General features: G+C 48.9%; 2 protein-coding genes across 2 annotated transcripts; one reads left to right on the plus strand and one right to left on the minus strand.

Annotated features, from left to right (window-relative positions):
* Window positions 1-5237: 5237 nt before the first annotated feature.
* On the minus strand, window positions 5238-13673 carry LOC123369588 (pepsin A-like). The gene is made up of 9 exons (XM_045015334.1): window positions 13618-13673; window positions 12812-12968; window positions 12171-12288; window positions 8906-9024; window positions 8400-8599; window positions 7359-7475; window positions 6695-6836; window positions 6502-6594; window positions 5238-5504 (listed from the first exon to the last, which is right to left on the minus strand). The coding sequence occupies exons 1-9, from the start codon at window positions 13671-13673 to the stop codon at window positions 5361-5363; spliced, it is 1146 nt and encodes a 381-aa protein (XP_044871269.1). The 3' UTR covers window positions 5238-5360.
* A 4449-nt stretch (window positions 13674-18122) lies between these two features.
* On the plus strand, window positions 18123-32595 carry LOC123369031 (pepsin A-like). Its single transcript, XM_045014403.1, has 9 exons — window positions 18123-18296; window positions 27036-27263; window positions 27794-27911; window positions 29222-29340; window positions 29638-29837; window positions 30463-30579; window positions 31128-31263; window positions 31402-31494; window positions 32473-32595. Exons 1-9 carry the CDS (start codon window positions 18123-18125, stop codon window positions 32593-32595), a joined length of 1308 nt encoding a protein of 435 aa, XP_044870338.1.
* Window positions 32596-71141: the final 38546 nt, after the last annotated feature.

The following is a 71141-nucleotide window of genomic DNA, read 5'->3' on the forward strand; positions in this document are numbered from 1 at the left end:
TGGGATAGCTCCCAGAGCTACTAAGGTCGATTTCTGTCCACACCTAGCCTAATTCGACATGGCCATGTCGAATTTAGCGCTACTCCCCTCGTCGGGGAGGAGTACAGAATTCGAACTAAAGAGCCCTCTATGTCGAATTAAATGGCTTCCTGGTGTGGACGGGTGCACGGTTAATTCGAATTAACGCTGCTAAATTCGAATTGAAGTCCTAGTGTGGACCAGGCCTTATTCTTCAACTACAGCTCTTATCTGCTATTGTTACAAAAAAAAACCCAAACAAACAAGCAAAAAGACTCCAGAATCTCTCCCTATTCTCCTGATTTTGACTGCCCTATTGCAGCCATGACTTGGTCTTTATTTAAAAACATTTTAAATTTTATAAAGAATCAAGTTACCCCTTAATGGTTAAATGCTAAATCCCAAAGCCCAAACAACACTAATTACCTGTGTCTTGCAAAAAGGTTTATCAGTTTTGAAACTTTAAATTAAAGAGTCAAATGAATTTAGTGGCATTAAAAACAAAAACAAAACCAATTTATCTTACACCTACAAAACAGGAGTTTTACAAACCAGATGTGTTGGTTTAGAGTCTTAGAACTTTACATATTTTCACAGACAAATAGACACATACACATTTTCTTTTCCTTAACATTCCTTTACACTGCTTTGTTTTTACATAGCTGTATATATATTTGGATTATTTACAGGCATTCTTCTGGAAAAGGGCCCATTTTCCCTTCAGAATGGCTCCAAAGAAACCAAGAATTCTCTCTCTTTAACATGGTCCTTTTAAACATTTTCACAAAGTTTAACTGCTTAATTCTCTCCAGCCTCTGTAGAGTTAACTTTTGACTCTCTTTCCTTAAATCACTTGTTTATCTCCCGGAATGACACCTTTATCACCTCAGATTTCACCATTTTAAGTATTGTTCCAGGGGTTCATGCCTGCACTTACTGCTTTTCTTACTCCTGACACTATGCCCTTAGGGCTTCCAACCTGTTTTTCAGTTTCTTTATCTGTTGCTTGCCTGCTTTTATGGGCCCGATCCTGCTTTTTTTTCCAATGAACCGTTTGTGAGTGATATTGTGGTCACTTCACAATTTGGAAAGGAATGTTTAAGGAAAGGGACCAGGAAGGGTGGAGGCTAGTTGAGGAGCCCACCCTCCTTGCTGAATTGGTAGTGGAACACTAAAGAATCAGTTTTTGAGGCAGACAACAAAGGGGAACAGAACAAGGGGCTTTTTGTCCTTTTTACAATGAGATGGGAGTATTAAGGGGGTTGGATCGATCTGGGGTGGAGGTTTTTTGAGAACGGGGTAAAGGGGAGCACTTGGTCTGGTGGTGGGAGAGGAGGCTTTTAATAAAGCTTTTAACTTATTATTTGAATATTTGAGAGAGGTGAGTTCTGATTTTGTCCACCTACAATTTGCCTCTTCCCACCACTGCATGAAACAATTAACCTCTTCTTTAGCCAATTTAGTTTTAGGTTGGCCGAGTTTGTCCTTTAAGACGTCCACTCGGTTTTTGTTCCAAGATTTTAACAGTGGCCACTGAGTTTTGGGATCCCCCGGAGTTAGCCTAGACCATTTTTCCAGAAATTTACAGGAGTCCAGACCCTTCTTACAGGAGTCTGGACCCATCGTAAATACATAAAATGAGCCGGCGTTCGTTTAGGGAACTGTCCCGACTTAGACGTCTGGTTACCCATACAGGAGGACTTCACACATCAATCGCACAAGAAGGAAATTCGGGTTCGTCAGAGCGATGCCCGGTGCAACACACAAAAGGAGCCCACAGGCTACTGCCTCAATTGCCCTTGCTTTCACACCCAGGGTTTTACCCAAAGTGCGGTGCAGCTGCGATTGTGCAGATTCCAGTCACTCAGACCGCGGGGACAGGAACCCCTTGGTCGGCCAATCCCCAGACGGAGACGGCACCCAGACTCAAACAGTCCACAGGAGGACGGATAGACACAGAGACAGGATAGTCCTCAGTCCGGACAAAACAGAGAAATAATTACCTGACAAGATTCCTGATGTCAGACCCCGGGATCCCTACCAGAACAGAGTGGGAACCAACAGGTTCAATGGCGTAGACTTCACTGTGGTCGTGCGCCTTTCCGTTCTGGTGGAGGACCGCTCGGGCCAAATGCCCAGGTGCCGGCTGCCACGGTCGTCCTACAAAAATGGTCAGGAATCACACGGCCCCAGTGAAGATGGTTGCCATCTCGGTGGAACCTCCAAATTGTCAAAGTCAGACTCAGGACTCACAGTTTGTCAGACCAGTCTGTTTTATTAGCACAGCACTCTGCTAATAACACCCAGATAATGTGAGCACCATGCAAGACACAAACTATCTTATTTATACAGATAAAAGGGTGAGAACTTAACAAGATAACAAAGGAAGCAGAATCAGATAAGTTTACCTGGGCTAGGCATGCATATCTTATTTCCTTACTAACTATTACCGATCTTCTGTTAACGTTTCGCTATTAGCACCATTGTTTATGCCTAATGTTTCTTTTCCTGGCACCTGTATTTCAGCATTTCTTATTTCTGCTTAAAGGTATATACAACATTTCTTTAATCCATTCTTATTTTTACAATATAATTCATTCTACTTTCACATGGTCCATTTCAACTTCCACTGTCTGGCCACAAATATACTGATTGAAGCTGTCATAGGCCAACAATATTCCTAAAAGCTCCTTCTCAATCTGTGCATATCTGGTTTCTGCCTCAGCCAGTGATTTGGATGCATATGTCACTGGTTGCCAACAATCCTTATGCTTCCGTAAACTTACTGCATCTACCCCAGACTGGGAAGCATCTGCTGAGATTTAAATAGGCCTTCCTGGTGCATAGAACTTCAACACTGGCTCTTATATCAGTTGTTGTTTTAAACCTTCTGATGGAGCTGCCTGTTCTGCACCCCAATACCATTCAATTTTATTCTCTAGGAGTTTTCTCTAAGTTGCTGCTTTGGTAGCTAGATTATAGATGAATTTTCCAAGATAATTAACCATTCCCAGGAACCGTTGGACATCTTTCTGTGACAGCAGACATGGCATCATTTCAGTGGCTGAACTCTTTGTCTAATCAGGTTTTACACCTTTGTTGGAAATAACGTTCCCAAGAAAAGTCAGGTCTGTAACCCCTAAAACACATTTCTCCCTATTTAGTTTGAGGTTTGCAGCTCTAGTTGCATTCAGCAGTTCCTGAAGTCTACAATCATGCTCCTCTTTTATTGGGGTGTCAACAAGAGTAATATGTTCATAGACTGTATGTGTGGTTTTGTGGTATAATTCTGATGCTGAAGCTATCCCAAAGGGTAAGTGTAAGAATCTGTATCTTCCAAATGAGGTATTAAATGAGCATAATTTTGAGCTTCCTTCAGTTAATTTTAGCTACCAAAAACCTGAGGATGCATCCAATTTAATTGAGACATAATTTCTTCTCTGGTTGGTAGCTTGAAATGTTATTTTTATAGCTTTGTTGAGGTCTCTTGGTTCTAAGCATATGTGTAGCTGGCCGTTACTTTTCTCCACAATGACAAGGGAGCTCACCCATTCTGTTGGCACCTAAATTTTTTGTATTACTTGCATTGCTTCCATCCTTGCAAGCTCAGCCTTGAGTTTATCATGGAGTGCAAATGGCACCTTTCTACGTAGAATCATAGGACTGGAAGGGACCTTGAAAGGTCATCTAGTCCAGTCCCCTGCACTCATGGCAGGACTAAGTATTATCTAGACCATCCCTGACAGGTATTTGTCTAACCTGCTCTTAAAAATCTCCAGTGATGGAGAGTCCATAATCTCCCTAGGCAAGTTATGCCAGTGCTTAACGAACCTGACAGTTAGGAAGTTTTTCCTCATGTCGAACCTAAACCTCCCTTGCTGCAATTTAAGCCCATTGCTTCTTGTCCTATCCTCAGAGGTTAAGAAGAACAATTCTTCTCCCTCCTCATAACAACCTTTTATATACTTGAAAACTGTTATCCTGTCCCCTCTCAGTCTTCTCTTTTCCAGAATAAACAAACCCAATTTTTTCAGTCTTCCCTTATAGGTCATGTTTTCTAGACCTTTAATCATTTTTGTTGCTCTTCTCTGGACTTTCTCCAATTTGTCCACATCTTTCCTGAAATGTGGCATGCACAACTAGACACAATACTCCAGCTGAAGACTAATCAGCGCGGAGTAGAGTGGAAGAATTACTTCTCATACTTATACATCCCAGAATGGTGTTCATTTTTTTTGCAACAGCGTTACACTGTTGACTCATATTTAGCTTGTGGTCCACTATGAGCCCCAGATCTCTTTCCACAGTACTCCTTCCTAGGCAGTCATTTCCCCTTTTGAATGTGTGCAACTGATTGTTCCTTCCTAAATGTAGTACTTTGCATTTGTCCTTATTGAATTTCATCCTATTTACTTCAGATCATTTCTCCAGTTTGTCCAGATCATTTTGAATTTTAATCCTATCCTCCAAAGCACTTGCAGCGCCTCCCAGCTTGGTATCGTCCTCAAACTTTATAAGTGTACTGTCTATTCCATTATCTAAATCACTGATGAAGATATTGAACAGAACCTGACCCAGAACTGATCCCTGCGGGTATCCACTCATTATGCCCTTCCAGCATGACTGTGAACCATTGATAACTACTCTCTGGGAACGGTTTTCCAACCAGTTTTGCACCCACTTTATAGTAGCTCCATCTAGGTTGTATTTCTCTAGTTTGTTTATGAAATGGATGGATAACTGGAGGGACCTGCTTGTTTATCCGGATTATATGTAATTTATGGACAGCCCCAAAGCCCGTCTCATGAGATATTGTTGGAAGTAACAAAACAAACAGGCCAGGAGTGAGGGGCATTAGCATAGCAGGGAATAGGGTTGGACAAGAGTGGAATTGAAGCGTGGGGGCTGCAGGTCAGTGTAAGGGGGCATCAGCATAGCTGTGTGTGGGGAGCCAGGGCTGGAAAAGCAAGAGGCTGTGGGTCAGGTGAAGGGGCTTTGGCAGAGCTGCACGTGGAGGGAGCTCAGGGCTGGCATATCAGGAGGCTGCAGGTCAGGATTAACGGCCTCAGCAGAAGATATGAGAATGTTCCCTACCCCCATCCTCTTCGGTGAAATGTGGGTCACTCTGCCCACCAGAGAGAAACAAGTCACTCCAATGCTCTTATAGTCCTTTATTCTACTGTTAGTAAGATTAGAGAAGAAAGGGTGAGTTTGGGGTGAGGAAGAGCGTGTGTCCATTAAAGTCCCAGCAGCAGTAAGAGTCACTAGATTGAGTTGCATTGTTGGGGCTCTGGAGAAACGGGTCAGTGTTCCATGGCAGTGTCCTGGGGATGGTGCTGTGTTCATGCCACGGGGGCCAGGCCCACCTGGTTGTTGGCCCTGTCGAAGACAACATAGTACTGGCGGATGAAGACGTCTCCGAGGGTCCATTGCTGTCCATAGGAGGTGGGGATGCCTTCAAAGCCAGGAGAGCAAGAGCCTGAGCTCTGCACCGGGGGAAAATGGTATATGGGTTATTGGGCTGGAACTTTCATGTCCCCTTGAGTTACTGTCCAGAAGGGAGTGCACGTGCCTGCCCCTGCCCCATCTTGGGATGGGATCTCACCACGGCTCCCAAGCTAAGGAGCATTAGGCTGGGTCAGGCCTTGGCTTGGAGACTTTAAGGGACAGCTTGGGGATGAAAGCAGTGGGACTGGTGAGTGAGGCCTGGATGCTCACAGGTATTTAGGGGCATAACTCCCAGTGAGCTACCTTTGTGGAACTGGGCCTCAGAACAGCCCCAGTGCTTAAGCCTGAGCCTAAGGGGTGCAGCCTGTCAACTGGGAAGAGAAGCAAGGCCCTAACCACTTCTGTCCATGACACATCCCTTGGGGAGGCAAAGCGTGCTCTCTCCAGGCTCCTGGCCAGATTCCAGAGGGAGCAATTACATTCTGCCACCAGAAATCCTGCTGTGATTATAAGTGGATTTGGGCTTCCCCACTGCCTGCTACCAGCCGGTGTTGCTGTGTGCTGTTAAAGCAGCTTGCCTGTTCCTCCCCAGAGGGAAGCAAACCTTTATCATGGAGAAGGAAAACTCCTTCCTGATGCCCAGATGCCCAGGCCCTGCAGCACAAGGCAGTGATCTCTCTTGATCTAACCTCCTAGCTGCTCATTTTATTCTTTCCTAGTCCAGTAAGGCCCCTCTCCTAGTGATCTTCTACGATGGCCAGCTCTACAGCCTGTCTTGCTTCTCTTGTGGTATGTCACTTTCACTGTGGGCCTGCCTTGATCTAGACCGTTCCTTCCCCTGGATCTGTTTGTGAGAAGAGCTCTCTGCTTCCCCACTCTAATACTGGGGACAGACCCTGAGCTGCATCTCAGCGATACATCTGCAGCCGTATACCAGCTGTGCAGGGGAATGTTGCCAGCACACTCAGTGCAATGGCCTCAGGCACAAGCCCTGGCTAAGCGGCCCCGAGGCGGCTTTCTGAGCAGGACACTCACATCTATGATGTAGGCACTGGCGGGCACAGGGAACTCGATGCCGTTGATGGTGAAGACGATGTTGGGCAGGCTGCTTGTGGCACTGCAGCTGATCTGCAGGGAGGAAGGCAACAGGGAGGAAAGTTTAGGTGTGTCTTGGTCACAAGGCTCTCCATAGCAGACACCTCTAGAAGTGTCGGTCCCCGATCCCTGCCCTTACCGTGCCATTGTCGGCGCCGATGTAGGACTTGATGTTGGAGATGCCAGTAGAGGGCCCAACCAGCAGAGAAGTACCAGTGTCAATGATAGCCTGGCAGCCACCAGAGCAAGCGATGGTCTCTCCGTTCATGGTGATGCTGGAAGAGAGAGAGAGTCAGGGGGAACCTGCCTAGAAACACTCCCAATCTCATTCCCACTCAGCCCACGAGCCAGCAACGAGAGGCCTGCAGGGTGGAGCTGCCTCACCGCCCCCTTCCTACGACTGCCAAGAACTTTCTCCTGATGTTTCAACCTCAACATTCCTTAGCTGTTGCCCATCGCTCCTCTTCCTACAACCTTCTGGGACAGTGACCAATCTAGCCTGGGGGTCACAAACAGATGTCAAGGGGTTGTGACCACCAAGCCCTTTCCTTTATTGCTAAGCAGAGCTGGCCAGATGACGGTTCCTGGTGTGGACAAGGTGGAGAACCACTGATCTAAGCTCCTCGCGGGTGAGCCCCTTTCCTATAACTCCAAGGAAGGCATGAGTCTGACTCCCGTGTCTCTCATCTTGTCTAGACTCTGTAATTTGAGCTTCCCCAGGCTCCTGCATGCATCTCCTTTTGCCTGTCTCCTTAAGGTGGCCTGATGAAGGGGAAGGGCCAAGTGGTGGGTGATACCTGTCCATGGTGATTTGCCAGTAAGTCTCATTAGAGAGAGGGATCCAGTTGAGGTTCCCAGAGTAGTAAGATGAGTCAATGCCGCCGAACATCACGAAGCTCCCGCTCTGGTCATCCCTAAGAAGGGAGAGAGGAGAGTCAAGGCAGATGCATGAATGGTTGGCTGACGAGTCAATAGCAAACACTCTGTCTGAACATAAGAACAGCCAGACTGGGTCACACCAAAAGTCCATCTAGCCCAGTATCCTGTCTTCCAACAGTGGCGAATGCCAGGTGCCCCAGCGGGAATGAACAGAACTGAATCAACAAGTGATCCGTCCCTTGTCGTCCATTCCCAGCTTCTGGCAAACAGAGGCTAGCGACACCATCGCTGCCCATCAATGGCTATTAGCCATTGATGGACCTATCCTCCATGAACTTATCTAGTTCTTTTTTTAACCCTTCCCTGTTAAAGAATGGGCCACCGCTGAGCAGCGCTGGGATACAATCAGAGTTGGGCACATCAGCGTCTAGTAGCGGAGAAAGGGCAGGCCAGCTGGATGTGAGGGGCACCTCTGACCCTACTTTGATAACTATCTCTTGCCAGGTCTCAAAAGTTAAGCAAGGCTGGGCCTGCCCTAAAACTGGATGGGAGATCTCCAAGGAAAGGCCCAGATGTTTGAGTCAGTGGTGTCAGGGACTCAGTAGATGCTACTCTTCCCTCTGTGTCAGCACTGAGCATATGGTGCAGTCTGGTACTGGAAGGTGCTGAGCCAGGGAGTCATGTGGGTGATATGGGGTATTTTCTCCTCTAGGAGTCAGTCTAATACTGATGATCTGCAAAGGGTGTAGGCAGGGCCCCAATGCTTTAATATAATCATTAGAGAGACTAGTGTTCACTTCTGCTCCCAGAATGTACACCACCAGCATAGACTGGCTGCCATGTTCCACCCCAGAGATCTCTGTGTTTGGGAATTCTGATGCAAATATTGCAGGGCTCACTCCATGTGAGAGGTGCTGAATCTCACTGCAGCAGATGGGTTGTTTCCAGCCCTGACTTACGAGCTCAGGTAGACGGAGAAGAGGTCCTGGGACACCAAACCCTCATTCATCATGTTGTCAAAGACGGGTGTGGCTCCAGAGGAGGAGATGCTGGGGAAGGCCAGACCCAGGATCCCATCAAAGGGGGCGTAGTAGAAGAAGGAGCCAGGCTCGGTCTCGCTCAGGCCAAAGATCTGATGGGTGTCCACAATGCTGCTAACCTTAGAGGAGAGTTGGGGACAATGAGACACACCCTGCACCCTGGGAGAAGCTTCCAAGTCTACCAGAGGGTCTTTACAGCGTGCCAATTCTTAGAGGCTACCATGCCCTGAATTGTGCTCTCTCCCCTATATGAGAATAGTCCATGATTGGCTTCATTGTCTCTTCTCTGTCCTTTCTCTATTCCTGTCTCCCAGTTCACAGCCAATGGAGTTCCTGCTTTAGCTTTGCAGATGCATCCTGTCCTTCTAACTCCTAATAATTTCCCTTCTCTGCTCCAGGGGCTTTCATCCTTTCTTGTGATTTACCTGGACGGTGTCATAGCCCAGGATTCCGGTCATGCTGCCGGTGCCATACTGGACGGACACGTTCTCACTGGTGGCCTGGTAGGTGGAGGAGTCTGATGGGTTGAAGCGTTTGTGGTTTGCTGCAAGTACAGAAGAGTCAGATGGTCACACAATGACACTTGTAACTCACCCCATGTGTTGTATGGGAGACTGGTGAGGCTGTGAATTCTTTGGTGGGGGGAGGGTGCTTAAGAATTATGCACTGCAGTGCTCAGCATTGCAATGCCTAGGTCCCTTTGTGGATCTAGCTCCTGGGCTTCCTAGAAACCATTCCCCTCCTCTGACACTGTACAATTGGACAATCCACAGTCAATGGAAGGAAACCTATTCATCTCTGGCTTCCACGGTAGCTGGAAACTGATGCTTTTTTTTAATTAAAAAAATGTAAATATGTTTTTCTTTTTAAAAATACTCATTTAAATTAAAGTTTAAATTATCACAACATATGTGCAAGTCTAAATTTACTAAAATCTATTAAAATCAGTTAAATTAAATAAACAATGACTATTAAGTAATGCATATTTGTTGCTGAAGTTTTAAAGATAGACCACTGAATTGATGGATTTCACTGGCTCAGCAGCTGGAACTAGACTTCGTTGAAGTGCCAAACCAGCTTTTCACAGCAGTAGCCTCTGCAGGTGTACAGAGAATATTTTCTTCCTGTCAGTTCATTCAGCTAGTCAGTTCACTGACTAGTTCATTCTAACTTAAGAAATGGATTGGGGGTTATAAAAGCAAGACAGCTTGTTTTCCTTTTCCAATCTCCGAATAAAAAGTAAGTGTGAGAGGATGAAATCTAGTAGTTCTAAAATTTTGGAAGGACACGGTGACCAGAAACAATCAGTTCAATTCACTGACTACAGATAAGAACACAAGAACATAAAAATGGCCCTACTGGGTCAGACCAAGAGTCCATCTAGCCCAGTATCCTGTCTTCTGACAGTGGCCAGTGCCAGGTGCCCCAGAGGGAATGAACAGAATAGGTAATCATCAAGTGATCTATCCCCTGTTGCTCATTCCCAGCTTCTGGCAAACAGAGCCTAGGGACACCATTCCTACCCATCCTGACTAATAACCATTGATGGACTTATCCTCCATGAATTTATCTAGTTCTTTTCTGAACCCTGTTATGGTCTTAGCCTTCATAACATCCTCTGGCAAGGAGTTCCACGGGTTGACTGTGCGTTGTGTGAAGAAATACTTCCTTTTATTTGTTTTAAACCTGCTGCCTATTAAATTCATTTGGCGACCTCTAGTTTTTGTGTTGTGAGAAGTAGTAAACAACACTTTCTTATCTACTTTCTCTACATCAGTCACGATTTTATAGACCTCAATAATATCTCCCCTTAGCTGTCTCTTTTTCAAGCTGAAAAGTCACAGTCTTATTAATCTCTCCTCATATGGAAGCCATTGCATACCCCTAATAATTTTTGTTGCCCTTTTCTGAACCTTTTCCAATTCCAATATATCTTTTTTGAGATGGGGCGACCACATCTGCACATAATATTCAAGATGTGGGTGTACCATGGATTTATATAGCGGCAACATGATATTTTCCTGTTCTATCATCTATCCTTTTCTTAATTGTTCCCAGCATTCTGTTCGCTTTTTGGAGTGCTGCTGCACATTGAGTGGATGTTCTCAGAGAACTATCCACAGTGACTCCAAGATCTCTTTCTTGAGTGGTAACAGCTAATTTATACCCCATCATTTTATATGTATAGTTGGGATTATGATTTCCAATGTGCATTACTTTGCATTTATCAACATTAAATTTCATCTGCCATTTTGTTGCCCAGTCACCCAGTTTTAAGAGATCCTTTTGTAGCTCTTCGTAGTCTGCCTGGGTCTTAACTATCTCTACTCATTTTGTACCATCTGCAAATTTTGCCACCTTACTGTTTACCCCTTTTTCCAGATCATTTATGAATACATTGAATAGGATGGCTCCCCAGAACAGACCCCTGAGGGACACCACTTTTTACATCTCTCCATTCTGAAAACTGGCCATTTATTCCTACCCGTCATTTCCTATCTTTTAACCAGTTACCAATCCATGAGAGCACCTTCCCTCTTATCCCATGGCAGCTTACTTTGTGTAAGAGCCTTTGGTAAGGGACATTATCAAAGGCTTTCTGAAAATCTAAGTACACTATATCCACTGGATCCCCTTGGTCCACATGCTTGTTGACCCCCTCAAAGAATTCTAGTAGATTGGTGAGGCATGATTTCCCTTTACTAAAACCACGTTGATTCTTCCTCAAGAAATTATGTTCATCTATATGTCTGACAATATTGTTCTTTAATATAGTTCAAACAGTTTGCCTGGTACTGAAGTCAGGTTTACAGGCCTGTAATTGCAGGGATTACCTCTGGAGCCCTTTTTAAAAATTGGCATCACATTAGCTATTCTCCAGTCATCTGGTACAGAAACTGATTTAAATGATAGGTGACAGACTACTGTTAGTAGTTCTGCAATTTCACATTTAAGGTCCTTCAGAACTTTTGGGTGAATACCATCTAGTCCTGGTGACTTACTGCTGTTTAATTTATCAATTTGTTCCAAAACCTCCTCTAATGACACCTCAATCTGGGACAGTTCCTCAGATCTGTCACCTAAAAAGAGTGGCTCAGGTTTGGGAATCTCCTTCACATCCTCAGCCACAAAGACCGATGCAAAGAATTCATTTTGTTTCTCCACAATGGCCTTATCGATAACACGTCCTTTTTAAAATACATTGTTAGTTTTAAATGCAAATTGTTTTAATAAACTTTTTTTCTTAGCTATCCAGGACATTTAAGGTAGTTTTATTTTACTAATAATTTTTAAAAGCTTTTTTTTTCTTTTCCATTTTTAATCAAATTCCAATTACCATGTAAAGGTGAACACATACATCAAGTAACAATATTAGGTAGCTAGCAAAATGAAAAATGCATCCTTCACTATTTTCTCATAATTAAAAAATATACAAATTAAAAATCTGAATAAATGTATGTTAAGTAGCAAATTTAGTGTAAAAGCTATAATTAGTTACAAATCAATGTTTTAATGGCTACCAATAAAAACCAACATCCTTCAGGAAAATAACTAAAAAGTACAAATGCAAAGTAAGATTGAAATCAGTGATTTGAATCAAAGTTTCCTCATGGTTGATTTAAATCTCCCTGATTTCACTCAAACCACCCAGATAGCATGTCAAGGCAAGAGGCATTGCAGGTGACTTACTGCAGGCTGGGCTGGAGCAGTACACGGAGGGCACCCAGAGATTGGAGGAGCCGGTGTCGAAGATGACAGAAAAATCCTGGGCTGGGGTGCCGATGGAGATGGTTCCATAATACTCGGCCTGCCAAAGCACAAAGAACGATGTAAAGAGAGGGAACCATTGCCATCCAAGGGCTAGCTCCTCAGCTCGTGTAAACTGGCATAGTTCCACCAAATGATTTACACCAGCTGAGGGTCTGGGTTACGGTGTCCTTGCTAAAGGTTCAGCCTGAGCTGCTGTTTCTCTGCCATCACTTTGCCAAGCATGGCTCCTAGGACTTGCTGGCATCTGATGCACAGAGTTATTTATCCCCAGTTCCCATCAATCTCAACGTGTTGGGAAACGGGGAGCCAGCAGACCAGGGAGTTCTATTCCCAGTGCTCTTCTTAATCCCATCCAATCACAGCTGGGGGCTGGATGGCCCAGCATGGGGGCTGGGGAGGGTTCTTGGCAGCAGCAAGGTATGTGCTTGGTTGGAAGCACATGGCTGGGGGAATGGGGTTGAGGCCCTTTTGGGAGGAGGAGAGATCAGCTGTTGGCAGAGGAGTGGGAAACTTTGATGAAGAGAGGAAGGCTACAAGACCTGCTTTCCTGCCATACTCACGTCCATGTAGTTTGTTAGGGGCTCGCTGGCAGCCTTGTTGGCCAGGTTGGGGAAATACTTGGAGGCCAGGTTGCGAGGGTGTTTCTTCAGGAAATCCTCCAGCAAGCCATGGTCCTTAAGGTTCTGCCTCAAGGATTTCCCCTTCTTCAGGGAGACCCTAATCAACAAGGGTGGGGAGAGAGGCCGATCAATAACAAATAAACAGTAGACAAGCCTTGTGTTCAGGGAATATTGTGCAATCCAGCTTTTACATTGCACAGAGACCCCTTTTTATAGCTGGGATTAGCACGGGGTATAGGTGAGTTGGGTGACCAGTGCACAAAAGGTCAGTATGAGTTGGGCATATAATTCCCATAGGACACTTTGAAACTCCTGGCCTATGTGTAACTAGCAGTGAGAGGGCCTAGTATGATGGGAGCTGTACTAATACATTGTATAAGACAGTCCCCCTGTCCTATAGAGCTTACTGATGAAATAGACAAGATGGACAAAGGACATATGTTCATTTTTATCCAGAGAACTGAGGCACAAAGAGACTCAGTCACTAGGTCACACAGACAGTCTGTGGTAGAGCCGGGAATGAACCTAGATTTTCCAAGTTCTGTTCCAGTGTTGTAACCACAAGTCCATACTTCCTCATACCTCTACTGTGCCTTACAGCCAAGGAGTAGTTCCCACGAGCTGCCTATTAAAGAATGAAGTATTGAGGAGAGAGATGTAGGAGCTGCTGCTGCTGCTAAGGGAACATTGCTCTGTAGAAAGCCAAGCTCAGGATTCCAATATTTCTTTTTCTCCCCGGTACTCACTTTGTCACCCGGCACTGAGAAAGCGCCACCAGACTCAGGAGCAGAAGCCACTTCATGATGTCTCTGTACATCCAAACTGGTGGGGAAAGGACAGTGTGGCTGCTAAATGCAGCACAACGCTGGGATGCTGCTCCTTATATGCACATAGTGCAGAGCCTTTCCTATCCCATTAGTAACCCTGATAAGAAATGCAAACCTTCCGGATAAGATTGTCCAAGATGTCCTTGAAAGAAAGGTTTGGAGAACACTCCAAGTTCACAGATTTCCACCTTCACTTGTCTGTGACCTGAAAATGGGGGCATCCTCTAGAGGGAAGGGGTGAGAGTTAGGGGAGATTTCCTGGCTAAGGTTTGAAAAGAGATGATGCTGGGTTGTTTTAAAGAGCAAACAGGAGGCACAGAGGAATTGGAATGGAATATGGAGATATTCACCTCTAGGTCACTGGTTCCAGTTTGGGCCCAGTTGCAATACAGCCATATAGTGGGAACTGGTGTCTCTATGGGAACTGGAATATGAAGCTTTACACCTCTAGCTCATTGGTATGAATCTGAGCCCAGGTCAGCGCAAGGAGCAGAAGTTAGTAGACAGGGAAATAGGATGCATGGCACGCGACGGTCTGAGTAACTGGTTGACTCAGAGGATATGGAGCCATTCACCTCTATGGCACTGGTCCGGCTCACCCAGTTCAGTAGAAAAAATCTTTGTCACCTGAAAGTTTGTGGATGAAATATGCTGATGGTCTTCATGCATTTCCTAGTGGGACATGTCAGGGAAGGGAAGGATTGGGTGTGAGGACTTGGTTTGGGTGTGGGTAGAGGAATGGCTCGATGTCTAGTTGGCAGCCGATATCAAAATGAGTGCCCCAGGGGTCGGTCCCGGGGCCGGTTTTGTTCAACATCTTCATAATTATTTGGATGATGGGATGGATTGAACCCTCAGCAAGTTCGCAGATTACACTAAACTTGGGGGACAGGTAGATACACTGGAGGGTAAGGATAGGGTCCAGAGTGACCTAGACAAATTGGAGGATTGGGCCAAAAGAAATCTGATGAGATTCAACAAGGACAAGTGCAGAGTCCTGCACTTAGGACGGAAGAATCCCATGCACCGCTACAGGCTGGGACCGAATGGCTAAGCGGCAGTTCTGCAGAAAAGGACCTGGGGATTACAGTGGATGAGAAGCTGGATATGAGTCAGCAGTGTGCCCTCATTGCCAAGAAAGCTAATTGCATATTGGGCTGCATTAGTAGGAGCATTGACAGTAGATCGAGGGAAGTGATTATTCCCCTCTATTCGGCACTGGTGAGGTCACATCTGGGGTATTACGTCCAGTTTTGGGCCCCCCACTACAGAAGGGATGTGGACAAATTGGAGAGAGTCCAGCGGAGGGCAACGAAAGTGATAAGGGGGCTGGGTCACATGACTTATGAGGAGCGACTGAGGGAGCTGGGTTTATATAGTCTGCAGAAGAGAAGAGCTAGGGGGGATTTGATAGCAGCCTTCAATTACCGGAAGAGGTGTTCTAAAGAGAATGGAGGTAGGTTGTTTTCAGTGATGGCAGATGACAGAACAAGGAGCAATGGTCTCAAGTTGCAGTGGGGGAAGTCTAGGTTGGATATTAGGAAACACTATTTCACTAGGAGGGTGGTGAAGCACTAGAATGGGTTACCCTGGGATGATTTAGTTGGGGTTGGTCCTGCTTTGAGCAGGAGGTTGGACTAAATGACCTCCTGAGGTCAGATGGACAAGATGACCTCTTCCAACCCTAATCTTCTATGATTCTATGAATGTGACGTGACTGCCCAGAACAAGTCTGAGGGCAAATGGTAAGTCGTGGTTGGAAATGACAGGACTAAGGCATTTGTGGGCTATGGAGGCCACCAGTGGAGGAGAAGAGGGAAGAGATATCCAGCCCTCCTTGGGTAGAGGGTAAGTTCACCATGACATAGGGTTTAGGGGGAGAGAAAAGGAGATCCTGGATGGCCCCCAAACTGGCGAGTGATTACTTGCACCGGGAGCAGATGATGGGTTCAAGTCTCCATGGCTGGGATGTGTGGGGAGGCCTCGCTGCTTAGCCCTGACACTGCAGCCTTCCTATTCCTGGCAGGAGGCCATCCATGGACTTAGGCACCAGGCCATATGGCCACATGCCAGGAGCAGCCGCTCTGCCAGAAAGCACAATGAGAATCTCATGAGATTAAAAAATAGCTTTTAACTTTCCATTTAGCACTATCCGCTCCTAACCCTGTGGGGACAAGCAAACACCAGGGGAAGGATGAGGTTTCCACATGACTGGCAGTTAGGTCACCTTAGGCCAGTGACAACCCTAAGAAAGGGGCCTGGAAGTGTGCAGGCCTAACTTTGCCAAATTGTGTATGAAAACTTATCAGTTTGAACAAGTTTATCTGAGCGGAACTGGTCCTGAAAATCAGCTTATCCGGTGTCCCCTGTTGCCCCACAGTGAGGTCCTGGCATCTGGTGTTAGTCTCGCAAATGTCAGTCTCGCAAATTTTCCATTCCCTGCTCCAGGTTTTTCAACACAGAAATGAACTAGATCTCAGATTTAGAGAAGGGAGGTTTGCTCTGAGACATCTGACACCAGAGAGACAATACAGGCACTTTGTAGCATCCTGAAGCAGTAGGGATAAATCCTGTCGTATAGCACCCCCTGCTTTTCCAGTCTTGGGTCTCCATCCAGTTCTGCCAGGGCGTCTCAGTCTTGACCTCATTATTATAGCCCTGGGATATTGTAGGGATATTAAAGAAGGTTTACATTATATGAGAAATGATTTATTGATTTATGGTTTTATTATTAACTAGTACTTTATAACTTAAGGTTTATGTTAGAAGTAAGTTTGTAAGGATTTAGTGTCAGAAATATCTATGTAAGGTTTATGTTAAAAGTAGATTTGTAAGGATTCATTGTTGTAAGGATTTATTGTTAGAAATATCTATGTCTGTACAAGCCTGCTCAAGGAGATACTTTGTAAACGTCTATTAACTCCAAGCGCCTGTGTTCTAAAATGAAACTTTGAAGTCGCTACTTTGCTTTGTAACTAGTTAATTGACGTCAATTGACTCTAAGTGCCTGTTTTCTAAGTGAAAGTTTGTAACTGCTACTTTGTTTTGAAAATGGCCGCTGTAAGCTGCTGATTGGGTAATTGACTCAGCACCTTGTTAACTCAATTGACTCTAAGTGCCGGTTTTCTAAGTGTTTGTTTTAAAAATGGCCGCTGTGAGCTGCTGATTGGGTAATTGACTCAGCACCTTGTTAACTCACCGCGCGAGCTGTCAATTGCTTCTGTAAGTGCTAATTGGCCAATTGACTTTGTTAACTCAGCGCGCAAGCCGTCAATTACCCCTATGCCTTAGGCAAAACTATGTAACATACAAATAGAGACCCCCACCTCTGTTAAAGTCATTTTTACCTCACTTTATGTTTTTAATTGTTAAAAGACAAGGAGTCTCACACCCCAAAAGGATAAAGAAACTGTAAAATAAATGTAGTTAAGATAAAAAGTATATGTGAATGAGTGTCTAGTTTAAATGTTGAATGAGTGTCTAGGGAGTTACCAAGCCCGAAAGAGTCAGTGTCGGCCGAAGAAGGTGTCAAGTGGAATCAACCAGATGACCCCCAGAGGGCGAACTGGAATCCACCCCGGCACCTCAAAGGAAACAAAGGACAGAATGGAACCAGCTATCTGCTGATTGATCTGGCAACAGCAGAATAAAGACCTAACATAGGGAAAAATCCCTATAAAACTGAACCCTGGAGAATAAGGACTTTGAGTCAACGGTTCTGCTGCCAGCTTCTAGGAACATCAGGTGCACCTGACACGGACTCGGCTCCACTCTTGTGTACAGGATACCTGGCCAGTATTCTGTCACAAGCAACTTTAGGCTGGTAACTATAATATCTACGCAGAACTTGTATGAATGATTGTGTGAATGGATATACATATATACATATATATAAGTAATCATAGGAATAAGTAGTCAAACAACGTTGTTTGCTGTTATCTTCTATTTTATTATAATATTTACAATAAATGTGACAAATGTCTTTTCCCCTTTAATAAGATCCTGCTGGTTTTTATTATATTGGTACAACAATATGAAATACACACCCACTGCTGCTAAAGCGCCTCAGCCCTGAGTCATAGGCCACCTTGCGGTTCCAACCCTCAGGCCTGACACATCCACAGCTCTTCTCATGCCCCTCAGTCCTCACCTGCAGCTCCCCCTTCTAGTCTATAATATAGTCTCTTCTACAGAAAGTTGGCTGATCATAACCAATTGTGCTATTCCCATTGCAGAATTCCTTGCAGCCTGCAAGAATTTGTGACTGATTTGAGGATGAAGAGCTGAACTTTTAAGTTTGGGGAGGCTAAAACTGAGTCCCTGATAAGAGTCCAGATTGTGACTGGGATCCGGAACAAAAATCTCAGAGGCTACTGGAAGAGCCATAATTAACCATTGACAAATCTGTTAGAACTCGTCAAGCAATGGAAGTCACCCAGTCCAGAGGGAAGTTTGTGGAGGGTGGGCAGTACTCTGAGACTGTGGACATGGTAGAAAATCCAAAATACTGCAAGAAAAGAGACCTGAGGCAGAAAGGCATGGAGACTTTCAAGTCAGAGTTCTGCAAAAAGAGCACGTGGCTTGTGTTGGTTGCCACAGTGTGTACAGCTCCAAGATAATGCCTAGCATGTGGGAAAAAGATGCAAGAAATGCAATGGATTCCAACACTTTGCAAGAGCTTTCAAGGACCATTAAAAAAAAAACTCAACAGCTTTCCAGTCTAAGACAAAATGTTGACAGTGATTGTGAGACCTACTCCTCAGGGTGAGACCCTGTAGCAAGTAACGCACAGAGTGGCCTGGACAGCATATTCCCAGACCCTACTATCAAGTTCAGCAGGAGCTGTCCGTACCAGATGGGACTATGTTTAAAGGAATCAGATGGGGCTTCATAAGATGCTACAGTAAAATGTGTTATGAAGGAGAAATGAAGGAGATTTAGGAATTGAGAAATCTAAGGCCTGGTCTACACTACGGTGGGGGGGTCGAACTAAGGTACGCGACGTCAGCTATGCGAATAGCGTAGCTGAAGTCGAATTACCTTAGTTCGACTGACTTACCCGTCCTGACGCCGCCGGATTGAAGTCTGCGGTTCCAAGGTCGACTCCGCCACCGCCGTTTGCGGTGGTGGAGTTCCGGAGTCGACCGGAGCGTGTAGGGAGTTCGAGCTGTCGTGTCTTGATTAGACGCGATAGTTCGAACTCCGAGAAGTCGAACTCTCCGCGTCGACCTGCGCAGTAAGTATAGACCTACCCTAAGAGAAGTGCTGGAAATGTTTTACACTGGCCTCAAATGAACAGCAACATTGAGGAAGCCATCAAGGCTTGTCGTATATGCCAAAAGTACAGGCCAAGTCTAGCAAAAGGGCCAATGTCGGTGGCACAGGAATAATTGGCCCACTCGAGCAAACTAGGCAGAGATTTGTTTACATTGGCTGGAAAAAAACGATATCTTCGTTCTAGACTATATAACCGTTTGTTTGTTAAGTGGTGTTGTTATTACGTTGTGGCTGGACATTGGGAATTGTACCTTTCCGAGCATTCAGCTTCCCAGACACAGGAAGTCTGGGGGAGGGGTGCTGCAGAAGCCCAGGCCCTGTGAAGCAGAGGCAGGTGGAACTCAGTGACTGAGTGAAGAGGGGCTCTTTCAAGCCCCTTGGGCCAGAGTGTTTCCTGAAGATCACACAGGCCTCCACCCAGACCAAGAGAAGGAACAAACAGAGGCAGAGGCTCTAGAAGCTCTCAGACCTACCTGGGCACCAAACCAGAGCCAGCCAGGAGCATGGCAATTCTTGTGTTCCTAAAACTTGTTCCACACTGGAGCTTTGTCAGGTTTAAATTCTTGTAATCGAGACGTTTTCTGCTGTTTCTGTCGGTGAGCTCATGCATATTCATCAAATATTTAGATCAGGGCATTGAGTCAATGGAATGGAATCTCCATAATTTCTAGACCTTTGGCCTGTTATATCCTTGGGGCAGCCGGTGTAGGAAGCAATCACTTGAGGCCAGAGAGCAGACAGCTAACCAAAACCTCCATTTTATTTACAGACACAGAGAGCTCACTCAGCCGGTTGAAACCGGCTGAGCTATCCCTTAATAGTCTAACTCAGTTGCCGTAGTAACAAAACCCATGACAACCAAATACACAACATATTCCTCCCCCCCAATAAGAACATCCCCAAAATAAAACACACACTAAACTAGAGAAGGAGGGTAGACTGCCTCCATTCCCGGCTAAACCCTGGGGATTATTTTGCCCCATAACCGTGGGTTCGCCCTAACTAAAGATCCAGCCGATGAGGAGGCCTTCTGTCTCTAGGTGGATTACGGCGAACTTCTGGTGTTGTTGCACCCGAAAGTACTAGGGGCTCAGGGTCCGCAGCACGAATAGGTGAGGAGGTGGTATCAGCTCGTGCTGGGCAAAGGGGTATCTCAGCTGCCGGCGGTAATGGAGGAGAACAGTCAGGAACAGGTGACTCATGATTCGGTGTCTCACCAGGAGGGGTGAAGTCAGACCCCTCAACTGCAGATGCGTCCTGAAGACTGGCATGACCTGGCAACAGCTGATCTACATGTCGCCGCCAGGTAAGATTCTCTGCAGTCCGGACTGTATAGGAAACAGGTCCTGTTTGAGTGATGACTGTGGCCGGGACCCATTTAGCTCTGGAAGTATAATTCCGAGCCAAAACTGGCTGTCCTGGGCTAAAGGTTCGGTCTTTTGCTCTGGGTGCCCGTCTGATGACTTGATATTGCTGCTGATGTTGCACAGTTTGTCTGGGTTCAGAAGGTTTCAGCAGATCAAAGCAAGTGCGCAGCTGTCGTCCCATCATTAGAAAGGCTGGGGAAGCCTGGGTCGTAGCATGAGGTGTGTTTCTATAGGAAAGTAAGAAGGTATCCAGACGCTTTTGAATGGAGTGTTGTCCCTTTGCTGATTTCAAAGCGTTTTTCATTGTCTGCACAAATCTTTCAGCTAATCCGTTGGTGGACGGATGATATGGTGCTGACGTGATGTGGTGTATCCCATTTGCCTTCATAAAATTTTGAAACTCCTGAGAGACGAACTGCAGTCTGTTGTCGCTCACAAGTTGTTCTGGCAGACCAAAACGACTAAAGAGTCCTCGTAGTTTTTGAATAGTACTCTCTGCAGTAGTGGACTGCATTATAGAGACTTCTGGCCATTTAGAATGGGCATCTACTGCCACCAAGAACATGCTTCCTTCAAGGGGGCCAGCAAAGTCAACGTGAATACGTTGCCACGGGTTTTCAGGCCAGTCCCATGGGTGTAGGGGTGCCAACTGGGGTGCATTTCTTACACCCTGACATGACATACAAGCTTTTGCCTTCTCTTCAATAGCACTGTCCAATCTAGGCCACCAAAAATATCTTTGTGCAATTTCCTTCATGCGCACTATTCCACAGTGACCGGAATGTAGCTGTTCTAACATCTGTGATCTCAGGGGTGGTGGAATAATGACACGCCTCCCCCACAACAAACAACCAGATTGGACCGATAACTCCGTCCGCCTGGACATGTAGGGAACAAGGTCGGGTGAGACCGGAGAGGTTTGTCGAGATTTTCCATGCATCACCAGGTCCATAACTTGGGATAATACTGGGTCAACGCGGGTTGCCTTCTTTATCTGAGTAGCAGTGATGGGTGTATTCTCTACCTGTTCAAAGTAGAAGATTTCCTTTTGGGCACTATCTTGATGTTTGACCGGTAAAGGCAACCTTGAGAGGCCATCTGCATTGCCGTGCAGAGTGGATTTCCGATATTTGATTTCATATGTGTGTGCAGAAAGTATCAATGCCCAACGTTGCATATGACTAGCAGCTAATGGGGGAATGCATGTGTAGGGTCCAAAAATTGATGTCAGAGGTCGATGGTCTGTAAGAAGAGTAAACTTTCGCCCAAACAGGTACTGATGAAACTTCCGAATTCCAAAAACAATTCCTAATGCCTCACGTTCGATTTGGGCGTAGTTAGTTTCTGCTTTGCTTAGAGTGCGTGAAGCAAAAGCAATAGGTCTTTCTTCTCCCGAAGGCATAATGTGTGACACGACCGCTCCCACTCCATAAGGGGAAGCATCGCAGGCCAATTGCAGGGGTAAGGATGGATCAAAGTGCGTTAGAACTTCAAAATTTAACAATGCATCCTTAGCTTTGTTAAATGCAACATCACAGGCTTCAGTCCACTTCCAGGCCTTGTTCTGCCCAAGGAGCTCATGAAGTGGTTTTAGCAGTGTGGCTAACTGTGAGATGAACTTTCCATAATAGTTCAGTAGTCCTAGAAATGAGCGCAGCTGGCTTACATTTCGAGGTGGGGGAGCCTCCACAATAGCTTTAACTTTTGCAGGGGCCTTATGAAGACCTGCAGAATCGATGATGTGTCCCAAATATTCAACAGAGGGCTTGACGAATTCACACTTGTCTTTGCGAACTCGTAGGCCATACTCTTCCAGTCTTTGTAGGGTAGCCTCTAAATTCTTTAAGTGATCCTCTTCATTTCTTCCAGTGACCAGGATATCATCCAGATAGCACTGAACTCCTGACAAGCCACACAAGATCTGGTCCATAGCCCTCTGGAACAGGGCGGGAGCCAATGTGATTCCGAAGGGTAGGCGACAGTATTGATAAAGCCCCTTATGAGTCACAATAGTCAACAACTCTTGGGACTTTTCATCGACGTGCATCTGCTTGACTCAGATCAATATGCTTGACTCAGATCAATCTTACTGAACTTTTGTCCCCCAGCCAGGCCTGCGAAGAGGTCATCGATGCGGGGAAGTGGGTATTACTCTGCACACAACACTGGGTTGACAGTGACTTTAAAATCACCGCAAATCCGGAGAGAGCCATCTTTCTTCACTATTGGAACGATAGGAGTGGCCCATGAGCTATGGGTAACTGGTATTAGGACTCCATTGGTGACCAGGCGCTCCAGGTCTGCTTCAACTTTTGGCCTGATGGCATATGGCACAGTTCGGGCTTTCAGATATTTTGGTGGACTGCCAGGTTTAATGTTCAATGTCACAGTGATTCCCTTCATACTTCCCAAATCATCTCCAAAAACAGCAGCATGTTTCCTTAGTATAGGGGTTAGACTGGTTTCTTTAGTCATCCGGTGCACTTCTGCCCAGTTCAGCTGAATCTTCCCAAGCCAAGACCTACCCATTAAGGCTGGGTAGTTACCTCTCACCACAAACAGTGGCAATTTAGCCGCCCGTCCATTGAGCTCCACCTTAACATCAATAGTGCCCAACATGGGCACAGCTTCACCTGTATACGTCTTCAGAACAGTTTTTGTTGCCTTAAGCGGAAGATGCTGTAGCTTTTCCTTATACACAGTCTCAGGAACCAGCGAGACAGCTGCACCGGTGTCTAGTTCCATGCGTATAGGTTTGCCCTCCAATAAGGGGGTTACCCAGTATTCATGTGAGCCCGCTGCCAAAGACAAAACATGCAGTGGCACTTCCTCTTGTGAGGAGGTGTCACCTTGATCATCCTGGGTCTGCTCTAGGGTATGCAAGGTTCCTCTTTTTGTCGGCCAGACCACAGGCCTCTTTTTCTTTTGTTTACAGGCACACTCAATGTGTCCCTTTTTGCCACAGTGTCAACACACCAGGTCCTTACACCAGCATTCTGATGCCTGGTGTCCTGGCTTACCACAGCGGTAACATTCTTGACTCTGCACAGTTTTGTGGGTCGGTTCTTGTGACACTTTTTGCACCCTAGGGGGTGCACTGATGTATTGTGCCTCCCTTGTAGCCAGTTCCATGGAGACAGCAATATCAACAGCCTTCTGTAATGTAAGCTGAGCCTCTGTCAGTAGGCGCTTCCGTATAGCTTCACTGCAGAGGCCACACACTAACCTGTCACGCAGGGCATCATTTAACATCTCTTTAAATTCACAGTGTTCTGCTAGCTTTTTTAAAATGGCTACAAATTGTACAACTGTTTCATCTTCCTTTTGGTCTCTTTTGTGGAACCTATATCTTTCAGCAATTACCAGTGGTTTTGGGGAGAAATGAGACCCCAGGATTTCCACAATGTCACTGTAAGATTTAGTCTCAGGCTTAACAGGGTGTAGTAAGCTGCGTAGCAGAGAGTAGGTTTTAGCCCCTACAACAGTTAAGAATATTGGCACATTCTTCGCTTCTGTAATGTCATTTGCAATACCAAAAAGCTCAAAACGCTCAGTATACACATGCCACTGCTCTGTATTCTCATCAAAAGGCTCCAGCGGCCTGATCAGAGTAGCCATGATTTTTAGTTTCACTTTCACAGTCAGTGCAAACAAGCAGCTTTTTTTCTTTGTTTGGTCTTTACCTTGACTTCTACTTCCTGGAGCACCACCAGAATCCCATCCTCGTCGCCAGTGTTATATCCTTGGGGCAGCCGGTGTAGGAAGCAATCACTTGAGGCCAGAGAGCAGACAGCTAACCAAAACCTCCATTTTATTTACAGACACAGAGAGCTCACTCAGCCGGTTGAAACCGGCTGAGCTATCCCTTAATAGTCTAACTCAGTTGCCGTAGTAACAAAACCCATGATAACCAAATACACAACATGGCCTTAATAGGGCCACCAGTGGGAGGCAATATGGTACGCACAGCTTCAGCCAGACAGGGAGCTGAAGGAAGGGGCATCAGGGATAGATCTCTTATTGTGAATTGAAGGTCCCAGGACAGCAAAGACCTCTGTCCCCAAGTCCAATAACTGTTCCAGCCCTGACCTGGAAGGGTTACCTCTAAAGGTGGAAGAAAAGAGAGGATTGGTTTCTATGACCCATTTGATCTCTGACTTGTATACTGAGATAAAGGGGCCCAATTAGTGCCCCTTATGATTAATTTGTCTGGCAATGTGGGCACCTGTCCCACCAGGGTCTGGGACTGAGACCCACCCCCTTCCCATCATCTGACATGGGGCCACCAAACATCCATTCCTTGACTTGGGCTCAGACTGTCCATAGGGGCCTAGAAGTGGAAGGCTCTGTATGCTAATCCTAATGCTTCTGAGCCAGTCATTCCCCAACTTGTGGCCAGATTGGGCTGAGGCACAATGAGAAGCAAATGGCTCCATCTTCCATTCTTGAACTTGCCAGATGACCAGTCCCCTTGGTTGTGATGCTTCTTAAAAGGCTCTTTATTTCAAGCCAGGAACTCCCCATACATGTTTATAATTATTAAGCCATAGTTAGTGGGTGGGGGAATGTGACTCGTGATGTGTTTGCTTGTCAGAAATCTGGTAGTGCTAAATGGAAAGTAAACTTTGTGAAATCTGATGGGATTTTTATTCTTTTTCAGGCAGTATGGATGCTCCTGGTGCATGTCCTGGTACCCAAGTCCCGTGGATAGTCTCCTGAGAGGAACAGGATGGCTGAAGTACCAGGGCTAAGAAGTGAGACCTCTCCCACATCCAAACCATTAGAACTTGAATCCATAATTTGCTCCTGGGCCAGGAAATCAGTCTCCAGGTTTGGGGCCATCCAGGATTTTCTCCTTTTCTCTCCCCCTAAGGTCTAAGTCATGGTGACCTACCCTGTTCCCAAGGAGGGCTGGACATCTGCTTTCTTGCCCTTCAACAGGGACCTCCATGGGCAATAAACAAAAATTCACAGAAGCCCACAACCTGTTCCTGACTTTTACTAAAAATGCCCGTGAGAGACTCTTAATCTTAGGCTACGTCTACACTGCGCAGCTTTTAGAGACGTGCTGCTCCAGCCGCGCTACTAAAAGGTGCATAGTGTAGCCGTTGTTTGTCAGCAGGAGAGAGGTCTTCTGCCAACAGAAAACTTCAACTGCAACAAGTGGCGGTAGTGTTGTTGGCAGGACAGCGCTGCTGCATACAAAGCACTGTTCACACCGGCATTTGTCATCGGCAAAACTTTTGTCTTTCAGAGTGTGTGTGTGTTTTTAACACCTCTGAATGTTGTTAGCTTATAAGCTTGTTTGTTAGCCCGAGACAGAATTTTGGATTTGACGTTTAATACTCACATCCTTACTAATATGTGTGAAGAACAAAGGACAAAGATGCTGTGTGTTGCATTTCCCACAACCAGTTGGGGCTTTTAATACAATGAGACAGATAAGGGATAGAGCTAAAAGTGTTATAGGGCATGGTGGGAGTACAATATATGAGTGCACATTTGACAACTGTCTCAACTCCTTATCTTAAAGCAAGGTCAGGCAACCAGTTGGGAGGGGCAAGGGAGGATTGCGGGGGGAGGTAAAACACTAAAAGACCAGAGAAATGCCTGCCCCTGACCGGAGCACAACCTCACTCCTTACCCCTCCCATGGGGTACAAAAAGGGTGGGGTGAAGACCCCAACTCACAACTCTCCAGAATGGAACACGACCATAAGTTATAAGGGGTGTGACTAGGGGCGTGCAGTGCAGGTATATTTGGGCCTGCTAAGAAGAAGGAGGGGGAGTGGGAAGGGGAACGATAATGGTAATAGGGGAATGGGAAACTGGGGGAGAGGGAATAGGGGATGAGGAACAGGGACACGGGCAAGGCTTTGCAGGGGTTCCATTGGCGTATAGAACTGTAGTTGGGGGAGGGGAAGGGGAAAACTCCATCGGCATATAGAGATAAGCCATTCTGTCCCTTGGCTTACCATGCACTTACTTGTCCTGGTTAGCACAGACATTCTGTGTTCAGCCTGCTGATCTATTCACAGTATCTTACTAATCCTGCCTCCTAAAAAGAGGCCTCCCCATGTTCAATTACTCCCATCAAGCCAGGCCTTGAAGGTCAAGATTTCACTTTGGACAGAAGGAGACAGGTCTGGAGGAGGGAGGCAGATCTGTGAGTCATCAGTATAGAGGTTGTAGTGGAATTTGTGTTTGCGGATGAGATTACACAGAGATAAGGGGTAGAAGGAGAATAGAAGGGGCCCAAGGACAGAGTCCTGTGGGACTCCCACAGAATGTTGGAGGGCCGATCCTCTGAAGGCATGAAAGGAGTGATTACAGATGTACGAGGAGAACCATGAAAGGAGAGACATGGAAGCCAAGGGAGAACGGGATTTCAAGCAGAATGAGTCAAGGTGGCGGCTAATACTTCCTTTGTCCATCTTGTCTATTTCAACAGTAACCTCTACAGGGCAGGGACCATCTCTTTCTATGTATTAGTACATGTATTAGCACCCAGAACGTTGAGCTGTCTCTCTTCTAGTACATATAGGCTGGGATTTTCCAAGAGTTCTACGGGAATTATGTGCCCAACTCTCATTGACTTGCAGTGCACTGGGCACCCAACTCCTTTACACTCCTCTGATAATCCCAGGTGTACTAAGGGGTCTCAGTGCAATGTAAAAGCTGGATTGCACTGTAGGCTCTGAACAAAAGGCTTGTCTATTGTTTATTTGTAATTGAGCGGTCTCTCTCCCTACCCTTGTTGGTTAGGGTCTCCCTGAAGAAGGGGAAATCCCTGAGGCAGAACCTTAAGGAACATGGCTTGCTGGAGGATTTCCTGAAGAAACACCCTTACAACCCGGCCTCCAAGTATTTCCCCAGCCTGGCCAACGAGGCTGCCAGCGAGCCCCTAACAAACTACATGGATGTGAATATGGCAGGAGAGCAGGTCTTGTAGCTTCCCTCTCCTCATCAAAGCTTCCCATTCCTCTGCCAACAGCTGATCTCTCCTCCTCCCAAAAGTGCCCCAACCCCACTCCCCCACCCATGTGCTTCCAACCAAGCTCCCATCTTGCTTCAGCCAAGAACCTGTGCTGGGCCACCCAGCCCCCAATTGTCACTGGATGGCATTAAGAAGAACATTGGGAATAGCATTCCCAGGGTCTACTGGCTGCCTTCTTCCAATCGTGCTCTTCCACACACTGAAATTCAGGAGTCTGAGGCTAAATAATTGTGTGCATTTGATCGCCTGTGGCTATTGGATGCCAGGAGTTGCTAGGAGCCATGCTGGGGAAAGTGATGGCAGAGAAACACCAGCTCAGGCTGAGTCTTTAGCAAGGACACTGTAGCCCAGACCCTCAGCTGGTGGAGCGACACCGGTTTACTCCAGATGATGATCTAGCTCTTGAATGGCAAGGGTTTCCTCTTTTTCCATTGTTTTTTGTCCTGCTTTGACAGGTTGATTATTATGGAACCATCTCAATTGGTACGCCCGCTCAGGATTTCACTGTCATTTTTGACACCGGTTCCTCCAACCTGTGGGTGCCCTCCGTCTACTGCTCCAGCACAGCCTGCTGTAAGTCACCTGTAACGCCTCTTGCCTTGACATTCCAATTGGGCGGGTTGATTGAAATCATAGAGATTTACATTAGCAAAGAGGAACCTTAATTGATTTTAATTATTTTTCTAAAGGAAGTTGATTCTCACTGGTTTGTTACCACTATAAACAGGTTGACTTGCAACTATAGATTTACATTCTATTTGGTACTTCCTTTAGGAAATCAGGGGCTAACACTATATAAATACACATATATTTAAGCAATTAACATAGCATTATATACACTTATTCAAATTCTTACTTTGTTCATTTCTTAGTTATTTTAGAAAATGGTGAAGGAGGCATTTCTTATTAACTACATAATGATTAATTTTTGGTTTGTGTCAGACTCAATTTGGATGGAAATTGGAATTCACTTTAAAATTAAAAATCCAGCTTTTAAAAAAACGTAGTTAAAACACCTTTCAATGGGCTGAATAGACAAGAAAGAAAAATTTATCAAAGGTTTTGCATTTAAAACTAATTGATTTATGAAACAGATAGTGCTATCTATAGTCAGTGAATTGACTTGTTGTTTCTGACCAGCGTGTCCTTCAAGATTTTAAAACTTGTAGAGCTCATCCTCTCGCACCTAGCTTTCATTCAGAGATTGGAAGAGGAAAACGAGTGTTCCCACTTTTTCAATTCCCAATCGGTTTCTTAAGTTGGAATGAACTAGTCCATGAACTGAACTAGTTAATACACTGACTTGAAGAAAGTATTCTCTCTGCACCTGCAGAAGAGGCTACTACTGTCAAAAAAGCTCATTTAGCACCGAAACAAAAGGAAACTCTGGTTCCAGGTACAGAGTCAGTGAAATCTTCCTGTTCTGTTGACTTTCCTTAAAGCCATTGCTTAATAATAACCTTTGTATTTAATTTAAATGATTTTAGTAATTTTAGGCCTTACCATATGTTGTCATAATTTCAAAGTTAATTTTAAATAGGTTTATTTTTAAAAGAAAAATATACTGACATTTTAGAAAGTCAGATTTTATTTTTATCATTGATTTTTATTCACCCAGAAAGCCAGAGAGCAGCAGGTCTCTCTCCATTGTCTCTCCACATACTACACAGTGTCAGAGGTGGAACAGGCCCTAGTAAGACAAGAAGCTAGATCCAGAAAGGCACTAAGGTGTGGCAATGCTGAGCACTGCAGTGTGTGACTCTTAGGCACCCTGGTCCCACCAAGCAATTCACCATTGCACTAGTCACCCAGGCTCTCCATACAACACATGGGGAGAGTTACAAGTGTCAGTCTGTGACCATCTCACTCTTCTGTACTTGTAGCAAACCATAACAAATTCAACCCATCAGGCTCCTCCACCTACCAGGCCACCAGCCAGAGCCTCTCCATCCAGTATGGCACCGGCAGCATGACTGGAATCCTGGGCTATGACACCATCCGGGTAAATCACCAGAAAGGATCAAAGCCCCTGGAGTAGACATGGTGAAAGATTAGGAGTTAGAAGGACAGGACACATCTGGGAAGCAGAGTATGGGTGTGAACTGGGAGAGGGGGGATAGAAAAAGGGAAGAAAAGAAGCAAGGAGACCATTCACAAAATATTCTCATATGGGGGAGAGACCACAGTGCAGGGCACGCCAGCCTCTGAGAACTTCCCATGACATCAGGACCCTGTGGTAGACTTGGAAGTTTCTCCCAGGGTGCAGGGTGTGTCTGATTGTCCCCATCCCCCTCCCAAGGTTGGAGGCATTGTGGACACCAACCAGATCTTTGGTCTGAGTGAAACCGAGCCCGGCTCCACCTTTTACTACGCTCCCTTTGACGGGATCTTGGGTCTGGCCTTCCCCAGTATCACCTCTTCTGGAGCCACCCCCGTCTTTGACAACATGATGAATGAGGGTTTGGTGTCCCAGGACCTGTTCTCCGTCTACCTGAACTTGTAAGTCAGGGCTGGAAACAGCCCATCTGCTGCAGTGAGATTCACGTTCCTATAGCGCCTCTCACAATGAGTGATCCCTGCAACCTTTGAATCAGAATTCCCTGAAAGCAGCCACCTCTGGGGTGGAACATGGCCACTGTTCTATGCTAGTGGGAGTAGAAATAAACACTAGGGCATTGGTATTAACTTTACTCCTGGGAGAAGTGTTCCCCCTAATATGTCACCCAGATGATACCCTGGCTCATCACCTTCTAGCACCAGGCTGAACCATCTGCTCAGTACTGACTCTGAGGGAAGAGGAGCACCTACTGAGTGACTGACACCACTGCCTCAAACACCTGGGCCTTTGCTTGGTGGTCTCCCATCCACATATTGGCCAGGCCCAAATGTGCTTAGCTTTTGAGATCTAGGAAGAGAAAGCCCAAAGTGATATCAAAGCAGGGGGTGAGGCCTCTCATCCAACCATCCTATCCTATCTCTGCTACTAGATGTTGATGTTCCCAGCTCTGACTCTACCCCAGCACTCCCCAGCTGTGCTCCTTCTCTAACAGCTGGAACATTTGCTGTTGTCTCCTTAGCCGACCATTCATACAGCCTCCTTGACTCTCCTCTCTCCCTTCTCCAGCAATGACCAGAGTGGGAGCTTTGTGATGTTCGGCGGCATCGACTCATCTTACTACTCTGGGAGCCTCAACTGGATCCCTCTCTCCTCTGAGACTTACTGGGAAATCACCATGGACAGGTGTGACCCACCCCTTGGCCTTTCCCCTTTGAAAATGTTACTTTGAAAAGACAGGCAAAAGGAGATGCATGTGGGAGACGGGGGAAGCTCAGCTTAGAGTCTAGACAAGATGAGAGACAAGGCGGAGTTATAGGAAAGGGCTCACCAGTGAGGCAGTTAGATGAGTGGTTCTCCACCTCGCCCATACCAGGACTCAGCGATGACCTGTGTCTGCCACTAGTAGGGGGGTAGGGTAAGGGCAGCACCCCCCCCCGCCAGGATCCCTCTCTTCTCTGTTTAGCAATGAAGTAAAGGGCAGGGTGGTCATAATCCCTTGACGGCTGTTTGTGACCCCCAGGGTAGATCGGTCACAGTCCCAGAAGGTTGAAGGACGAGGGGTGATGGGCAATAACCAAGGAAAGAGAGGTGAAGGCTGAAACATCAGGGGAAAGTTTCTGGCAGTCAGCAAGACTCACCCTACAGGCATCTCACTGCTGGCTCGTGGGCTGAGTGGGAATGAGATTGGAAGTGTTCCTGGGGATGTTCCCCTGACTCTCTCTCTCTTGCAGTGTCACCATGAACGGAGAGACCATCGCTTGCTCTGGTGGCTGCCAGGCTATCATTGACACTGGCACTTCTCTGCTGGCTGGGCCCTCTACTGGCATCTCCAACATCAACTCCTACATTGGTGCCAGCGATGGCATGGTAAGGGCAGGGATCAGGAACGGACACTTCTAGAGGTGTCTGCTACACACAGATGTGATGCTCCATCTCTCTCATTGGGGAACCTACTGCCCAAGACATGTCTAACCTTTTCTCCATGTGTTGCCTTCCTCCCTGCAGATCAGCTGCAGTGCCACAAGCAGCCTGCCCAACATCGTCTTCACCATCAACGGCATCGAGTTCCCTGTGCCCGCCAGTGCCTACATCATTGATGTGAGTGTCCTGCTCAGAAAGCCGCCTCGGGGCCTCTTAGCCAGGGCTTGTGCCTGAGGCCATTGCACTGAGTGTGCTGGCAACATTCCCTTGCACAGCCGGCATGAGCCTGCAGGAGCATCACTGAGACACAGCTCAGAGTCTGTCCCCAGTATGAGAGTGGGGCGGCAGAGAGCTCTTCCCCCAAAGGAGTCCGGGGGAGGGATGTTTGAGATCAAGGCAGGCCCACAGTGAAAGTGACATACCGGAAGAGCAGTGAGGCAGCCTGTAGAACTCGCCATCGCAGGAAATCACCAGGGTGAGAGCTTTACTGGGTTAGGAGAGAATTATATGAGCAGTACCCCAGCTAGGAGGTGAGATCAAGAGAGATCACTGCCTCGCGCTCCAGGGCCTGGGCATCCGGGCATCAGGAAGGAGTTTTCCTCCCCTGTTATAAAAGTTTGCTCCCATCTGGGGAGGAACAGGCAAGCTGCTTTAACAGCACACAGCAACACCAGCTGGTAGCAGGCAGTGGGGAAGCCCAAATCCACTTATAATCACAGCAGGATTTCTGGTGGCAGAATGTAATCGCTCCCTTTGGAATCTGGCCAGGAGCCTGGAGAGAGCACGCTTTGCCTCCCCAAGTGATGTGTCATGAACAGAAGTGATCAGGACCTTGCTTCTCTTCCCAGTTGACAGACTGCACCCCTTAGGCTCAGGCTTAGGAACTGGGGCTGTTCTGAGACCCGGATCCACAAAGTTAGCTCACTGGGAGTTAGGGATCAAAAAGCACCAAAAAATTAGGGCCCAACTCACCAATGTCACTCCCTGCAGCCCATAGAGGTCTCCCATCGAAACCCTACTCAGCCTAATGCTACTTGGTTTGAGAGCTCTGAGATTCCAGCCCAAGATGGTAACAGACACCAGCAAGCCCTACAGGATGATAATTTACTGAAGTTCCAGCCCAATAATTACCATGTCCCCTTTTCCCCTGTGCAGGAGTCAGGCTCTTGTACCTCCGGCTTTGAAAGCATCGACGTCGGAGGGCTCTGGATCCTCGGAGACGTCTTCATCTGCCAGTACTACGTTGTCTTCGACAGGGCCAACAACCAGGTGGCATGAACACAGCGCCATCCCCAGGACAGTCCTATGGAACACTGACCCCGGAGAGTCTCCGTTCCTCTGGAGCCCCAACACCGCGTATCGATCTAGTGACCCCCCACCCCACACTCACCCGATATCCTGTAATCTTACCCCCAGTAGAATAAAGGAATATAAGAGCATTTGAGTGAATTGTTTCTCTTTGATGAAGTTTAGGATTGGACCCATCTTTTATTCATTTTTGAACATTGGCTCTTAGGGCCACAGCTACCTGCCTATGAGTACTAGGAACAACTTTTAACAGCTGTTGCATCCACTGGTTTGTAAGTATCCGGGGTTGCAGTTTATTAGCAGTGCCCCATCTACCCACCATTGTTCAGAAAGGCACATGTCTTTTCCAGGGGTTGCCTTGAATGGGATAACTCCATGAGAGACCACAGAGTCCATTATGACCATAAGAATAAATGGTAGTCGCTGATCCCAATCCTTACTCTGCTGGTTTACTATTTTTTTTGAAATCTGTTTTAAGAGTGCGATTAGCTCATTCTAACTGGCCTGAACTTGGCAGTGTCCTGCTATATGCAATTTCTGCATAATTTGAATCATAGAATCTCAGGGTTGGAAGGGACCTCAGGAGGTCATCTAGCCCAACCCCCTGCTCAAAGCAGGACCAAACCCAACTAAATCATCCCAGCCAGGGCTTTGTCAAACCTGACCTTAAAAACCTCTAAGGAAGGAGATTCCACCACCTCCCTAGGTAACCCATTCCAGTTCTTCACCGCCCTACTAGTGAAAAAGTTTTTCCTAATGTCCAACCTAAACCTCCCACTCTTCAACTTGAGACCATTACTCCTCGTTCTGTCATCTTCTACCACTCAGAACAGTCTAGATCCGTCCTCTTTGGAACCCCCTTTCAGGTAGTTGAAAGCAGCTATCAAATCCCCCCTCATTCTTCTCTTCTGCAGACTAAACAATCCCAGTTCCCTCAGCCTCTCCTCATAAGTCATGTGCTCCAGCCCCCTAATCATTTTTGTTGCCCTCCGCTGGACTTTCTCCAATTTATCCACATCCTTCTTGTAGTGTGGGGCCCAAAACTGGACACAGTACTCCAAATGAGGCCTCACCAGTGCTGAGTAGAGGGGAATGATCACATCCCTCGATCTGCTGGAAATGCCCCTACTTATACAACCCAAAATGCAATTAGCCTTCTTGGCAACAAGGGCACACTGTTGACTCATATTCAGCTTTTCGTCCACTGTAACCCCTAGGTCCTTTTCTGCAGAACTGCTGCCCAGCCATTCGGTCCCTAGTCTGTAGCAGTGCATGGGATTCTTCCGTCCTAAGTGCAGGACTCTGCACTTGTCCTTGTTGAACCTCTAATTTTTCCAGGTCCCTCTGTATCCTATCCCTACTCTCCAGCGTATCAGCCACTCCTCCCAGTTTAGTGTCATCTGCAAACTTGCTAAGGGTGCAGTCCACACCATCCTCCAGATCGTTAATGAAGATATTGAATAAAACCGGCCCCAGCACCGACCCTTGGGGCACTCCACTTGATACCGGCTGCCAACTAGGCATGGAACCATTGATCACTACTCGTTGAGCCCGACCATCTAGCCAGTTTTCTATCCACCTTACCGTCCATTCATCCAGCCCATACTTCTTTAACTTGCTGGCAAGAATACTGTGGGAGACTGTATCAAAAGCTTTGCTAAAGTCCAGAAATAGCACATCCACTGCTTTCCCCTCATCCAGAGAGCCGGTTATCTCATCATAGAAGGCAATTAGGTTAGTCAGGCATGACTTGCCCTTGGTGAATCCATGCTGACTGTTCCTGATCACTTTCCCCTCCTTTAAGTGGTTCAGAATTGATTCCTTGAGGACCTGTTCCATGATTTTTCCAGGGACTGAAGTGAGACTGACTGGCCTGTAGTTCCCTGGATCTTCCTTCTTCCCTTTTTTAAAGATGGGCACTACATTAGCTTTTTTCCAGTCATCCGGGACCTCCCCCGATCGCCATGATTTTTCAAAGATAATGGCCAATGGCTCTGCAATCTCATCGGCCAACTCCTTTAGCACCCTCGGATGCAGCGCATCCGGCCCCATGGACTTGTGCTCGTCCAGCTTTTCTAAATAGTCCCGAACTACTTCTTTCTCCACAGAGAGCTGGTCACCTCCTCCCCATACCGTTCTGCAGAGTGCAGCTGTCTGGGAGCTGACCTTGTCTGTGAAGACAGAGTAAAAAAAAGCATTGAGTACACTAGCTTTCTCCACATCCTCTGTCACTAGGTTCCCTCCCTCATTCAGCAAGGGGCCCACACTTTCCTTGACTTTCTTCTTGTTGCTAACATACCTGAAGAAACCCTTCTTGTTACTCCTAACATCTCCGGCTAGCTGCAACTCCAAGTGTGATTTGGCCTTCCTAATTTCACTCCTGCATGCCTGAGCAATGCTTTTATACTCCTCCCTGGTTATTTGTCCAATCTTCCACTTCTTGTAAGCTGTTTTTTTGTGTTTAAGATGAGCAAGGATTTCACTGTTAAGCCAAGCTGGTCGCCTGCCATATTTACTTTTCTTCCTACAAATCGGGATGGTTTGTTCCTGCAACCTCAGTAAGGTTTCTTTAAAATACAGCCAGCTTTCCTCGACTCCTTTCCCCGTCATGTTATTCTCCCAGGGGACCTTACCCATCAGTTCCCTGAGGGAGTCGAAGTCTGCTTTTCTGAAGTCCAGGGTCTCTGTTCTACTGCTCTCCTTTCTTCCTTGTGTCAGGATCCTGAACTCGACCATCTCATGGTCACTGCCTCCCAGGTTCCCATCCACTATTGCTTCCTCTACTATTTCTTCCCTGTTTGTGAGCAGCAGGTCAAGAAGAGCTTTTCCCCTAGTTGGTTCCTCCAGCACTTGCACCAGGAAATTGTCCCCTACACTTTCCAGAAACTTCCTGGATTGTCTGTGCACTGCTGTTGCAACGTCCTGGTGAAATCGCTCGCCGTGCTCGTCGCTCACTGCTCCGCAGTTTGGTGGAAAAAAATCAAGATGAGAGTGCAAAAAATGTATCTTTAGTGACATATTGCAACCAAGGCTTTTGTATGCCTTGAGGAGGTTTTCCACCAACAACCTGTAATTGTATGCCTTGTTGTTTCCGAGAAAATTTATTGCCACTAACTGGAAGGCTTTCCATGCCGTCTTTTCCTTGCCACGCAGTGCATGGTCAAATGCATCATCTTGAAGAAGTTCACGAATCTGAGGACCAACAAAGACACCTTCCTTTATCTTAGCTTCACTTAACCTTGGAAATTTTCCACGGAGGTACTTGAAAGCTGCTTGTGTTTTGTCAATGGCCTTGACAAAGTTCTTCATCAGACCCAGCTTGATGTGTAAGGGTGGTAACAAAATCTTCCTTGATTCAACAAGTGGTGGATGCTGAACACTTTTCCTCCCAGGCTCCAATGACTGTCGGAGTGGCCAATCTTTCTTGATGTAGTGGGAATCTCTTGCACGACTATCCCATTCGCAGAGAAAACAGCAGTACTTTGTGTATCCAGTCTGCAGACCAAGCAAGAGAGCAACAACCTTCAAATCGCCACAAAGCTGCCACTGATGTTGGTCATAGTTTATGCACCTCAAAAGTTGTTTCATGTTGTCATAGGTTTCCTTCATATGGACTGCATGACCAACTGGAATTGATGGCAAAATATTGCCATTATGCAGTAAAACAGCTTTAAGACTCGTCTTCGATGAATCAACGAACAGTCTCCACTCATCTGGATCGTGAACGATGTTGAGGGCTGCCATCACACCATCGATGTTGTTGCCTGCTACAAGATCACCTTCCATGAAGAAAAATGGGACAAGATCCTTTTGACGGTCACAGAACATAGAAACCCTAACATCACCTGCCAGGAGATTCCACTGCTGTAGTCTGGAGCCCAACAGCTCTGCCTTACTCTTGGGTAGTTCCAAATCCCTGACAAGGTCATTCAGTTCACCTTGTGTTATGAGGTATGGTTCAGAGGAGGAGGATGGGAGAAAATGTGGGTCCTGTGACATTGATGGTTCAGGACCAGAAGTTTCATCCTCTTCCTCGTCTGACTCAAGTGAGAATGATTCTGGTGCATCAAGAACCGGCAGTCCTTCTCCGTGGGGTACTGGGCGTATAGCTGATGGAATGTTTGGATAATGCACAGTCCACTTTTTCTTCTTTGACACACCTTTCCCAACTGGAGGCACCATGCAGAAGTAACAATCGCTGGGATGATCTGTTGGCTCTCTCCAAATCATTGGCACTGCAAAAGGCATAGATTTCCTTTTCCTGTTCAACCACTGGCGAAGATTTGTTGCACAAGTGTTGCAGCATATGTGTGGGGCCCACCTCTTGTCCTGATCTCCAATTTTGCAGCCAAAATAAAGGTGATAGGCTTTCTTAACCATAGTGGTTATACTGCGCTTTTGTGATGCAAAAGTCACTTCATCACAAACATAGCAGAAGTTATCTGCACTGTTCACACAAGTACGAGGCATCTCTGCTCACTTTGGCTAAACAGAAATGTGTCCCTTTGCAAAATCAAACACTGACAAATAAGAGAGCACGACACTGTATGATTTCTAGAGCTGATATAGGGCAATTTGTTCAGAGTGATGTAAGCTTCGTTATGATTGCATCATCCATGACTTCTAGGAATAACATGATGCAATTCATATCATGTATGACGCAATACTAGCTTCAGATTGCATCATTCATTGTTTTGCCTAAAAAGCAAGTACTGTCCAAACCCTGTCATAGATTTATTCATAGATCCAGCCAAAGATGTATTTTAGTCATTTCTGGTTTAAATTGAGATCCTTTCCCTTTATAACTCACTTATCCTTCGCTATTCCCAAGTCAAGGGTCGTATATACTGACCCAATAGCAAGACTTGAAAACTAGAGCCAATCAACAATTTTAAGCATAATTTTCGTTCTCAGTGACCCAGAATTAGTAAAGTTTGACTACATTTATTTCAGAAGCATTTTGCCTGTAGAGCAGTGTAACCAAGCCAGGGCCATACAGGATCACTGCGCTGGTGTGTGATGAGTGGCTGACAGATGCAGAGCCAGAAGAGCATAACGAGGTAAAAGCAACTTAAATTATTTGAAAGAAAAGAAATATATCTATGTAAGGCAGGAGTTAAACACTACTATACGTTTGTGCTTAATAACATGTTGCCGGAACGATTACCAATGGAGCGCCCGCCGAGGTGATTCAGAAACAAACGACACAGCATGGGTGTGTAGTGAGCAGACGTCAAATGTAGAACTAAAAGAACATGAGGAGGTAAAAACAACAAGTTAAACATGGCTATATGTTTGTGCTTAATAACAGGAGGCTGATATGGTTCCCGATGGCACGACCGCTGGGGATGGTGATGATGATTCAGAATCAGATGCGGGTATGATTGAGATAGCACGAGTAAATTGTTTGCCTTTTTTATTTTTAAATGATTGCAACAAAGAATTTAAAACATGCTTTTTTTCTCTGCTTTTGACAGACATCTTCAGAGGATGAAGAGGAAAAAGAGAGACAGCCTTTGAGAAGAAACACCTGCTGTTTTTGCATTAAGCAAGATTTAAAAAAAAAGACTGTAAAAAGTAAGGAGGGTGACCAGCAGAGCTGTGAAGATGACATTATGGCCAACATTATTAGGGCTGTTGTAGTAAAAACTATTTACTTTTTTGAAAACTGTACATCCTGTACAGTAGACACTCCCAATCCACTTAGTCGCTCTTGTATTTCTTGGGATCGCACAGAAGTATTTCACCAGATTAGATGTACTTCTTCTAAAATCAAAGATGTGGAGGTATTTTACCGCCCGTAGCACCTTTTGATACATCGATGTGCTGCAGGCAGTGGTGAGCTCCAGCCGGTTTGCACCGGTTCGCAAGAACCGGTTGTTAAATTTAGAAGCCTTTTTAGAACCGGTTGTTCCAGGGCAACCGGTTCTAAAAAGCGTTTAAATTTAACAAAGGCTCGGGCAGCTGTCCACCCGCCCCCGGCCCCAGCTCACCTCCCCCTCTCCCCTGAATGCTCCGCCCTCCTTCTCCTCCCCTTCCCCTGCTTCCCGCGAATCAAATGTTCGCGGGAAGCCTGAAACAAGCAGCAGGCAGGTAAGCCGGGCATGGGAGGGGGCGGGACGGCACGCGCAGCCCAATCTGGCTCCACCTGAGCGGCTCCCCCTGGCCCTGACTGAGCGCCCCAGCCCGGTTCCAGCCAAGCACCACTGGCTTGGGCTGGTTCTGGCTGAGCGGCTCCAGCCCGGCCCGGGGAGTCAGGCCCCGCGGCTCCAGCCCCGGCGCCGGCCGAGCGGCTCCGGCCCAGGGAGTTGGGCCGCACGGTGCCGACCCCAGTGCTGGCCCAGCGGCTCCGGCCCGGCCCGACCCGGGGAGTTGGGCCCCGTGGCGCCGGCACCGAGCGGCTCTGGCTGAGTGGCTCCAACCCGGCCCGGGGAGTCGTGCCCCGTGGTGCCGGTCGAGGTCCCGGACGAGCGGACCCCCGGTCCCGGCCCCAGGCAGTGTGGTAAGGGGGCAGGGAGCAGGGAGGGGGTGTTTGGTGGGTTGTGGGGGGTGTGGATGGGGTCAGGGTGGTCAGAGGGTAGGGAACAGGGGGATTGAATGGGAGCAAGGGTCCCAGGGGGCAATCAGGAAGGAGCAGGGGTTGGATGAGGTGGTGGGGGCAGTCAGGGACAGAGAGAAGGGGTGGTTGGATGGGGCAGGGGTCCCGGAGGGCCATCAAGAATGAGAGGAGGGGTTGGATGGGGCTGCAAGGGGCAGTCAGGGGACAGGGAAGGGGGGCATGGGTCAGGGGTCCCAGGGGGGGTGGTGTCAAGGAACATGGGGGGTTGGATGGGGCACGACCCCCGGGGGGGCACGGCCCCCTTGTGAGGTGAGGAGGAGGGAACCGGTTGTTAATTTTTTGGCAGCTTATCACTGGCTGCAGGCCTTCATAGACGGTTACAACAGAAGTTATCAGAACTGTCAGAGGACGCCCAATCGACGTGACACGCTAAGACGCTGAGCATATGGAAAATCGTCTACGGGGATAGTTTTAAAATAAAGGCACCGCGAGTGATTTTTAAGAAAGGGGATCATGTAAGGGTATCTAAAACGAAGGGTACTTTTGAAAAGGGATATCAGCAAACCTTTATAGATGAAATATTTATTGTGACTTGGGTTTTATTACGAGGACAGTGGCCTGTGTATGCATTTTACCCCAAAGAATTACAAAAAGTAAACCCTAACCAGGAGTGCATTTACAGGGTAGAAAAGATTCTAATGAAGAAAGGCTGGGGAAGGCACAAGTATTTCTTGGTGAAATGGAGAGGATGGCCTGAAAAATTTAACAGTTGGGTTAAAGTGTTTCCAGTTCAAGACCTCTAATAAAGGGGGGGAAAAATGACTGAAAGAGGCTTTTACGTTACCTTACCTAGCAACGCCTCTGCGGGGGCTTTTCCTCAAAATACTAGTTCCAATTTTACAATACAACTGGCCAAGCCTTTAAATTTGATTGGCTATTGGGATGTTGCTTTATCGGAAATTCATTATTGTCACTCGTGGAACACACTCTTTCACGATACGCCGTTTGTGATAGCATCAAAAAAGAAATTCGATCCTACAAGATAGAAGCCAACTATTATTCAAGCATTCATCATTCAACAAGAACACCTACAAAGATTCCGAAAAACCGAAGGTCAGTGTCATTTACAACTCGGTGACCAGAAGGGTTCAGTTAAAAGCAAATGATGAAAATTAATTTTTTTTCGCATGGTTAGAATTGGCAGCAGTATTGGGAATGATTCCAAATAGTCCATGTAAGATAGCACCACATCCCACAGACATCATGGGAGGGTTTAACTCTTTATACGTGTACACGGACATAATGGAACATCAGTTACTGGGGGAATACTAGTGCTGCTGTTGCGCCGTGTTCCCATCCGCGGCAGCAACGACGAATTTAAACCATCAGGTATAACAAACCGCACTACATCCCTGTGAGTAAGCAGCACAGTGGTACCATAACTATTGAAATAAAGACGGATCAGAATAAACATGTTTCATTTAGTTTCGGGAAGGTGATTGTTAAACTGCATTTGCGCCCCAGAAAAGTTAAAGAATGGTGACTATAAAAAACTACAGGGACCCCTTTTTGTATAGGAACTACTACAAGGCTCAGGCTGGTTATGCCTTACCGGGATATCAAGGATTACCCATCATGTACAGGGCTAGTTTAGGAGGGATATTCCACAGTCTTTTTAGAAAAGCCGTGCTGCTTTTGAGAAGGCGTTTTGAAGTTATTAAACCCCACATGAAAACAGCTGCAAAAAATATAACTAGAGATGTAGTGAACCCCATGTCTAGCGCTGTTATAAACAAAATAGTAGCGCACATGCCACAGGAAGGTTCCGGTTTAGTGGTGATGAGGAGAAAAAGAGCAGCATCGCGCCTGCCATTTAAAGAGCCTCCTAGGCCCTTTTAAAAAAAGCTGCCAGAAGACGCTTCAGCCATAAACCTGAAAAGCGCCCCAAGAAGAGGAAGCGAAGCATCGCCCGTGGTAAAAGGGACATGTTTTTAAATGGCTTTCATTCATTGTGGTCTGAAGAATTTACCAAATCAGAACTGGATTTATTTCAAATAGCCCCCACACAAACCAGAATCGAGAATAGCTTTTATGGAGAGGTGCTGCCTTTGGCTGCTTTAATGGTGAACGTCCCTCTAGAATTTTTTATTTCGGGACACGAGGATCATTACTTAGATCAGGCCTGCACAACTCGTAAAGCGGCGAGGGCCACATTACTCCAAAGAAAACAGCTGAGGGCCGAAACCTCCCGGCCCCGCAGAAACACCCCGCCCCAGGGCCGTCCAGCCCTGCAGAAACAAACCCTCCTTCCCCAGCGCCACCCCACCAAAACAGCTGTGGGCCAAAAAGGAAGGTTGGAGGTGGGGAGATGATACTTTATTTTAAATCAACCGGGGGCTCCCAGCTGAAGAGGTGGCTGGGAGCCCTCAGGGTCAAATTAAAGGGCTTGGGGCTCCGGCGGCTGGGGGAATCCGGCAGGGCCAGCTCTAGGTTTTTTGCTGCCCCAAGCAAAAAAAAATTTGGCTGCCCCCCATCCCAGCCCTGGGCTCCCCCCTGTAGCCCGCTGCTGACCCAATCCTGGGCTCTCCCCGCACTGACCCACACCCCCTGCCGCCCCAGCGCTGGGCTTCCCCCTTTCCTCCCCACCAGTGCCCTTCCGCCACCCTGCTGTTGCCCCAGCCCTGGGCTCCCTCCCACCAGTGCCTCCCCCCCCCACACCTCCTGCCTCCCCAGCCCTGGGTCACTGGTAACGCTCCCAGGGCAGGTCATTCAGCAGGAATTTTGGATGTGCACAAAACATAGACGGGATTGGTTCTCATATGGTTACAGAGCTGCAGTAAAGTGGAACAATTTTCAGCTTGTGTGATTAGAGGATATTTGGATGCATATTATAAGACTGTCCTCCATAAATGAGGAAAAGTTGAGGTGCCTTTATTATTCTTTTGTTCCACTCTTTCTTTCTATGGGGAATTTGCCAATGCAATATCACTGTCTTCCTTTCAAACAAACAAAAAGGCAATGGCTGTTGAAAATAGCAATTCCAGTCCTAATAAGCATTTCTTGCTCAATTTTATCCTGCTTTTTCTACAGCAAGTTACAGTGGATCAGTATATTTGATTTGGGAGAAATGAAGTAACAGCTGCCCAAACTGAGCTTGAGCACTCCTGAATTTTGAGGTGTTCAAATCTGGAAGGCAGGTGCTGGGGGGGGGGCCTGTGGGCTCCATGGGGGAGCATGGCAGCAATGTGTCTGGAGCTGCACGGAGCCAGACACGCTGGTCTGAGTGGCATGGTAAGGGGACTGGGGGTTGGAGCAGGGGTAGGGGATTCCAGGGGGCAGTCAAGGGACAGGGAGCAGGGGTGGTTGGATGGGGCAGAGGTTCGGAGGGGCAGTCAGGGGACAGGCAGCAGTAGGATAGGCATGGGAGTCCCAGGGGTTTATCAGGGGACAGGTAGGGGGTGGAGTCCTGGGGGAAAGTTGGGGGGGTCTCAGGAGAGGGCAGTTGGGGACAAGGAGAAGGGAGGCTTAGATAGGGGCTGGGGTCCCAAGGGGCAGTTGGGGCAGGGGTCTTGCGAGGGAGCAATCGGGGGACAAGGAGCAGCGGCATTTAGATAGGGGGTGGGGTCCTGGGGGGGCAGTTAGGGGCAGGAGTCCCAGGAGAGGCGTATCAGGGGACAAGGACCAGCGGTGTTAGATAGGGGGTGGGGGTCCTGGGGAGCAGTTGGGGCAGGAGTCCGGGGAGGGGGCAAACAGCGGCCGCATGCCGGGATTCAAACGGCTCTGGGCTGCCCGCAACCGCGGGGAGCCCTGAGCCCTTTAAATCCCAGCCACGGCTGGGAATCTCTGCGGGCAGCCCAGAGCCCTTTGACTCCCCGCAGCTGGGATTTAAAGGGCTCTGGGCTCCCCTCCGCTGCGGGCAGCCCAGAGTCTTTTGATTCCCGGCTGCGGCTGAGATTTATAGGGCTCTGGGCTCCCTGCGGCTGCCGGCAGCCCAGAGCCCTCTGACTCCCGGCCCCGGCTGATATTTAAAGGGCTCTGGGCTCCCCGTGGCTGCGGGCAACCCAGAGCCTTTTGATTCCCGGCCGCGGCTGGGATTTAAAGGGCTCTACGCTCCCCGCCACAGCGGGCAGCCCAGAGCCCTCTGACTCCCAGCCGCGGCTGAGATTTAAAGGGCTCTGGGGTGCCCGCAGAGTGCCGTGTGCAGGGGATTTAGAATCCCCTTGTGGGCCGCACAGTGAGGCTCCATGGGCCGCATGCGGCCCGTGGGCCATATGTTGTGCAGGCCTGACTTAGATGGTACAACATGCTGTCATACGTGTGTTGCAATGAGGTAAAAGAAGATGGATCAGGCATTGATGCCGCCAGGGTTGCTCTAACAAACTACCCCATCGCCACCCTTTTTAACCAGATGGATGTCACTCAAGGCGACTATCTTATCAGTCAGAGCAACAAATGTTACCCTTACAGAGCTTTGATAGAGCTGATTCTGAACTACAGCCATGACACTCGCTCTATGCAGATTTCGGCAGGAGGGTTTCATAAAGACACGGTGGGGGCCTATGATTGCACTGTTTTGGATGGCACGGGTAACAAGGGGTTTATGTGCAGGGCCAGACTGACAGCCAGCAGCAGGAAGCTGGATTTGTTGGGGGCCTCTACACAGTGATTTGTTTTCTCAAGTAAAACTTGCTGAATGGCGTAGACTTGAAAATTAAACTGATGCGTAGCAAAGATGTTTTTTGCTTCATGAGCAGGATTATAGAGTTCACATTATTTCAGCATCCCTGTTTGTAAAATGAGTGAAAGTGACCCTGGGGGTCCTCTTGGGGCACACTGAAGCTCTAATGGCCGCCAACCCTAAGTACCCGGTAGACAGGGTGGGCGTAAAGGTTGTTTAGCATTCTGGCCAGCAGTCATGTCAGTAACCAGGAAAACCTCTTTTTGGGACAGTTACCCAAGGAGCTCATAATCGCTTTTATAGATAACAATGCCTTTAGTGGCAGCTACGTTAAAAACCCTTCAAATATTACAATATTAATTTTGTGGCCTTGTATGTGGATGGCGAACCGGTGCTGGTGAAACCCCTACAATCCAATTTTGAGAATGGAAACCGCGTGAGAGAGTATATGCAGCTCATGCAGGCAACTGGGAAATATGTATATGATTGACTGTAGTGAATTTGCCCAGGGCTACACGCTGTACGCCTTCGATCTGACTCCAGACCAGGAGTGCACCAATCATTATTCTCTGATTAAAACTGGAAACCTGAGAGCGGAGATTTGGTTTGCAATGGCGCTACCCTCTACGGTTAACATGATAGTGTATGGGGCTTTTGATAATGTGCTTGAAGTGAACCATAGAAGAAATGTCCTGTTTGACTATATGTGATTATGAACACCATGCAGCTAAAGCATATTTTATCAAAGAACGCATCTTTTTTAGATGATTTTCCTAGCGACTTGCTCCCAAAGGGGTTTGTGTCAAGAAGACCTTTGGGGCTTATTATTAAGTTATACGCACCCTGATGACTTACCTGGGGAACACTGGCTGGCCCTCTATTTACCAAAACAGGGGCCAGGTGAGTTCTTTGACTCCTGCAGATTTCCTCCAGACGGTAACTTCTTTCCTAAATCTATTATAACTTTTTAAAACCGTAACTCTAATAACGTGTTTCACCAGAGACAACTACAGCACCCTCTAGCTGTAATCTGCGGTTATCACTGTATATATTTTTTTAAAGTAACATAGTAGGGGTTTCTTTGGATCGCATTTTAAAATTGTACACCAATGATTTACCAGAAAATGACTGCATTGTGGTGCGGTTTGTAAAAGGGAAAAGGGCAGGTATGTCCAGACTCGTCCCAAACATGTTTCAACATGTCCAGACGTTTGTCATGTCGCGAGTTTAAATAGGTACATCAATAAAGCATATGCTGAATTTTGTTCACGTCTTTTATTTTACACCATTAATCAATTAAGCTTTCATTTTTTAGCAGGTACATTTTTAAAAAGGGGTGATGCTACTTATGGCCTTGGCAGGCTTTAGACCCGTTTTTAGATGTTCTAAAAACTCGTTATAGGTAACGTCCTATAATGGACGTAGGCACGTTCACCTCTGCCAAGGCTTTCATAAAAACATTCCACCCTATAGGAGTCCTCTTGACTTTAGGAGGTCGAATTTCCTCTTGCTCTCATAAAGTTTCGCCTTTTTGTAGTCGGCTTCTGACAACCTGGTAGCGGCCATCTCAGAAATAGCACTTTAAAAGGAAACGTTCCTCTGAAACCCCAACAAATAAGTGTACTAAAAAGAAAACAGGAGATGATTAAAAAGTGGAGCGATAAAGAAGTATCCCTCAAAAGAAAAATGCGAATTGTAAAACAGGCCAGAGGCTTTGTCGGGCCTTTGTTGAGCTTTGCACTTTCTTTACTGTCAGGTCTTTTAATTAACAAATAATGGAACACACTGAAAAATTGTACCTCATTCCTAGCCATCAGTCAGAACAAATAAAACATGCCTCTAGTGGTGAAGAAAATATCAGAACCACAACCACTTGCCAATTGGATTCAGAGATAAAAGACGTTCTTCAAAGATCCTGAGCAAGGCGCCACCCCTGACCATGCCCAGAGCATGGCCGGGCCCCCAGCATGCGATCGGCCCTGGCCCTGCCCTCGAGCCTTGCTGTCCTCACTGTATGGCGCCAGACCTGGCCTAGCCTCCAAATCTGGGGGGCCCCCAGCACGGCACCAGCCCTGGCCCCTCCCTCAACCCTGGCCAGCCCCACATCATTGCGCTGGCCATGGCCCCACCCCCGACCCTGGCCAACCCGTCAGCAAGGCGCTAGCCTCGACCCCGCCCCCAAGCCACCAGCCTTGGTACCGCCCCCGAGCCTGGCCGGCCCCCAGCAAGGGGCTGGCACTTGCCCCATCCCCGAACCTGTCTACCCCACCAGCATAGCATCAGCCCTGGCCTAGCCCCCGAGCCTTGCCAGCCCCACACCAGGGCACCACACTTAATGCCACCCCTGATCCCGATCGGCCCCCAAGCAAGGCACCGGCCCTGACCCCGCCCCCAAGCCTGGCTGCCCCCCACTTAGACACCGGCCCTGGCCCTGCCCCTGAGCCTGGCCAACCCCCTGCAAATTGGTGGAACTGGCCCAATCCCCGAGCCTGGCCACCCCCCAGCTAGGCCCTGGCCCTGGCCCTGGCCCCTCCCCCGACCCTGGCTGACTCCCCAGCATGGCATAAACCCTGGCTGGCCCCTCCACAAGTCACCAGCCCTGGCCCTGCTGCCGAGCCTGGGCAGCCCCCCAGCATGGTGCCGGCCCGTGCCCCACCCCCGAGCCTGGGCAGCCCCCCAGCATGGTGCCAGCCCGTGCCCCGCCCCCGAGGCTGGGCAGCCGCCCAGCATGGTGCCGGCCCGTGCCCCGCCCCCGAGCCTGGGCAGCCCCCCAGGATGGTGCTGGCCCCTGCCCCGCCCCCAAGCCTGGCCATCTCTCCACAATGGCACCTGCCCCGGCACTGCCCCCGAGCCTGGCCACCCCCCCAACAAGGTTCCAGCCCTGGCTCTGGCAATGCCCCGAGCACGGCCGGCAAACCAGCATGTTGCCAGCCCCAGCCCCGCCCCGAGCCTGGCTGGCCCCTCCGGATCTGTGAGGGGGGCACTGTACTCTGCCAAAAGGCAGGTGATGTGCATTTTAGCCCCCCTCTTTTTCCTCAGGGCATAGAAGAAGAGTGAGCCGCTATCCAACTCCTGAGGGAGATGGATGTGGGATCGAATGAACATGCCCTGGGCGCAATGACCCTCCAGGGCCCAGAACTCCTCCTGCTTCTCCCGGCATGCTCCGCAGAGGGATGGATCCCCGGGGCTGGCAGCCAGATGCCTCTCCAGCTCCAAGACCTCCCACTCCAATTGCCCTATCGCTGCATCCCTCCACTGGCTGGGGCCCTGGCTGTAGTCATGGCAGAAGAGCTGGGCGCGCACCTTCCCCAGGTCCCACCACTGCCGCGCCGAGGGAAAGGTGCGCCTCTGCCCTTGCCAGGCCAGCCAGAACTCCCAGAAGGATTATCACAAAGCTGGCCCCAGTCTCTCCAAGCTGAGAGGCCTTCATGATCAGCAAGTGGTGATCCGAGAACAGGGCCGGCCGAATGCTGGAAATGTGATAGATAAATATGGTCCAACTGGGAGTGGCATGACCTATCACCCTCCACCCAGACATAAGTGAAGGTGGTGTTGTCATCTGGATGGTGGTCGTGCTAGACATCCACCACGGAGTGATGGTTGATGATCTTCCTGAGGATGCCTGTGGCGGCCTGGCTGCTCTCGAGCCCAGAGCAATCCCAGTCCTCAAGGCTGGTATTAAAATCCCTGCCCTAGACCAGGCACTCACAAGGATCCAGAGTGCCGAGGAAGGTGGACGCCTGCTGATAAAAACGCACCCACTCCAGCCTGAAGTTAGGGCATGGATGTTGACTAAATTCAATGTCAGCCGCTCTGCACAGGCCCAGACGTGCAGCAGGTGACCCAGCACGACCTTGGTGACCCCCAGCACATCGGGCCCTAGGTTGGGGGAGAACAGGGTCGCCGTCCCAGCTGAATGGGCGTTGAGGTGGCTAAAGTACACCCTGTCTCCCCCACCACAGCTGCCAGCTAGACTCCGAAGCAGGAGCCATGTGGGTTCTCCTGCAGGAAAAGCACAGAGTACCCCCCTCTCCTGAAGGAAGGAGAGCACCTGACTCCTGCGGAGACCCACCCTACAGCCCCAGGTGTTCACGGTGGCAAAGATGGCACCGGTGGTCAAGAGGTTAGCTGCCGGGAGACACGGGGGAGGTGGTGGTGGTGCGGGGTGGGGACCACAGAGTCAATGGGAGGGGCTTCCCCCAGTTTCCCTGCAGTGTTACCAAGGGGCAGGGGGCTTCACCTGTGGAAGGGGTAAGTAGGGAAACAGAAGGTAGAAGCCTACCACTGCTCCCTGCTAGGCTGCGGGCAGGGGAGGAGGGTGCCAATGGGGTGGGGGGATAGGGGAGCTGGTCGAGGAAGGGAAAGGCGGGGTGCAAGTACTGGTGCGGGGCAGGGATACCGGCTCCTCTGTCTAGACTGGGAAGTGGTGGGGACTATAGCATCATGAAGGGGTGCAGTGAACAAGAGCAACAGAAAAGGGGGCAGGGGCAAAAGCGCCTCGGGAGTGGACATAGGTGCACAGGGCAGATGGGCTAAGCTGGGGGGAACAAGTTTCCACCCAGTGTCACTGTTGCTCCATGAGGGAAATGCTCTGTGCAGTACCCAAACTTGACCACATGGTGTCACTATTGCTCCATGAGTGAAATGCCTTGTGCATTCCCCTGATATTCCACTGGGTGTCACTGCTGCACTGTGTGGGAATTGATTTGTGCATCACGCTGAGTGACCACCTGGGGTGTAATTGCTGCTCTCTCAAGGAAATTATTTGTGTACAGGTCTGTCTCATCTTACGCTGGGGTTACGTTCCGCAGTCAGCGCCTAAAGCGAAAAACGCGTATAGTCAAAATTACATTGAGTGTAATGGCGGCCGGAATCGCCTGCACTACAGTAAGAGTATTTAAATTGTTACTTTTCTCTTTTTTGTTTTTTTTCTTTCTAGGTTTTGCTAACCGCATAAAGCTGAAATTGCGCATGTTCAATGCACCTAAAATGCGACAGACCTGTATTACCCTGAGTGGCCAACTGGTATCACTGTGTCTCCATCACGGAAATGCTCTGTGCATTAAACCAAGTGGCCACCTGGTGCCACTGTTGCTCAAGGAGGGAAATACTTTGTGCATTACCCAGAGCGGCCACTCCGTATCACCGTTGCTTCGTGAGGGAAATGCTTTCATCTTATCCCGAGTGGCCACCTAGTCGCATTATTGCTCCATCAGGGAAATGCTTTGTGCATTACTGAGTGGACAACTGCTATCACTGTTGCTCCGTGCACTCACACACACTGTCACTATTGCTCCATGAGAGAAATGCTTTGTGCATTCCCCTGACATTCCACTGGGTGTCACTGCTGTACTTTGGGAGAAATGATTTGTGCCTTACCTCAACTGGCCACCCAGTGTCACTGTTGCTCCATCAGGTAATTGCTTTGTGCTTTACCCTGAGTGGTCAGGCTGCAGCTTGTGCGGATAATTGGGCAAAAGCCCTGGGGTGAACATTGGAAAAGGTTGTGCGGTCCCAGGCTACATTACGCTCCTACTGTAAGTTAAGGTTATTTGCTGGGTGTCCCATCCCAATACCTGGGGAAGAGGAGTTTGAACCCTGGTTGGAACTGTTGCCGGCTCAAAGGGCCCGAGGCGGAGCAACAGCAGGGGTTCGTTGCCCGGTGTGCGTCGCACTAATTAACACACCAGGGTGGAGAAGCAAAACCATGTTTATTTGAGCCCAAATAAGGTGCCAGGGAGAAAAAGCATTCTCAAATCCTGCACACCCGCGCGCAGGCGGGGTCCCAGCATTTATACCCCCCTAGTTTGTGTAAGCCTTTTGTTCGGTTTTCCCCCTCACCCCTCCCTTCCCAACAGCAGTTACTTTAAACATTACATCTCAGCGTGTTAGAAAAGTTCCTATTCGCAAGCTTATCTATGGCCTTCACAGCACAAACGCATACAGATTTTCTTCCCCCCTCTCCCCCTCCTCCCAGCCGCTTTTGCTGTTTCAAACTCCTGCATCTGCAAGCTGAGGCAGCTGACAGTTACACATTTTGCTTGCTGTCTCTTAGCATCTTAGGCTGGTTAAAGTTCACAGCATGGAAGACCTCTGGTTCACTCAGGCCTGCAGTCACAACTTTGGTTTACTTAGGCCTAGTGATACCAACAATTCCCCCTTTGAGAATACTCAACAAACTTTTGGCGAGTTTTCTCAAACTTTAAAGACAAAAAGCAATGAAGCAAGCTCTGCAGAAATATGTACAACTGCTTTTTTGAGCTTAGTCACCCCCAACCCAGGAATGAACGCATGGACAAAAGAGTGGAATGTTCATTTAACAACTAAGGGATTGGGGCACTGACTATAAATTAGGTAGGTATTCCAAGTGGTTTAATTTCCCAGATGTCTCGGTGAATAATTCAGTCCCACATGCATCCTCCCCATGGACCCAGCAGGATTCGGTATGTGGGAGCCCACACCCACCCTAACCGGTCCATATGCTTGGAAGGAGCACTGTGAATGTCCACACTTCCATCCAGAAAGTGTCCAAGTATGTCTCCATGACCACAGATCAGATGGTACTCCTGATGCGTCTGTAAGGGCAGTGGGCCAAGTCTGGTGCTCAAGATCACTCGAAATCCTGAATTTCTAAACATACTAGATCCCACTGCAATGCCTTCCCAGCCTCAGTGATATTCAATACCATCTCTGTCAGTAACTTCTGGGTCATAGAACTAAGGGTGGAAATTACATGTAACTCACCAGCTCCAGCCTGTACTTAAGATAGCTGAGTTTTAAGAATAAGGCTAGTAGCCTTTTCTAGTTGGCCCAATTTCTTATCACATTCTTGGCTTTTAAGAATATTCCAAATGGCTGTTGTACTATTGGCCCCTAGCCCACAGGGATCTGCTCAATTCTTTTTCTTTCCAGAGGAAATAACCCAGGCCCTCTGTTGTGCTAATCTAATGGCAGCCCCTTGTGAGCAATCTGGGTATGTAGAAGTGATTTGAAAACCTGATAAGGGCAATGTCATTTAAAATCCAATTAGGGAGGGCAATACACACTGAAGGATTTATCCAGAACACAGGGCGCAGCCTGTAGAATAAACCCCAAAATCCAATTAATACCACATTCCCAAGCATGGGTCCCACAAATTTCTTCCTGCCAGTGTACAATTCTTTGTTTCTTCACCAGGGTCAGTTCTCAATGTCCTTTTTAGTCAGGAATTCCTGGACTTTGGCAATGTCAGTGAAGTGAGTGTTTCTTCTTTTTTCCCGAAGCAGTCGTGGTTCAGCATCCTACAGGGGAGATTACCAGGACATCCTGTAATGTTTTTGCTTCTTCTAGAAAAGTTCAAAGGCACAGTAGGTCTGTCAGTGGACAAGGGAGAGGTTACGAGCACATCACCTTGTCCTTTTTCCCTGCTGTCCAGAAGCACAGTAGAACTAGAAGAAAGAATAGGCTAATCATCAGTAGGAAAATTCTCCTGAGGTGGAGGGGTCTTTTTGCAGTGAGAATCCTGGGTCCAAGCAGTCAGTCTTTGGCACTTCACAGCGGGGTTGGTAGTCAATAGGACTTGGAAAGGGCCTTTCCAGCGTGGAGCCAAGGCAGTCTTTCGTTGATGGATCTTTATGTAGACCCAGTCTCCTGGTTCCAACGAGTGGCAAGGTTGCACAGGATCCTTCGGTAATGCTTCCTTCACCTGTGTATAAAAAGACTTAACACATTTCATTAGTGCCTGACAATACTTAAGCATTATGTTATCCATCAAATGAATGTCCATCTGAGCTAGGGTTAGTGGGGGTGCAGCTGGTAGTCGCATTGGGCATCCTGTCAAAATTTCATGAGGGCTGAGTCCAGTCTCTCGATTGGGAATGGCTCTCATACTCATCAGTGCCAAAGGAAGGGCATCTGGCCACTTTAAGTTTGTCTCAGCACAAATCTTGGCCAGTTTATTTTTAGCATGTTAGCTATTCTTTTTCTCAGTTAACTCGTTCTTTTTCCTTTTTCCTTCTTGGCCTTTTAACCTACAAAGGAAACTTTTATTCTTTACTTATACACCTTTTGTTAACAATGAATACATATACATTGCTGTTATACAGTACATTAGTCTTATTATTTAATGTATGCCACATATACCCTTTTACTAAAATAACCTTATTACAGAGGTTTAAAACAACAAACCAGGACAAGCACACCCACTTTGAGAAGTTTACTTAATATAACCTCTAGTCCAATAGTTTTCCACAATCCCCAGCCCTTTGGCTAGAAGTCTGAGGTAGCCAGAAGGATCCCATGTACAATATGGGGAGTGGGTTAACTTTTCATGTCCTTGCTTTTAAAGACTGTTGGTATGCAAATTTTAATAACAATTTTCACTTAAAAGATTTGGCCAATGAAGTTTCTTTCTCTTACTTAAGAAAATGTATTAGACTTTAGTATATCACATTTTCTTTCTGATGTATCCAAACACTTTGTATTCTAAGTTGAACAGAACCAGTATCTGCATTTCAATCCAACCCTTCCGCTTGATTTCAAATCAGACCATCCCATGAAAATATTAAACACATCAATTCTGGCCACAAGACAAACACCACAAGACAGAACATAGAACACAAAACATAATTTTTACTCTGTTAGTAAATGCATGGTATGTTGAATGCTGTTCAGCTGGCATTAGTTTTCTTTGATTATCTGAAAGACAAAAACAGAGGTCTATCCCTTCTGGGCAGTCAATCATTACTTAAAATATACAAATACTCTTGTTGATTTCAGGCAAAACAGGGGAATTACCCCATACTTTTTTGTATGTGTGTCATAGGCATCCCAGGTTTCAGTGGCTAGTTAGATAATTTGCATTAACACAGATGCTTTCTGGCTTGCTTTTTACTTTTAACTCCTGCTTTTAAACACTGAAAGAAAACATCACCACTTACAGTGCCCTTAGAGCCTAATACAATTTTTAATTACAGAGCACTGTATACATTCCTTAACTAATTTAACAAAATTGTTCACAGCCAAATGATTGCAATCTAATAATTTCTTTGCCTGAATTTATTTACAAACATTTCAAAGACACCAAAAACTTTTCTCTTTAGCATTTTTACAAAGTTCAACTGCTGTTGCCTCCAGCAACTACTGAGTTAACATTTCACTTTCCCTTAAAAATCACTTGCTTTTCCCTTAAATCACTTGCTTGCCTTTCAACAGCCACTTACCAATTCAAATCACCATTCCAAATATCCTCCTTAGTATTTGAAATCCTCATGCTTATACTCACTTACTTCTTCCATCCACTACACCCTCAAAAGTTTCCAACCTGTTCTCCAATCTCTCTGTCTGTTGCCTGCCCGCCTGGGCCCGATCCTGCTTTTCTCGCTGAACCGTCCCTTTCATGGATACCAACTTGTTCCACTACCAGTTAGCTAGGAGGGTGGGCTTTTCAACTAGCCCCCACCCTTCTGGTCTTTTCCCTAAAACATTTCTACTCACAAGACTACCCGAGTCCTCCCTTGTGAGGCTTGCCACCTGGGCAAAAATACATGGCCATTGCGTAAAGGCCATTTACTTAACACATAATCCAAACCCCTTTAGGGGGTCTACCCAGAGACCCACCCATTTGTCTGCTGACACTTAAACAGAAAAGAAAATTACACAGAGAGCAGAGAAAATTACAGTCTAAGCCAGATTTTTCCTACTTCTATTACATTGTCCGTTACAGGGGGCGGGACAGAAGGATCTCAATCCAACCTCAGAGCTTCATCGCACACATGGCTTCCACCCTGAGGAATTACGAACGAGAAGTTCAGTTCCGCCCACACACCTAATGCCCAAATGAACAGAGCAGAAAAACAACAGTAATCGGTTAAACAGAACAGAACCAGAACCAGATAGTGCACCAAAACCAAATAGTATTTCCTTATTCTATTAAGGCTCACCTTTAATCATGCAATTCTTAACATATAACACCAACAGTACCAAACAAAGCAAACATAAAATAATAAGGGTAAAATAGATAGATGGTGTAAATTCTGCAGGGCTCCCCCATTCTTAATTACTCACCAAACTGTGACAAATTTCTGTTACTAATTTATCCCTCATGTCAGGTGATCAGACTGACACTGCAGGAGGTTGGGGGAAGAAAACACACCATATAACCAAATTTTAAAGCTTCATTAAAAATAATAAAACAACAATGGAGAGTGTTGGGAATGCTCCCACCTCACTCAGGAAAAATATGAATGCCCCAAGCCTTAAGCCACTTTAATACTCACACATGTCTCACTGGAAAGTTAAGCTTTGCAAATGTAATTTCAGTTCTGTAACTTGTATTGCCTTTGGTTTGCCTCTGTCTCTATTTTTCCACAACCAGCTGGGGCTGAAAGCAGTTTTTCTTTGCACTTAGCATAGTCTGTGCTGATTCTTGACCTTGAACACAAAGCAACTTTCCCTTTATCTCTGGGCTAAGCTGAATTTCAAATTAACCCGTTCCTAGACAAATTGCTCACACTGTGTCAGAGGCTTTTCTTTGGTGATTAAAAGCTCCTCTGAGATATATGATCTTATCTAGATTGAAGGTACCTTCTAATGGGCATTGTTTAGATGGATTTTCACGCGTGTGAAGATTCCAATTCTCTAAATACCTGCAGGTTTTAGGACCATAATGTACGTACATGTACTATGCTGGGGTACCCTTAGGGGGTGAGGTAGAATCTTTAGACTGTCCCTTACCCATTTTCCACTTACACACACAGAGAGGGTGACCTGTCCGCGCTAGCGGCTCATAAACTAAGGATCTCTCCCTACAGGGAACTCACACAGGAGAGACTAACGGGGATGACCATGACTCTCCTACACCTCCCTTCAGCAAAGAGCGTCGGCTAGTCTCTGGGAGACAGCGCCGCTTACTCTGATTGCATCCAGTGAGATGATCAGACTGTCAGTAGCCCACACGGAAAGGAAGGCGGGGAGGGAAGATGGGTTCACACATTCCTAGACCCAGGCAGCTTCCTCGCCGGATGATGCCAGGCCGAGTCAGCCCACCGTGGGTCGGATCTCCTAAAGATCCACTAGTTACCGGGCTTGCGTTAGAACAGTCCTGATCATGAGCATTTGCTTCACAGGGTATTCTGGGCGTCTTCCGGTAACAGCCACTCACACTGGTATACACACACACACACACCAAGACCATTATTTCCTATTACCACGATGCATCTTATCTTGCTGCACAGTCAATAAGTTCAGATGGCATGAGCCCAACAGAGACAGACATTCCCACGGACAGTCCTCCTCCCAGTGCAGCTCTGGGGCATATGATGGGGGATTTTTACAAGACCTCTCTATACAAACAGCTTCAGAAGCTACCCATTCGCTGACAAAACAGAAGTAATTGAAGGATCGTGTTGTAATTAAGTGATCCTTCTGGTGGACACCTTTCCTGGCTATCTAGCTGATACTGAGGCCAGTCTACTGTACAGAATCTTTTCAGTTTACTTTTAGCCAATGGATCTGATTCAAACACTTTCCAATTCATCAGAATGCATTCTAAGGGTGTACACCATGCCCTGCCTATACTCTGTCCCTGCCCCATACTCTAGGGAGACACTGGGCGTCCCCAGGTCTTAACAGGAAAAAAAAGGTTCACAGCACTGGACTGTTCCTACCTTATCCACAGGACCGGTTCCTCACCGTCGCCTGCAACAGCTTCTCCACTATCTGAGTGCGTTGCACCGTTGTGTCCTCCAAGGTCGGCCTGACGCATCTCTGCCGAGGCCCCCGGTAAAGGCACTGGTGAGCGCTGGGCGTCAGCTGTGACCATCGTCCACCGGCCATTGGAGGAGTCCGGGCAAGGCACAATTTTGCCTCGAGCCCACCCAGGGACGCCAAAACTGTTGCCGGCTCAAAGGGCCCGAGGCGGAGGAACAGCAGGGGTTCGTTGCCCGGTGTGCGTCGCACTAATTAACACACCAGGGTGGAGAAGCAAAACCACGTTTATTTGAGCCCAAATAAGGTGCCAGGGAGAAAAAGCATTCTCAAATCCTGCACACCCGCGCGCAGGCGGGGTCCCAGCATTTATACCCCCCTTGTTTGTGTAAGCCTTTTGTTAGGTTTTCCCCCTCACCCCTCCCTTCCCAACAGCAGTTACTTTAAACATTACATCTCAGCGTGTTAGAAAAGTTCCCATTCGCAAGCTTATCTATGGCCTTCACAGCACAAACTCATACAGATTTTCCTCCCCCCTCTCCCCCTCCTCCCCACCACTTTTGCTGTTTCAAACTCCTGCATCTGCAAGCTGAGGCAGCTGACAGTTACACATTTTGCTTGCTGTCTCTTAGCATCTTAGGCTGGTTAAAGTTCATAGCATGGAAGACCTCTGGTTCACTCAGGCCTGCAGTCACAACTTTGATTTACTTAGGCCTAGTGACACCAACAGAACATATCACTGAAATGCTGCAGGCGTGGGCCGTACCAGACGCAGAAAAGTGAAGATGTCTAGTAGAGAGCCTAGACATCTACAACTTCATGCCTGATTATGGGGTTGCCGGGAGAGCAAGAGCCTGAGTTCTGCACCGGGAGAAAATGGGACATGGGTTATTAGGCTGGAACTCCACTGAGGCCTGGTCTACACTAGGACTTTAATTCGAATTTAGCAGCATTAATTCGAATTAACCGCTCAACCGTCCACACCAGGAAGCCATTTAATTCGAACTAGAGGGCTCTTTAGTTCGAATTCGGTACTCCACCCCGACAGGTGGAGTAACGCTAAATTCGACATGGCTAGCTCGAATTAGGCTAGGTGTGGATGCAAATTGAACTTAGTAGCTCCGGGAGCTATCCCACAGTGCACCACTCTGTTGACGCTCTGGGCAGCAGTCGGAGCTTGGATTCTCTGACCAGCCACACAGGAAATGACCCGGGAAAATTTGAATTCATTTTCCTGTCTGGGCACTTTGAATCTGACGTCCTGGCTGGACATCGGGGCGAGCTCCGCAGCACCTGCAACGATGCAGAGCTCTCCAGCAGAGGAGTTCATGTTATCTGTGAATAGAAAGAGGGACCCAGCATAGACTGACTGGGAACTCTTCGATCTGATCGGTGTGTGGGGCGAGGAGTCTGTGCTTTCGGAGCTGCGCTCCAAAACACGGAATGCAAAGACCTACGAGAAGGTCTCCAAAGCCATGAGAGACAGAGGATACAGGCGGGATGCAACGCAGCGCCGCGTGAAAATCAAGGACCCCAGACAAGGCTACCAAAAAATCAAAGCGGCAAACGGACGCTACGGAGCCTGCCACCACTGCCCCACCAGTGACCGTGGACTCTGACGATGGGACAGTGTCGACGGACAGTTCTTCGGCGATGTTCGCGGACGGGGAAGATGAGGAAGGGTTTGTGGAGGACGAGGCAGGCGAGAGCGCTTACAACGCTGGTTTCCCCGACAGCCAGGATCTATTCATCACCGTCACGGAGATCCCCTACCAACCCTCCCCGGCCATGAACCCGGATCCTGAATCAGGGGAAGGAGCAGTCGGTAAGTGCTTTAACCATGTTAACTTTTATTCTTAATATAACAGGAATCTTAACTGTGTGAAAAGGAGGGCTCTCTATATATGGGGATAGAACAGAAATCATCCTTGGAGATCTCCACGAAGCTCTCCTTGCGTTAATCGAAAAGCATCAGCAGGAGGTTCCTGGGGAGAGCTGCCTTATTGGGTGCTCCGTGGTAGCACAGTTTTCCGCGCAAGGCTTTCATGAGGTACTCAGGGAGCACTGCCTCCCCGAGCACGGCTGCATCGGGCCCTGGTTCGTGCTAGCTTTCACGCAGCATGCGCTCTCTATCTCCTTCAGTGACCGTCCTCAGGGTGATCTCGCTCGGAGACTCCTGCATCTAATTAGGGTAATTACTGTAATTTTACGCCTGGTCCAAAGTATTTTTAAAAAATCTACGGACAGACGGCATAGCACAGACTCAGCACGCAGCTGCGTGACGAGCGTAACGGAAAGCCAAAGAATATAATGGACGCTCATGGAGGGAGGGGGGAATGAGGACGCAAGGTATCCCACAGTTCCTGCTGTCTCCGAAAAGTATTTGCATTCTTGGATGAGCTCCAAATGCTTCTAGGGTCAAACACAGTGTCTGCGGTGGGTCAGGGCATAGTTCGGCAATTTGCGCACACACCCCACCCACCACCAGAAGTGAAAACAATCCTCTGTTGACTCTTTTACATGTCACCCTATCTTTACTGAATGCTGCAGATAGACGCGATGGTGCAGCACTCAACACCAACATCCTTGCTCCCCCCACGCTATGGATGGCTGATGGTACAAAAAGACAGGTATCCGTCCTCATCATCAGCCTATTGGCACATGGGGCAGTGCAAAAGGACTGGTAACCATGCGTACTAGCATCTGTGAGGTCGATCAAGGGCGCCTGGCCCTAATTTTTCATGGTAGATGGTGCAGTATGGCTGGTAACCGTCCTCATCATTGCAACAGGGGGCTGAGCTCCATCAGCCCCCACCCTTCCTGTGTAAAGAAAAGATTGAATTGACCCTGGACTAGCAGAGGGATGATGGGCTCCTTCATCCACAGTAATTAATGTCCTGCCTGGACTATCATTGCAGCTGGAGGCTTCCTTCCACTCATTTCTCACAAACAAGTCACTGTGTCTTATTCCTGCATTCTTTATTACTTCATCACACAAGTGGTGGGACAATGGTATGGAAGCCGAGGAAGGCTGTGGGAAGGCCGGAATGAACAGGTGGTGTTGTTGCAGGAGCACCCCCTGTGAATAGCATACAGCTCCAAATTTATGCAGGATCGGACACAGAGCAGCTGTGCTCTCTGGTTCTATGATACAGTGGTTCTCTAGTACACTTGCCCATTATCTAGGCAGGACTGATTCTATTTTTAGATACCAAAAAAGGAGGGATTGACTCAGGGAGTCATTCCCAATTTTTGCTTTTGCGCCCCTGGCTGCTCGGCCAGGGGCACTTATGACAGCACCAAATGGTGCAGTGCAAAAGGACAGGTAACCATGCCCATCTTATTACCATCTTATTACCAATTTATGGTATGGTAGATGGTACAATATGGCTGGTAACCATCTCTGCTGTCATGCAAAAGCAAAAGCATGCTGCTGTGTAGCGCTGCTGGCCCGCCTCTGTCAGCGGCATCTAGTACACATACGGTGACATACACAAAAGGCAAAACAGTGTCCATGGTTGCCACGCTATGGCGTATGCCAGGGCAATTCTGGGAAAACGGGCTTGAAATGATTGGCTGCCGTTGCTTTCCCGGAGGAAGTAATGACTGGCGACATTTACCCAGAATCCACCGCGAAAATGATTTGTGCCCCAGCAGGCACAGGGGTCTCAACCCAGAATTCACAGAGACAGCCTAGACTCAGTTAATTGTTCGCAAAAATGTATCTTTGCAAGGAATTCACTCCCTGTTTCCCATCTCACAGCTTCCACTGTCTCCAGACCTGCCACAGCATCCCCCTCGCAGAGGCTGGCAAAGATTAGGCGGCGAAAGAAAAAGACAAGGGACAAGATGTTCGAGGAACGTATGGGCTGCTACCTAGCAGAGGCGGACCAGCAGAGCCAGTGGAGGGAGACCGTCTCTCTGTGCCAGCGCTCACACAGCGAACGGGAGGAGAGGTGGTGTGAGGAAGACAAGCAGGCGACTGAAACGCTGCTTGGACTAGTGAGGGAGCAAACGGACACGCTCAGGCGCCTTGTGGATGTTCTGCAGGACCGCAGGAGGACAGAGACACTCTGCAGTGTATCTGCAACCGCACTCCCCCGCCACAAAGTCCCATACCCCCCTCACCGAAAATAATCAGGAGGAGGGGCGGCCGGGGACGTGAATACTGTCACTGCACCACAGCACAGTGCTCAAGTACCCAAAAGCTCTCATACCCTACATTTGCCGAAGTCCTTCACTTCCAGACTCACAGTAGTTCCAATCCCAGTCCCATCCCCTAACTGTCTACTTAATTAATAAAAATGCTTTGCTGTTAATTACTGTTTCCGTTATGTTTTTTCAAAGAAGACTGTGTTTGAATGGGGGGCGTGGGGAAGGGGGTGGTTAATTGCATAGGACAGTCACCTTTCCCAGGGTACAGACACGGGGGCAGGATCAGCAGCGGGTCACACACACGGTGCAGTCAGTAGGCACCCTGGTCGGTATGGGAGGTGGTTTCCAGGATCTGTGTGGGCGGGGGAGATGTGACTTTGCAGCGGGGGAGGGCGGTTACAGATCTTATACAGCGGTCTTTGTCCTGGACCGCTGAGTCACGCAGCTGAGGAATCTGTATCCGTCCTCCTCCACCACAAGGTCACATATCCACCCGCACACAGAATTACATAAAGAGGGATGGCAGGCTCCGTTGAAAGAAGCATTCCGGCACTGCGGACCGCTCTAGGAGCAGGAGCCTGTCATTCCTTGAGTTTAGAGGCGGTCTTTACATCACCGCACACCCTACCCAGCACAGTCTGCGTCCCAGTTTCAACCCTTTCACGAAAAGTCATGAATAAAGAAATCTTTGTTAAGTAATAATGGGACATGTATTTTATTTTTACACGTGTGCTGGAAGTGGGGGTAACGGGGTGAACGGGGTATGTAACTGAAGAGGAGATTCAACAGTAACTGGGTAAAGAAACAGGGGCAGGTTCAGCTTCTCTGTAAAGAAACTGAACAGTCACAGGTCACGCTGCTCGCTGCTCACTGGTATTTGAAGAGTTCCTTGTCGCTGTCCCAGGCGCCTGTATAGGGCTTCATGAGCAAGTGCATTAGCGGGCAGGCTGGGTCCCCGAGGATGACTATAGGCATCTGCACATCCACAACAGTTATTTCGTGGTCCAGGAAGAAACTACCTTCCTGCAGGCGTCTGAGCAGCCCACAGTTCCTGAAAACACACGCATCATGAACCTTGCCCGGCCACCCGACGTTGATGTTTGTAAAACGTCCCCTATGGTCCCCCAGTGCTTGCAGCACCATTGAAAAGTAGCTCAATTTTTCAGCAGCTGACTGTGGAAGAGGTGGACGATAAAGTGCGAGGAGGAGAAAACGGCGATGATTGCAGCAGGCTCCATGCTTGCAGTGCTGTGGCGTCCGCGCTGTCACTGACCAGAAAAGTGCACGAACAGATTGCCCGCAGGCGCTTTCAAGGAGGGAGGGAGGGAGGTTGTGATTGACGGTTCAATGACGACACTTACCCAAAACCACCCTCGACACATTTCTCCCCCCAGCAGCCATTGGGGGCTCTACCCAGCATTCCAATGGGCAGCGGGGACTGCGGGAACTGTGGGATAGCTTCCCACAGTGCACCGCTTCCAAAGTCGACGCTGGCCCCGTGAATGTGGACTCAGAAATTCGAATTAGTGTATTTAGTATGGATACACAAATTCGACTTCATAAGGTCGAATCCACAAATTCGAACTAAGTTGATTCGAAATAGTCTTGTAGTGTAGACAAGGCCTAACTTCCTGTATGTTGGGCTGAGAGCTCGGAACTCCCAGGCTAAGCTGCATGAGCCTGGAGAAGGCATGGATAGGAGACAGGGAATGAGTACAGTTGGAGTCAGTACCGACTCAATGCCTCAGCCAGCTGCTAAGGGGCGCCACCCTTCAGACGGGATATACAATGATCACTCTGGGATCAAGGTGCTTGAAGGAATTCCCTGGTGCTCAGTTCTAACTGCTTCTGCAGAACATCACATGGGTCTCAGCAGCCCCTCCCCTAGACTTCCTGTCTGGGATGCTAACCCTCTTAAGGGACAGTGACCAATGCCACCTCCTCCTTTTCCAGACAGTACTCAGTCACAACTCTACGTAAACAGCACTCATAGAATGCTCTTTTCCATATACTTATAACCAACCACTAGTAATGCTCAATTGATTTCCAAGGCACCCTTCGCTCTAGCTAGGATTGCCGATCTCCCTTGATGTGTCAGTGTTACTGTTGTCAGGAGGCAGTCAGTCCATTTGCTCCATGGTGGTATGTCCCGGGGCTCACTTGTCTCCACCTGCTCTATTTGTTGCCTAAGTGAGACTTCCTTTGGCCAGCTAGCTGACCCAGCACCCCTCCTCCCTCCCTTCTGGATATTGGAGAAGGTATCACCTCTTCCTCCTCAGTATGTGTCCATCTGGGATGACTGCCTCATACAAGCTCAGGGAGGCCTCACGTGACCTCACTGCTGTTGGTGGCCATTGATTTCCATCACAGATGTGCACTGCATCATGTCCAAGATTTGGTGGAAGCTCCTGGGATCCCAAATCATCTGACTTTTTTTTAGTTGTTTCTGTCTCTCTTCATTCTTCTGCAAATCCCCAGTTCCTTGGACAGCAGATTCTATTGTCACGGCGTCCTAGTTCTCAGTATTCTGTTAAACCACATCTGCAGGTGACAACCCATGTTCATTGGTGCCATCCCGTAGCTGAACTGTGATAAGCATGGATCAGAGTCTGATTCTCAACCCTTTGTTATTTTAACACTATTTGTCACCGTTCTATTGGATTTGGGATAATGGGGACTAGCGTGGTTTTTACAGGGTGTGCCATGCCTCCAAACTTTATACAGTCTTGCTGGGAGTGTGCCCCTTAAAATACTAGGCCCTAGGTCCCCAGTTTTTCAAGGGCAAGCTCCATGGCTCCAATACTTCAAGACCAGGCCCTCTGGATTCAGCTCCTGTGTTTTTCAACAGGGTTCTCCAGTGAGTCCAAACGAGTGAGATTTTACCACTTTGGGAGCAATATGACCATTAGAGATTTGCTGTGCTGCCTTTTCAAAACAATCCAGCATTCATTAGTCACCTGGAATCCAGGGCTGAGGAGTTCTTAGATTAGCCTAGGACAGCACAATTTAACTCTAAATCCATGTTGGCAGAATCACCTGCCCCCTCTTCCATAGCCTCATGGATGTGAATTGGGAGCAGCCTGCTTAACAGTCTGTCCCCATTGCCAGTTGCAGTTCCACTGTGGTCACATGTTCCACTTCCCCATGAAACTCTTTACATCCGTGGAGAAAAAATCCGAAGTCTCCTCCTCTCTCTGAGTGTATGGACACTCCGGTTTTGTTTGTGTCTGTGATGCGTAAGCCACTGGTCTCCCGTTCTGACCATCCTGCTGTAGGAGGGCTGTGTCAATATCTTCTTCAGAGGTGTCCATGGACAACTGAGTTTTGAGCTTACTGTCAGAGTTTCACAGGACTGTGGCCTTTTTAACTCCTTCATTGTCTCAAACTTTCTATGAAGATTTGCATCACAGTGCATTGCATGTCTTTGCACAGCAGTGCTCTCAGCTGGCTTGTTTGAGCTCTGAGTTTAAGCACAAATTTCCCTACATAGTTCACTGTTCCAAGGAATCATTGTACCCTTCCTTGTCTGCTGGGGCCGGCATGTTGGTGATGGTCTCACTTACTCTGTGATTGACTTGTGCCCCTTGCTAGGCTAACTTCTCGCCCAGTGACATTATTTCCATTACACAGAATTTATATGCTTGTTCATTTTAGCTTTAGCTCAGCAGATCTGGCTCTTTCCCAGCTGCCCAGAGCCTCTGGTCATGATGTTCTATTGGTTTTCTCCAGAACAGAACATCTCCTGCGTAAACCATGGCACCCTCCATACCATCAAAAGCATGTTGTATTTTCTGGTGAAACACTGGTGCTGAACGCAAGCCAGGTGTCCCTCTGTGGAAATGGTGTCTCCCAAAGGAGATACTGAAGGAGAACAAACATGTACTCTGTCCTTCTTAGGGCACCAGCCAGAACCCTGCTGTGATGCATCCCCTGTAGAAAAACACTTGGCATTCGCCATCTCCCCACAAATGTCTTTCCCTGTAGTAGTGAAAAACGTCCCCTTTTTAAAGACATTTAATTCTTTTGAGGTTATTCATAAGTGAAGGGTTCTATCTGTTTTCTACAACAACCAGTGATTATACCCACTCTGTTAGTTCTTGAAAGTCTTTTTCCTGAGTGTCTGGCTGGAGAGTATTGCCCGCATGCTCGGGGTTCAGCTGATCGCCATATTTGGGGTCGGGAAGGAATTTTCCTCTAGGGTAGATTGGCAGTGGCCCTGGAGGTTTTTCACCTTCCTTCGCAGCATGGGGCAGGGGTCGCTTGCTGGAGGATTATCTGCTACTTGAAGTCTTTAAATCAGGATTTGGGGACTTCAACAGCTGAGTCAAGGGAGAGAATTATTTCAGGAGTGGGTGGGTCAGCTTTTGTGGCCTGCATCTTGCGGGAGGTCAGACTAGATGATCATAATGGTCCCTTCTGATCTTAAGTTCTATGATTCTATGATTCTACGAGTTCCACAACCTGCTCTGTGATTCCCAGATCAATGAGTCTATCCAGCTCCTCTCTCAGCCTCTGCCTTAGGGTGAGGGAAGCTTTCCTTGGGGTGTGAATTGTGGGACGCTTGGGCTCTTTCAGATCTATTCTGTACTCTGCTGAAAGATTCTCCATCCCCTGGAAGATGTCCTCAAACTCTTTGCACCCTCTTGATGAGACCAGGGGCTTGACACACTTAACCAAGTAACATGTGCACTTTTCCCGGGCACTATCCCACATTGTAGCTTTCCCAGTTGACCCATATGTCTAGTTCACATACTCCTTTAGTGGGGATAAGGGCACTGCTATAAGCCCTGAGTTTACCTGTGGCTTTTCTTTTAGTGTCGATAACACTGTTTGTGACAACTCATCGGCTTGTGCACCAGTGTCCAACGTAACATCAATAAACCTCCCATTTGCTTTCCGGCTGTGACAGCCCGGTCATCTTTTGCTGCAACCGTTGCTCCTCTGAAACATACAGCTGAGCTAGTGGTACTGTCATTGTCCCCTTTGTCCAGGCTGCGTGTGCTCTGCCGGTGCTGGCAAACTCTTGCAAAGCGATGGAATTCATGGCGGTTCTTGTATCTCTTCTGATATGCCAGACATTACCTGAACTTCTGCTGGTGCTGTTCTTCCCTGATTCTGTCTGAGCTGCATGTGCCTTTCTGCCTTAGGTTCCCTATTAGAGAGACAGGGTTGGGGAGGGAATATCTTTTATTGGACCAGCTTCTGGTGGGGAGAGAGAGAAACTTTCGAGCTACACAGAGCTCTTCTTCGGGTTTCCTACAGCATTTTGGATTCTCAATCATGCCTGCAGCGCCAGAGCTCTGTCCATCCTCCACGAGTTTCATTCTGGACTTGGAGTGCTTCATGAAGGGTTGATTCTGGGTTTCCTGGTTTTGTTCCACATTCCAGTCACAGTGTTGTCTCTTCTCAGGGACTCGGTTAGTCACCGCTCGGCCCCCTAAAAAAACCTGCAAAATTGGCTCCCCAGCTCTAGATCAGGAACAAATTCTACTCTAGTTTCACTTTCCTTTTGGAACCTCAGGTTAAACTCTCCTAAGTTTCAGTTTTATGTGGAGTGCAGTACTCCTTGCATTCTTGTAATACAGTTCCATAGTTAGCCTGACATAACTGAAATTTTAGACACACATGCACCAGAACCTGCTCTCGTCAGAAATAAGGCTACATCTGATTGCCTCCCTTTTCACTGGCACCCGTTGCTTGCAGACACAATGCAAGGCCCTGTTTAAATCTCTTCCACTTGTCTTCAATTATATTCTGCTCCCCTAACCCCCCCTGTGATTATGATTGGACTGGGGCTTCTTCACTGCCTTTCCTTGCATGTTGAAACAGCTCACCAGTTCCACCCCAGAGAAGGGAAAAGCATGAGGCAGTGAATTCTCTTGAGCTAGCCTCCTAGCCAGGGTAGCTGCTTATTAAACCCCTCTCTTGTAAGTCCCCTGGCACGGTGATTTCCTGGGGCAGCCAGCTCTACAGGCTGCCTGTACAGTTCCTTTGGGGGATGAGCTCTTTGTCCCTCCCCCCATGCTAAGGACAGACTCTGTGCTGCATTTCAGTGATGGCCCTGCAGCCTCAGGCACAAGCCCTTGCTGAGAGGCCCCGACTCCGATACTTACCTGGTGGATGTAGGTGGTGGCGGGCAGAGGGAACTTGATGCCATTGATAGTGAAGATGATGTCGGGCAGGCTGTGCTTGGCACTGCAGCTGATCTGTAGGGAGAAAGGCAACACCCAGGAGCCTGGTTAGTCACGGCTCCAGCACTCAACTCTCCAGCGAGGCAGGTGACGCAACTGGGCAAAGGGAAGCTGCATGTGGTTAGCAATGGGGTCTGAATGAGCTGGGTGACTGGGGCCTCTCTAGGGATTGAACCTCTGGCTCTGAAAGCCTGAACCTCTGCGGATTGAACCAATTTTGTCAGCTCAGACGGTCCTGGATTCTATACGTGGCCTGGCCACGTGCTGGGGATGGCAGCCTCTCCAGTGTTCCTACGGTGAGGGTGGAAGCACCAGGGAATCTGCAGAGTGACCCAGTTGATCCCTGTCCTAGCTGGGTGCAGCTTGTGGGCAGTGGTGTTGGAATCAGGGGTTCGGCCACGTGCATGTGTAGCAGAAGCCCCTAGAAACATCCATCCCTCCTCCCTGACTTTACCAGGTTGCTGGAGTCCCTGCGGGCACCAACATAGCGTAGGATTTTGGAGATGGCTGCGGGGGCCCCACCAGCACAGAGGTGCCAGTGTTGATGATAGCCTGGCAGCCATTAGCACAAGAGATAAGGTGGCTGTAGGAAGCCACCCTGGCTTCCCTCCGAGCCGGAGCGGAAACCGTTGCACTCTCCACCGGAGGGGGCGGGGCCAGGGCACGTTTGTTCTGACGCCAGCGATGGGAAGGGCGGAACGCGGAGTACAAAGGGCGGGGCCCTTTGCTCAGTCGGGGCAGCACCACGGAGGGAGGCGGACGCAGACGCCACGCTGCTCCCTTCCGACCTGGCTGCCAACCCCGGTGAGGCGCGGGACCCAGGGAAGCCCGACCAAGAGGACGGACGGGACTCCCCGGGACTGCCTGGCGCCGAGTGCTCCGAGAGACAGGAGGATCCGGAACCCGTGGAGGAGCCGGAGCTGCCAGCCGCGGTCTATCCGGCCGAACCCAAGGTGCGGGTAAGCGAACTCCTGTCAGCGTTCCCCTGCTAGAGGGGTACGCTAGAGACTCCTGTCAGCGCTTCCCTGCCTGAGGGGCACGCTGCGAACTCCTGCCAGCGTTCCCCTGCTAGAGGGGCACGCTAGAGTCTCCTGTCAGCGCTCCCCTGCCTGAGGGGCGTGCTGCGAACTCCCGCCAGCGTTCCCCTGCTAGAGGGGTGCGCTAGAGACGCTTGACGGCGCTCCCCTGCCGGAGGGGCGCGCTGCGAACTCCTGCCAGCGTCCCCCTGCTAGAGGGGTACGCTAGAGACTCCTGTCAGTGCTCCCCTGCCTGAGGGGCGCGCTGCGAACTCCTACCAGCGCTCCCCTGTTAGAGGGGTGCGCTAAAGACTCTTGACGGCGCTCCCCGGCCTGAGGGGCGTGCCGCGGACCACAGCCAGTCAGAGACAGAGAAAACCTCCCCCCCTCGCCGCCGCCGCGGCGGTAGCCCAGGCCGCACGGCTTACAAGTGGCACCTGACCCGGGACCTGAACCTATCCCTGTCGGAAGGGATCAGGGCCAGGGCCCAGTTGACGCCCTGGGTTGAAGATGGAGGTGGAGGCCCTTATTAAATTCCTGGCCGAAAGCCAGCAGCAGCAGCAGCAGCAGCAGCTCGTACAACAGCTGGGGGCCCACCAGCAGCAGCTACTTCAAACCTTGGGGGTCCAGCATCGGGAGCAACAGACCCAATGTTTCCACAACTCGCCACCCTGTGGCCGAGCCCCGGTGGCGTTCCACCAGGGGGGGCCGCTTCACCTGCCCCCCCTGCGCCACCAGTTCGTCTGGCCAAGATGGGGCCCGAGGATGACCCCGAGGCATATCTTGTCACCTTTGAACGGGTGGCGGCAGTGGCCGGGTGGGCACCGGACCAGTGGGCGACCCTCCTCGCCCCCTATTTGACGGGGCCCGCGCAGAAGGCTTACCGGGGGCTCCCCGACGATGAAGCTCGAGTTTATGCGCGAGTGAAAACCACCATCTTGGACGCTTTCGACATTACCCCCGAGACCTTTCGACGGCGGTTTCGGGGAAAGCGTTATCCTCCAGGCGCCCGGCCCCGGGCCATCGCACAGGAACTAAAGGACGCAGCTAGCAGGTGGCTACAGCCCGAGCGTAGAACCGCGGCGGACGTGACAGAACAGGTCGTACTTGAACAGTTCGTACACATTCTCCCGACGCCTGGGCGGGCGTGGGTGTTGCGGCACCGACCTCAAACACTGCAAGCGGCCATCACCCTCATGGAGGACTTCCTAGAAGCTGAGGCCCCTCTAGGGCCGGCCGCCCATGGGCCCCAGGCAGGACCGGGCCCTCAGAGACTGGAGAGGGTGGGGCCCAGCTCCAAGCATGGGACGCCGCCCCGAGGTCGGCGGCCAGAGGGCGGCGGGACCTCTTCTCCCCGACACCCAGAGCCGCCACCGCGTACCGGCTCCGGACGCTGGGCCCGGCCCCCAGGACCTGGCCAACCCCGCGTGCCCCCCGGCGCCCCCACCCGCTCCGGGCGCCCGGAGCTAGGCCCCTGCTTCCGGTGTGGGGTGAACGGCCACCTGCAGCGAGACTGTACGGCGATGGAGTGCGACTTTGGCTGCGTGTATGCTGGGGAGCGTCGAGCCCGCCCACCCTCCGCGGCCAAAGTAACGGCTCCCATGGAGGTTGCCGGGATCCACGTGGTGGGTCTAATTGATTCAGGTTGCGGACAGACTCTGGTTCACCAGGCGCTCCTTCCAGATGGCCAGCGGAGCATGGGGGAGGTTCGGATCCAGTGTATCCATGGCGACGTAAGACCGTACCCCACGGTCCAGGTCCCGCTCACGCTGAACGGAGCAACCCAGTTACTGAGCGTGGCAGTGGCCCCGTCCCTGGCCTATCCAGTTATTCTGGGTCGGGACTGGCCAGGTTTTGTCGAGGTGCTCCGATCCTTATCCCCGGCCGAGGCGTTCAAGGGGGCGTCCTCAGAACCCGATAGCGGCCCCAGTACCCGGGCCGATCCGGACGCTGCCCCATTTCTCATCCCCGGCCCGGACGGACAGGGGACAGGGGGTCCCTCTGACGGCACCGTGGACTTTAGCCGGGATCAACGGGAGGACCCTACCCTCCGGTTTGCCTACGAACAGCTGGCCCGGGTCGAGGGGGATGTCGTGGACGCCCACCGAACTACTCAATGGCCTAGGTTCGAACTCAGCCGCGACCGCCTCTACCGCGTGGAGCGAGACCCTCGAACCGAAGAGGTCCGGACCCAACTCGTGGTCCCCCGCATTCACCGGCAGGCCGTCCTGAAGCTGGCCCACAACATCCCGGCCGCAGGCCATCTAGGCCCGGAGAAGACCGCAGCTAGGGTCCTGGCCAAGTTCTTCTGGCCCAGTATTCACCGCGAGGTGAAGGACTACTGTATGTCCTGCCCGGACTGCCAACACGCCGCCTCCGCGGGTGTCCGGAAGGCCCCTTTGGTCCCCTTGCCAATCGTGGGTGTGCCCTTTGAGCGGGTAGCGATGGACCTGGTCGGCCCTTCCCCAAAAGTCAGGCCGGGCATCAATATATTCTGGTCGTGATGGACTACGCCACCCGCTTCCCCGAGGCCGTCCCCTTACGCAGTATCACCGCCCGCACTATTGCGGCAGAGCTCCTAAAGATCTTTGCCAGGGTGGGCCTCCCTCGGGAGATTCTCACCGACCAGGGAACCAACTTCACGTCTAAGCTGTTCCGTCAGGTATGTGCCCTGCTAGGGATCAAGAAACTGCAGACCTCGGTCTACCATCCCCAGACGGATGGACTCGTCGAGCGGTTCAACCGGACCCTGAAGGGGATGCTGCGACGCTTCCCCACCCAGGACCTCCGCCAGTGGGATCAACTACTCCCCCCTTTGTTACTGGCGATTCGGGAAGTTCCGCAGGCTTCCACGAAATTCTCTCCATTTGAGCTCCTCTATGGGCGACGACCCCGCGGCGTGTTGGATCTCCTAAGGGAAACGTGGGAACACACACCGTCCGCGGCGCAGGGCCTCCTGCAGTATGTCCTGCAACTACAGGGGCGTCTCGCCCGAGTGGGTGAGCTGGCCAGGGAAAACCTAAACACAGCCCAGTGAACCCAGGAGGGGCAATATAATTGGGGCGCGCAGGCCCGAACGTTCGTACCGGGGGATCGCGTCCTCCTTCTACTCCCCTCGGAGGAATCAAAACTCTTTGCCCGCTGGCAGGGCCCCTTCGAGGTGCTCCGCCGGCTGGGGCCAGTCACTTATGAAATCCGGCAACCTGGCCGCCGGAAGGAAAAGCAGATTTACCACATAAACTTGTTGAAGCCCTGGAGGGAACGGGAAGGGCTACTAATCGCCCCGTACCCCCCGAGCCGGACCTGGGGCCAGGAATCCCTGAGGTGTCTGAAACCGGCGGGCCCCAGCTCGCAGAGACACTCACCCCTGAGCAGCAAGTACAGGCTACCTGTTTAATCAATGCGTTCCCCAAGACCTTCACCACAAAACCCGGGCGGACTACGCTGGCCCACCATGTGATACAGACCGACCCCGGGGTGGTGGTCCGGGGGACGACCCGGCCATTGCCTAGGCGAATGCGGGAGGCCGTGGAAGAAGAAGTCCAAGCAATGTTGGAACTAGGGGTTATTGAGCGCTCCCAGAGTGAGTGGCAGAGCCCCGTCGTCCTTGTCCCCAAGCCCGATGGGAGCCGGCGGTTCTGCATTGACTTCCGGAGGGTCAACGCCGTTTCAAAGTTTGATGCGTACCCCATGCCCCGCGTAGACGAGCTCCTGGATCGACTTGGGAAAGCCCGTTACATCACCACTCTCGACCTTACGAAAGGATACTGGCAGATCCCCTTGGAGCCGCGATCCAAGGAGAAGACTGCCTTTGCCACCCTTTCTGGACTCTATCATTTCACCCGGATGCCGTTCGGCCTCCATGGGGCCCCGGCAACCTTCCAGCGGTTGATGGATCGGGTTCTGCAACCACATACTACATACGCCGCGGCCTACCTGGATGATGTGGTCATCTATGGCAGCAACTGGGAGGATCATCTCAACCAGGTAGCAGCGGTCCTCCGGGATCTTCGCGCCGCCGGGCTTACAGCCAACCCCAAGAAATACCAAATCGGATGAGAGGAGACCACTTACCTGGGCTACACCTTGGGTCGGGGACTCGTACGGCCCCTTGTCGGGAAGGTCCAAGCACTTCAGGAATGTCCACCGCCGACTACGAAGAGACAGGTACGGCAGTTCTTGGGCTTAGCTGGGTACTACCGGCGGTTCGTACCCCACTTTGCGACCCTGAC

The sequence above is a fragment of the Mauremys mutica genome, chromosome 4 (assembly GCF_020497125.1).
Source record: "Mauremys mutica isolate MM-2020 ecotype Southern chromosome 4, ASM2049712v1, whole genome shotgun sequence".
Lineage (NCBI taxonomy): Eukaryota > Metazoa > Chordata > Testudines > Geoemydidae > Mauremys > Mauremys mutica.

Bases quoted from the DNA above. Each gene is read 5' to 3' on its own strand.
- LOC123369588 (XM_045015334.1), bottom strand. From the start codon at position 13,673: ATGAAGTGGCTTCTGCTCCTGAGTCTGGTGGCGCTTTCTCAGTGCCGG. The intron at 12,969-13,617 runs GTGAGTACCGGG...CTTGTTGATTAG, and splicing joins TCTCAGTGCCGGGTGACAAA to GGTCTCCCTGAAGAAGGGGA. The intron at 7,476-8,399 runs GTAAGTCAGGGC...CTCCCTTCTTAG, and splicing joins TTCTCCGTCTACCTGAGCTC to GGATGACCAGAGCGGGAGCT.
- LOC123369031 (XM_045014403.1), top strand. From the start codon at position 18,123: ATGGAAGTCACCCAGTCCAGAGGGAAGTTTGTGGAGGGTGGGCAGTAC. The intron at 18,297-27,035 runs GTGTGTACAGCT...ATTGCACTGTAG, and splicing joins GGCTTGTGTTGGTTGCCACA to GCTCTGAACAAAAGGCTTGT. The intron at 27,912-29,221 runs GTAAGTCACCTG...CTGTACTTGTAG, and splicing joins CTGCTCCAGCACAGCCTGCT to CAAACCATAACAAATTCAAC.